Genomic DNA, 72,089 nt, shown 5'->3' on the forward strand with positions numbered 1-72,089 from the left:
TATTAAATTCATATGCTGACTATCTCACCAGGATGACTCTGAAGTCAACTGTGAATCCATGCACAGTGGGGCCATTAAGCCCATTTTTTCCACTTTATCAAAAAGGAGACTATGATTTACTTTATCAAATCCCTTTAAATTAACTTCAGCCCTTACAATTGCTAGCAACCCTGGCTCTCAATTATTATAATGAGAGGCTATTGTATTGTGAAAAAAAGGAAAAATCCGTGCTGAATTGCTTTAACACACTGCATTTAAAAGTTGATATCTCCAAAAAGAAAAACAAAAAACAAAAACCTCACAAAGAAAAATAACAGAAGGAAAAGTCCAAGAAACAGAATTGGTTCATCCAATGGAAAAGTGAACCATACATTAGCTCAGAAGAAATAAAGTTTTGGAAACAAAAACTACAAAGAACAACAGATTTGTTCCAGGTTCAAACAAGCCACATTAAAAAAAATGAAAGACACCAACTCAGCCTTAAATGTCAGCTGACGTTATGTGTCAGGAAGTGTTTCCAAAACCACATTAAGTCCTTGCATAGATCTTCCATATTCTTTGTACATTTCAGTTAAGAATCTCACCTCTTTCTCTCTCTCACTCACTCACCCATAATGTCTCCTGAAAATGCTATTATAGAAATGGCTAGTTTTTAATGTTATAGAAAAGTAAAAAGTTGAGGTTCAATGTTAATGCTTCCTTCTACCCCTGCAACAGAGGAAGTCTGAAGACAGTGCCTTTTCTTTTTCCCTTCTCCCCCTCACTTTTCCCTTTTTCTCTCACCCTTCTCTCGCAAAAGCCCCCCCACTCACTCACACTTTGCTCACAAAAGTCTGCAGTTGCTCTCACTCACTCCTCCGTCTCTTTCAAAGGCACCTCGTTCAGTCTCTTCCCCACTCACTCTGTCCCTTTCAAAGGCCTCTTGCTCGCTCACTCACTTACTGCCCTGTTGCTTCCAAACACCATTTGCTCGTTCACACTTACTGCCCAGTTGCTTCTAAATGCTTCCAAATGCTTCCAAATGCAATTTGCCCATTCACTCATTCACTGCCCCATTGCTTCTAAATGCTTCCAAATGCCACTTGCTCACTCACTTACTGTGTTTGGAAGCAACGGGGCAGTAAGTGAATGAGTGCCAGGGCCAGAGGCCATCAGCTGTTTGGCGCTGGAGACGCCGGGTGGCCCAATGCAGCACTCCGTGGCTGGGGCGTCTTTAGCTGGTGGGGGCTCAGCATGGGCTGTAGTGTGGCAACTGCAGGGAGTGGAATCCCCACGGGGGCTGTGGGGAGAAGAATCCTCATGGCCTGTGGCTCCAAGCCATGGGAGTGGTGGTGCAAAGGACAGGCGGCAATGCCGTAGCAAGAGGGGGTTCTTACAGACACCGGCATCGCTCCCAGTGACAGCACCTCGGAGTTCCAGCACCTTCTTTTTTAGAAAAAAAAGCCCTGCATATAGTCCTTGACTTACAACATTTCATTTAGTGATGACTGTTGCAGCATCCCAATGGTGATCACCTTTTGCAACCTTCTGACAAGCAAAATCAATAGGGAAGCCAGATTCACTTAACAACCATGTTACTAAATTAACAACTGCAGCAATTCACTTAATAACTGTGGCAAGAAAGGCTGTAAAATGAGGCAAAACTCATTTAACAAATATCTCACTTAACAACAGAAATTTTGGGCTCAGTTGTGGTAATAAGTTGAGGACTACTGTACCTGTAATGTCCAAGTTTTTAGTATGATGTCTTAACCATTTCACCAAATTTACTCTCATATTATTGTGAAATGCCTGACATAAATACAGCATAATTTGTTTTTAAAGTATTTTAAGACAATCATGCAAGTATGCCTGTAGCAAATTGAAAGACAGTTACCATTATTTTTTGTTTCTTTTTAGATCTTTATGGAAACACAGACTTTGCCAATCTCTACCTGGTCAAATCAAGCCCAAAGTCTCAGTATTATTCCATGAAGTTCTATTCTGAATTTATCTATCGATCAATGCAATATTTGCCTGATGCTGTGAGGTAAACAAATCCAACAGAAGACAAAAAGATTGGTCTTTCCCCCCCCCCCTACAAATCTATCAAATGTGAATTCATAAGCCTGTTGAATTAAGATTTCCCCCATGTCTTTCTTTAAACTAAAAAGTTTAAAAGAACTTTTTCCAAAATAGAAAATAAGAAAAGATTCGTAACTTTAAAAGGCAGAAGAGTAATAGAGGGTTGGGTTTATTGTCTTCATCCAGGGAGATCCTTCAAGTAAGCAACCTAATTTACCATCTTGTTGTTTTTTATAGCTTATTTCTTGGTAGAGATGCATTAGATCATACCGCATTGTAGTTGAGAGTGGAAGAAAACTGGCTTAATGAAACATTTAGAATAAATTCTGAACTATCAAAATACTGTAAGACATTCAGGATCATGCCAGCATGATTGTCTTGTTCTTTTCTAACTTTTTAAAAATTCTTTTAGGAAAGGAAAAAATCAGATTTCATCAATATATGGCTCTCCTTCAGACAATGCTTTTGAGGTCATTTACAGGTAATATTATAATTTTAGAGAATGGTCATTAAATAGAGTAATTGTTTTGTGAGCAACTGATCAATATGATTAACCTTCACATTGTCATTATTTTCTCTATCATATTTTCTTGACCCATCATTTTCACCATATTCAACCTCTCTTTTATGGCAATGGAATCTAGTTATGGCAGATCTAACTGACCAGGCATTTCTGTTGATATACAAAGCACAGGTCTGCAGTTAGAGCACCTTTGCAAATGTGCTTTGTTTCAAGAATATTATAATGTTTTCCACTGAAATGGTAGCACAGTTTCATGTATAACATACAGATTTTTCCAACTCCTGATCAGCATCATTCAAGTAATGCTGTAAAAAGAATTCATTTCATACAAACATAAATAGATATGTAAAACAATAACAACAATAGCATTTTATAAAGTTATATTGAATGATGTTTGTTTTAATTCTAGCTCAAAGGAAGAGTTAGAAACCTTCTCCAATTTCATGAATGAGCTCTGGCCTGTGGTAGGAAGAGAAGTGCTTTCTGCCTTTGACCTGTCCCAGTTCCCACTCATTTACGATCTGGGTGGTAAGTACCACCTGTGCTTTCCCATCTACTTCACATGTTGGGCCAAGAAACCTCCTCCCAAAAGGTAATAAGGAAAACAGGTTGTGAAGAGGTTGAGTAGTGTCCCAGATAATCTTACAGACCCTGTTCAAACAACACTTCTGTACTATTTCCTGGATGGGAGGGAGGGAACTGCCAATGAACTTTTCGGCCAACCTCACCACTCTCTGCACCACCTCCCTGTCTGAAGCAGTGATGCTTCCAAACCAGACTGTGATGCTGCATGACAGGATGCTCTCAATCGTCCCCCTGTAGAAAGTGGTCAGAACAGAGGAAGGAAGATGAGCTTTGGTCATATGGATGCAGAAAGTGCAGGTGCTGCTGTGCTCGCTTCACCAGTTTCTCACTGTTGAGCGACCAAGCCAGCCTACTCGTTAGTTTAGCAAACTCAGGAATTTCATGCTGGTAACCATCTCCACCCCTTCATGGATTACTGCCTTGTCATGGCAAAGGGGCTTGCGTAATTCAATGAAGCTATGAGCTATGCTGTGCAGGGCTACCCAAGACGGGCAGGTCATAGCAGAGAGTTCTGACAATACATGATCCACTGGAGAAGGAATGCCCCAACCACCGGTGCTGAAGAGGATGAAATTGTCTGTTTCGATGATGCCTTACAGCACCTTATAGAACTAACACCAAAAAATGATGTCCTTATCATCATGGGGGATTGGAATGCTAAAGTAGGAAGCCAAAAGATAACTGGAATAACAGGCTAGTTTGGCCTTGGAGTACAAAATGAAGCAGGGGACAGGCTGACAGATTTTTGTCAAGAGAATACAATGGTCATAGCAAACACTCTTTTCCAACAACCCAAGAGACGGCTCTACACATGGACATCACCAGATGGTCAACACAGAAATCAGATTGACTATGTGCTCTGCAGTCCAAGATGGAGAAGCTCTATACAGTCACTAAAAACAAGACCAGGAGATGACTGTGGCTCAGACCATGAGCTTCTCGTTGCAAAATTTAGGCTTAAATTGAAGAAAGTAGGGAAAAGCACTAGGTCATTCAGGTATGAACTAAATCATATCCCTGATGAATATACAGTAGAGGTGACAAATACATTTAAGGAATTAGATCTGATAAACAGAGTGCCTGAAGTGCTATGGACAGAGGCTTGCAACATTGTACAAGAGGTAACAACTAAAACCATCCCAAAGAAAAAGAAATGCAAGAAAGCAAAATGGCTGTTTGAGGAAGCTTTGCAAATAGCTGAGGAAAGGAGGGAAGCAAAAGGCAAGCGGGGAAAAAGAAAGATACACCCAATTGAATGCAGAATTCCAGAGAAAATTTTCTAAGAAAATTGAAGAGATGAAGGGAATTTTTTCATGCAAAAATGGGCATGATAAAGGACCTAAATGGCAGGGACCTAACACAGGCAGAAGAGATTAAGAAGAGGTGGAAAAATTACACAGAAGAACTATACAAGAATGAGCTTAACGTCCCTGATAATCACAATGAGGTGGTCACTGATCTTGAGCCAGACATCCTAGAATGTGAAGTAAAGTGGGCCTTAGGAAAGCTGAGCAACAACAAAATTAGTGGAGGTGACACTATTCCAGCTGAGCTATTCAAAATCTTAAAAGACGACACAGTAAAACTGCTACACTCAATTTACCAGCAAATTTACCAGCAAACTCCACAGTGGCCACAGGATTGGAAAAGATCAGTTTACATTCCAATTCCAAAGAAAGGCAGTGCCAAAAATGTTCAAACTATCACACCATTGCACTCATTTCATGCTACTAAAGTTATGCTTAAAATCCTACAAGCTAGACTCCAGCAGTATGTGGACCAAGAACTACCAGAAGTATAGGCAGCATTTCGAAGAGGCAGAGGAACTAGAGATCAAATTGCCATCATACGTTGGATCATGGAGAAAGCTAGGGAGTTCCAGAAAAACATCTACTTTTGCTTCATTGACTATGCTAAAGCATTTGATTGTGTGGATCACAACAAACTGTGGCAAGTTTTTAAAGAGATGGGAGTACCAGACCATCTTATTTGTCTCTTGAAAAACCTTTATGTGGGTTAAGAAACAACAGTGAGAACTAGACACGGAGCCACTGATTGGTTCAAAATTGGGAAAGGTGTCCGGCAAGGCTGTATACTGTTGCCCTGCCTATTTAACTTATATGCAGAGCACATCATGAGAAATGCATGGCTAGATGAATCAAAGTTGGAATTAAGATTGCCAGGAGAAATATCAACAACCTAAGATATGCAGATGATACCACTCTAATGGCAGAAAGTGAAGAGGAATTAAAGAGCCTCTTGTTGTGGGTGAAGAAGGAGAGTGCAAAAGTTGGCTTGAAACTTAAAATTAAAAAAACCAAGATCATCGCATCTGGCCCTCTCAATTCCTGGCAAATAGATGGGGAAGAAATGGAGGTAGTGACAGATTTTATTTTCCTGGGCTCCAAGATCATCACAGATGGGGACTGCAGCCAAGAAATTAAAAGGTAGCGATGTGTCAGACACGACTTCGCAACTAACAACAACAAACCATCTCCACAGGTGTATCATTAATGCACAGAGAAGTGTGGCTGTTCCTGCCTTTTGTGAAATCGACAATAATCTCTTTGGTTTTTCCAGTATTTAAAACTAAGCTGTTTTCCTTACACCACTTCACCAACCCCTCAACCTCCTTGCAGTAAGCTTCCACATTGTCATCATGAATAAGGCCCACTTCTGTTGTACCATCTGCGAAATTTACAATATGGTTGGTGGCAAACCTAGCACAACAGTCATGAGTGAACAGGGTCAACAGCAGTGGACCTAGGACGCAGCCCTGAAGATGATGTGGAATTTGGTGCCCTTTGAGATGATGTTCAGTTTTTGTCTCTTTAAACTGCATCAAAAGACATTATTTTTGATCATTGTGAATATTCAGTGCATCCATCCTAAGGAATTCTCATAGCATATGAAAGTTGAGAATCAATTGATTCAGTCTCTGTTCTTTTTCCCTATTAGTATTTGTTTTCGATGATATGAAGCATAGCAAATTTGGAAGATGTTTGTCTCATTTTTGAAATTATTAGATTCCAGTTAATGTCATGTATAGCTTAGAACAATAATAGGCAGTGTAGCTTCAGGGGAAAAAGCTGGACATATACAAAATTTTGTTTTGCAGTTACTTAATTACATTTTGTTCTTTCTTTAAGGAAGCACTGGTGGCTTAGCTAAGGAACTGATTTCACTCTACCCAAAATGTACTGTGACTGTTTTTGACCTTCCTGAAATAGTGGAAGCATCCAAGAACCATTGTTTTCCTTCAGAACAGACCCAGATCACTTTCCATGCAGGTAAAAGATGTGATGCAATCTTCCTTGTGGGTTGAACTCATGTTTTGCTAAGCACAAGAAACTTTCACATAAAGACTGTATTCTGTGTTTTTTAAAAAAGAGAAAACAGATTATTCTGTCAGAATAATCTGGAAGATATGGTACTAAATGAGATTTTACTTATTTTTTGTAGGTGATTTTTTTAAAGATCCTATTCCTGAAGCAGACCTGTACATTTTGGCCAGGACTCTGCATGACTGGTCAGATGAGAGTTGTTTGCAGCTGTTATGCAAAGTGTACCAGGCCTGCAAACCTGGTAGGTATTCTTTAATCACGAAAAGTTAAATTTGCTAGGGAACTGGCAAAGTTCATACTTGGCTCATGTTTTGGACTGCCCTAAGTCTAGGGTCATTTCAAATTCACTTTTCCTGGGCCTTCAGCTGGCATCTTAGAATAAGTAATTCAGCTGCAGTGCTGAAAAAAAATGTGTTTCTAGAGTGATTCTTGCAGCTATCTTTTCTGTATAACCCAAAGGGCCTATGTTGTGCAGATCAGATTCATTCATATTTTAGTGGCTGTGGTACAAATGAGTAAGACTTCTCATTGTGACCCTGTGACTATTTACTATTTCGTGGCCTCTACTGCCTAGATATATGTTTTAGCAATCTTTCTACACTTGCTGCAAAAATGACTAAGTTGGTAAGTAATATCTTCTTTATAGTGGAAAAATATAATAATAATAATAACAACAACCCAGTAAGGCACTACAATGATGTGGTTGTGGGGATTTATGCTCTCATGAAGATGAGAGCTATGCCAGAAGTTTAACCATATTGGACAGGTCTCATCAGAGGAGTCAGACAAAGGAGGAGTCTCCCATAAGAAATATGGTGAGATGCAAATTACAGAAACCTTTACCAGCTTGGTGGTCGCCAACACTGAGAAACTCTACTATGAAGGAAGATAGGCGGGCATGGAATTTTGCAAGTACACTAGATAGTTGTATAAGAATAAAGGTCATTGGAAGAATATATGAAGGAGGATAAGGAAACACTGAAACTAGTACATCATGAGGGCTTACTGGAGATACCAAAGTGGACTGTAAGAGGGATCAAATACAGGTAGTCTTTGAATTACAACCATTCATTTACTGATAGTTCAAAGTTACAAAGGCACTGAAAAAAGTGACCTTTGACAAATTTTCAACTTTTGACCATTGTGGAATCCCCATGGTCATGTGATTAAAATTTGGGCACTAGGCAGTTGGCATGTATTTATAATAGTTGCACTGCCTGGAGGTCATGTGATCACCATTTGTAACCTTCCTAGCTCATTCTCACAAGCAAACTCAATGGAGAAGCCAGATTTCTTTAATGACAGCATGATTCATTTAACAACTGTAGCGAATCACTTAATAGCTGTGGCAATATATAAGCTAAAACTCATTTAAGAATTGTGTTGCTTAGCAATGGAAATTTTGTGCTCAGTTGTGGTTGTAATTCAAACATTACCTGCAAAGAAATGGTAAGACAAACTATTACACAGCCAGTACACTAAAATATAAACTATCCGGCAAAGCAGATAACAAGACCTGGCAATGGCTAAGAGCAGGAAAATTGAATAAAGAGACAAAGGGGGTAATTCTGGCTGCACAAGACCAAGCTTTAAGAACAAATGAATTCAAAGCCAGAATTGAGAAGATAGCAACAGATAGCAACTGCCAACTCTACAAAAATGCTAAAGAAACAGTGGACCACCTAGTTCAGGGGTAGGCAACCTTGGCTCTTTTATGACTCGTGGACTTCAACTCCCAGAATTCCTGAGCCATGAGTCATAAAAGACCCAAGGATGCCTACGCCTGACCTAGTTAGTTGCTGCAAGACTATCACACAGACTGAATACAAATAACAGCATGGCAGAGTAGCAACAATGGTGCATTGGAATATGTGCAAGAAATACCATTTGCTACAAGCAAGAACTGACCCCAAATAGACAAAAGTAATGGAAAATGCAAAAGCTAAAGTACTCTGGGACATTAGAATTCCAATAGACAAACACCTGCTACATACCATCCCTGATAAGAAGGCCAAAAATGTATGGATACTGGACCTTGCAGAACCTGCAGATAGCAAAACAGAACAGAAAGACTTGGAGAAAATCACAAAATACAAAGACCAGTAATTAGATGTGGAATGAATGTGGCAAATGAAAGCAAAGAAAATAACAACAATAATAGGCACCTTAGGTACAATCCTAATACCACTGAAGCACCATTTGAACACCATTAGCATTGACAAAATCACCAAATTGCAAAAGGAAATTTTACTTGTAACAATAATAATTTAATGCCATCCAACAACAGGTCCTTGGTGGATAATAGGTGCATAAAAACACTCAATCCAGTCTAACATCTACTGACTGTGTAGCCAAACACCACAAACATAATTGGATATCATTAAGGATGTACAAGTTAAAAATCTGATTTGTAAAGAATACATCCAAAGAATGAGAAAATTGCTAATGACAATATTGAAAGGTGGAAACACCATCAAAACTAGCCCATATACTGCTGGAATTTTGACTGGACAGATGGTTGGCAGTATGGTGGGTTGAATCCCGAGTGCCGTGTAACAGAGTGAGCGCCTGTTACTCGTCCCAGCTTCTGCCAACCTAGCAGTTCGAAAGAACGTAAAAATGCAAGTAGAAAAATAGGGACCACTACGGTGGGAAGGTAACAGCGTTCCGTGCGCCTTTGGCATCTAGTCATGCTGGCCACATGACCACAGAGATGTCCTTGGACAAGCGCTGGCTCTTCGGCTTTGAAACAGAGATGAGCACTGGCCCCTAGAGTTGCAAACAACTAGCACGTATGTGCGGGGGAACCTTTACCTTTACCTAAGCTGAACTGGACAATTTGAACTGAAAAACAATAAAACTGATGACTATTTACTATGCCTTATGACCCCATAATAATATTGATCGATTATACGTCAAATCAAACAAACTGTCGAAGAAGTAGAGTATGCATTGGCTGAGTATATATAAAATAACCAAAAACAAAACATGAATTTTGATATATTATATTTTGATGTAATATTTGGGGGAGTGATGGTTCAGTTGTTAAAGATGCTGAGCTTGTTACCTGGAAAGCTGACAGCCAGAGTTTGAGATCTGAATGCCACACGATGGGATGAGCTCCTGATACTTGCCCCAGCTGCTGCCAACCCAGCAGTTCAAAAGCATTCAAATGCAAGTAGATAAATAAGTGGGAATGTAACCTTTATGATATGATATGATATGATATGATATGATATGATATGAGATGAGATGAGATGAGATGAGATGAGATGAGATGAGATGATATGATGATATGATATGATATGATATGATATGATATGATATGATATGATATGATATGATATGATGAAATGCCACACAATGGGATGAGCTCCTGCTACTTGCCCCAGTTCCTGCCAACCCAGCAGTTCAAAAGCATTCAAATGCAAATAAATAGGTACGACTTCAGTGGGAATGTGACAGCTTTCTGTACACCTAAGCATATACTGTAGTCACAGTGGCCATATGACCACTGTGACCATCTTTGGACAAGGCTGGCTTCCTTGGGTAAGAAACAGATGTGAGCACCACCCCTAGAGTCAGACACAACTGGACAGGGGAAACCTTTATGGTATGATACGATATGATATGATACGATACGATACGATATGATACGATACGATATGATATAATGAAATACAGAATTTTGGCAAGGAAAATCATTAATGGTCAATTTCTACAGAAGATTGAGAGGAAAGCCTTGGAGAATAATTAAAATATCTCCAAATTAACAAAATTTCCAAGAACAACAACAAATTGGTTTGTATTGACCATTGGCAGGAATAAATATGACACGTTTGAAAGAAGGATTCATAACGCAAAATTGGGGCATTTTCAAAATATTATGTAATATTCATTGGGATGTGAAATAAATAACAATATTTTCTCACCTCCAAATCATTGAAATATATTTTGAAACAGGTGGCGGTGTCTTAATAGTGGAAATGCTTCTCGATGAAGACAGGAGAGGGCCTTTAACTGCCCACTTCTACTCCTTGATAATGATGCTCTTTACTGAAGGGAGAGAACGGTCAGCAACTGAGTTTAATGTGCTCCTCCGCAAAGCTGGTTTCCAAGAAGTTGAGTTAAAGAAAGGAAGCCTCTTTCATATTATTTTAGGAAGAAAATGATGTTGCCCCTGATTCCTTTCTGCTGAATGTTTAAGAGGAAATTTTAGTAATTGAAAGATTTGATTTGTTAATTACAGGCACTGTTATATTCTATTCTTCTTCCAGAGTCCACAGATTACATAGCTGATCCTTTTCTTATCACAAAATGTTTCACTATAACTAGGGATCCCCAATCATGGCTGCAAAAATCCTGAAATCCAATTCTGGGCAATAAAGAGAGGAAATTCTTATCATATGATGAAAATTAATCTCCTTATAGATCTTTAGTTCTTCCCATGCCGAGATACAAAGACAATCTACTTACACACATTAAACAAACAACAGAGTATTAGAGAAAATCTGAAAGGTCTGGATCAGGACTCTAGCCCGCACATATTGCTTTGCTAATTCAATATTTTTAGCCCCTCTAAAAAGCAATTAAGCTCTAGAAATTCTGCAACACAAAGAATGCAATAGCTGCTAACAAGGTACCGGTAAATAAAAAATGCAAGCCTAGCCACAAGGAAATTAACAATTAATGCTGGGAACTCAAGGTTTTTAGATAATGGCCATGGTGAAATAACTTCAGAAACATTCTTTCTACCCCTAGTTATGTTTTTCAATATATCTCTATTAACCCAGTCAGTAATATAACCTCATTAATGCTGTATCCTATTAATAGTAATTAATTTTAAAGACGGCTTATAATTTCACCACTGTTTCAGCTTTTCTATTTTCTATCACTGTCAATAAACTAATTTTCATATTGTGACAGTGTTTGAATTGTGCCCTGGTCTCTGTTCAAATACACTATACCCCTAAGATATTCTCATAAAAGAGCTATTCCATAAACAAATCTCATCCAATATTCCAGTTCTCCAGATACAGCAGTGAAGTTCACAAACTCTATGGCTTTGTTATGAGACTATTTATTCTCATTCTTTGCTTTCTGATCATAACCAGGTAGCAAATCAGAAAAAGATAAATACAATTCGATCTGCCTTGAGCTGGATTCTAGCCTTATGCCACATCATATGAATTTAATCCTGCCAACTGATTTTTCCATTATTTGGGGCACTTTCCAGCCTATAGACTTGAGGGTGTTCCAGTCCCAGATACCTTATTTCTGGGGGAAAGGATCAAAATGATACCTTTACAGCTTTATATAACAGCTGAATGATAGGGATTTAAAGCTATTAAAAGTGACCAGAATGTATAATATAAAGAACTTGCTTTGATCATTTTAATAGACAAAGTACATCAGAAACTGGGGTCCTTGACTGAACCACATCAAGAGAGACCACAGTGCGATATTTGCTAAATATAGCTGTGGGGCATATAGCAATAACTCATGCCTTTTAGCTCTTGATGACCTTGGTGGACCTTCTCACATACCGAGTTGCAAGAATATGGATCTCATCTGTTTGGCACAAGATGACTGTCAGAATCCATTTATATCACATTCATAAATGTATGTTTAAAACATTATTCCCCCCCTTTATGGATTCTGCCATCTCCCGAGGAAGGAGGAGCATATGTGGATTCAGCCTGCCTTAGGTTATTTCAAAGACCAAAGGAACCTTTTGAACTGGGGGGAACAAAAGGGAGGGTTAGAGAAGAAGGTATCTGGCTTGTGTTTTCTTTTAATTCTGGAGAGGAAGAAGGCAATAACCATAAAGATTCGAAGTTCCTTTTTTCCCCATGAAAGGGATGACACAAAGTAGAAGGATGGGGGCTGACCAAATGGGGTTGAGGGAAGGGGGGTTGAACTGGGTACCCTTTATAAAATTTCAATTTGTAAAACTATACTAAGTCCTGTCTTGTATTCCCACAACCAAGCATGTCCTAGTAAAGATTCCTCTTGGACTAGAACTGACTCCAAGAGGTTTTGTCTTCCTAAGACGTGGATTGGGGTGGGTCCTGACAATGACTATTGTTCCCAGGTTTGTTTCCCTCTAATGAGGACATACAAAGGATGGGATATGATCAGGTGAAAAGGTCTTTGAAAAAGAGAATCCTTGACACAGAGCAGTAGCAAGGTATTAGCTTAGCCCCAAAGCAATCTTTTATGACCAATCTATTGTCAGTCTTTAACAAACTATCCATATGACAAATGTACATTAGCTAGAGTCAACACACTCCCTTTAGAAGTCATTGATGGTAAATAAGAAAAAACCAATTGGCAGTCAAATGGCCATGCTGAAAATTCTTTAATTTCACAACATATAGACAGATTTAACCATAGTTTCAATTGGGAAACTGGGACAATCCTAGACCAGGCCAAATCCAAAAATGCCATGGAATTTCTAGAAGCCTGGCTCTCTGAAAAATCAGCCATGAATAGACACATAGACATTAACAATATTGATAAGACTATGCCAAAGAGACAATCAACCAGCCCCAAAGAGAAAAAGACTCCAGCACCTCTCCACCAGTTATCAGCACTCAAATCATCATAGATAAAACTCCAAGGTCAACTTCAGACCAACAGTCAAGTAAGCAATAACCCAATCAAGAAACTGCCAAAGAGCCATTAGTAAACAGTCCAATTAAAGAACCTAAGACTGTCCCCACCTACACAGACAAGCAAGACAACAGAATATAAACTGACAGCAATAGCACTCCTTACTAGCACTGATTATGTTACTTAGTTAGGGTAATGAAACATCTGCAAGAAAACAAGCAAGCTCAGAGAGCACCAAGGGCCCCTTCAAGAAAATATTCTCTGTCACAAATGACTTTCTCCCTGTGACTCTCATGCTGTAGAGGTTGTGCAGCATGTCCTGTTGCTGTCAACACTGCTTACGTCGGATGTTTTTGCATTGACAATAGATGGAAATGTAGCCATTTTTTACCGTTTGCTTTTAGAGTTAGATGATGTTGGGAGGGGGGGATGTGAACGAGACTCCAGCTAGACATAACAACATTAAACCTAGCATGAGAAACAAGGTTGTTGAAACCAGAGCTGATAAAGAATTGGCGAGCTGGAGAACTGGAGAGGAAGCCTGTGCTTCAAGCTAATTGGGGAATATGATTTATGACTGTTAATTGGAGGAGGGACTTGTGCTTTGATACTATGTGCTAAGGGGAGGGGAATTTAATTTTTGGCTTCAATTATGTTAATGCTGATGTTATGCTACTCAAAATAAAGACTCTTTAAGGTAAAACCATGACAGTTGCATTGTAAATTCTTCAACTCTCACTAATTTGTGTTCTGGGAAGAGGAATAAAGTCACATCAGCCTCTGAGGAATCTTCTAATGAAGGTAGTGTTTCAGGGTCCAAACAGGCAATACAAGAAAATATAACCTAATAGCATAGAATAAGACGGCAATCAAGGAATACCCCCGAATACTGAAGAATATAACATTACACAAGACAGAAATCAACACATATTCACGAATAAGACAAAAAAGAAGAAGACCTTACAGCCCTTCTGCCAGGGGGAAAAGGAAAGCTCTGCTTCAGTGGCAAGAAGATAATGGGAGGGCAGTTGAAGGCATTCATGTGGAATGAGATTTGCAAGGTATGGGGATAAAAAGAAGGGACCCATTCCTAAAAGGAAAAGTTGGACATGGGTAGAGTGGTTTATACAGGAAATATCTAGTGAAACTTTCCTTTCTTTCATGAATGAGAAGGGCAGGGAGCAAGAGAAGACCCAAACAAGTTTTGCAATAACTACAGTAAAGACTGGGTACCAAGTAGCTCCCATTGACAACCACAGTAATTTAGACTGTGGGATGTCTGAAGTTAGCTTAAGCAACAATCAGGAGCACTATGAGAGACAGGTGGCAGGGAAGATGATTTTTTTCAGTGTTTTAAAAGTCTGTAAAAATGTGGAAGAAACTAGGATGTATGTTCAGAAGCAATAGCAACAAAAAACAAATCCATAATTATCTGAGAATTCCCTTTTTATAATTTTTAATAAAACTTTTAAACAAGAAGATAAAAGCTATTACAAACTACTATAAGGTAAGAATACAAAAGGGAAAGAAAAAAGTACAAGAAAAGGAAAAAAGTTAAAGAAAAATAGAAACAAAGAAAAAATATAAAGAAGTGGTTTTACACTTTTCACACCAGTTACATGAACAAATATATCTTAACCTCTCTCTTTAAAATTACATAATAATATTCGTCATTCTGTTTCTGTTATCTATTCTATCTAATCATCAAAAGTCACAAGTTCATTTTTTTCATGCAAAATGTTTTATCACAGACTTCCAGTCAGCAATAAACGAAGATAATCTCTTTTCTCTGATCAGAGAAGTTAAGTTATCCATTTCAGCAAAATCTATCAACTTTCAGTTTCCATGTCCCTCCTTCATTTTAACTCTAATGTTGCAACAGAATATTGCTATATCTAATATTGCATCTAAGTCTTGAGACTTCTTTCCATTTGCTAAATGGTGGTTGAATTAGTTCCAAACAACTTTTAATATTTAATTTACATTTCAAGAAAAGCAGAGCAAACATCAGCAAGACCTTGGGATTGTGTGGTTGCTCTTCTTAGACCACTCTTGTCCTGGTTGTCACAATTGTTTTTTCAGTCTTGCAGGAATTATATGGGAGCTATTTTTAGAAATGGATCCACTTTCTAAAACTTAGCTCTCCCTTTTCTGCAACCAGCTCCAAAAATGTGTGCCAGGCAGGGTTGTAGCACAGTATGAGGCCAGGTAATTTTTTTATATATATAAATCCACTAGGAATTGTAAAATGACCCTTTCTGTTGCCAGAGATTTCCTAGATAAATTTGAAATACCTTTATACATTCTGGATAATTTTCCTGGAGTCATATATCAATGGTGCATCATGTTGTAGAAATAATTCACTGATGGCCCACAAAGCAAGCTTGCACATGTTTTATCTGAAATCTTTTGGTCACATTAATTAGCATCTGTTCTTGAAGCGAGATACAGATCAGGTCTGTGAAAGATTGCATAACCACCCTTCTCTCTATATTTTTTTTAATGCATTCTATCTTGGAATTAATGGCACAGTTTTAGTAGTCGTTGTTTCAATTGTGCATATCTTCAGTCCACCACCTGTGATGGGCTAAGCATGGGCCTGTTAATACTGGATTCCATGGAAGAACTAAAGTCCATTTGGAAAAGAGCAAAACCCACTTAAGTAATCCCAGCCAAACAGACATACCATAGTACTATTAAGAAGGGAAAACAAGCAGCACTAGTTGAGAGCAGTAATGGAGATGGCAGCAAACATAAATGTAAGCAGCCACTCCCTTTCCCAACCCAGGGGTCACAGCCCTGGAAGGAAACATCAACCCATCTCTAGAAACTTCAAGGGAGTGGCAGTTCCCCCCACCCTCCAAAAAAGGGAACAGCCAGCAATAGCCAGCAATTGGGGAATGGCATGAGAGTGAAAAAAACCAGTCAAGGTTAAAACTGATCACTCCAAATGCAACTTCTGATAATACAGCAGTATCAAATGGAAGAAGAAACTAAATATAATCCATAAAGAAGAGAATGCAAGGGAGATTCTAGATGGAAGACAGCACAGAACCCAGAAAGCTAACTAGTAAAAAAGAAAACCAGCTAATAAAATTTAAATAACAAAGTAATATTGTGCCATGATTCTTTTATTTAGTGAAAATAAATGTTTTTCCAAAACAATCTTTTTATTCCCACCATCAATCCTGACATCTGTGATGAAGAGCTGGCCAAATAAGAACTGGCTTGACAGGTTGATTAAGCAACTCCTGGAAACCTACTTGTGCTCTGCATATATATATATATATATACCCTTTCTCTGACTTCCTTTCCTTTGCCTGAAACTGAGGTTTATCCTAAACATCTCAGGAAACTTGAAAGACTGAGTTGGAATCTCCTCTGCTCAGCTGTCCTGTGAGTAAGACTTCAGCCACTAAGATACCTAAAATAATGTCTAGAATTTTCCCATCCTGATTCGTGTAGATAAGTTAATATTTAAAAATAACTCTGAATTTTAGAATTTCTACAGTGTATGCATATAATAATTATTGCAATAATAGTATTTAAGTTTATTTTTATACAGCTAAAGTGCTACTTTTAAACATTTGTTCTGAAAGTAGGTGCTTAGTTTCATGCCATTCTCAACCTCTACCCATTTTTCTATGTCCTAATAACTTTAAACATAGATATTAGCATTTGTAATTATCCAAAATTTGCTTCCCATATCAGGGGACTGGAGGCTAAAACATGTAAGGAACGGTGGCTGGAATTGGGTATGTCTAGTTTAATGAAGACAAGGGTGAGGGGGGACATGATAGCAGTGTTCCAATATCTCAGGGGCTGCCACAAAGAAGAGGGAGTCAAGCTATTCTCCAAAGCACCTGAAGGCAGCACAAGAAGCAACAGATGGAAACTAATCAAGGAGAGAAGCAACCTAGAACTAAGGAGAAACTTCCTGACAGTTAGAACAATTAACCAGTGGAACAACCTGCCTCCAGAAGTGGTGAATGCTCCAACGCTGGAAGTTTTTAAGAAGAGACTGGACAGCCATTTGTCCGAAATGGTATAGGGTTTCCTGCCTGAGCAGAAGGTTGGACTAGATGACCTCCAAGGTCCCTTCCAACTTTATTATTAGTATTATTATTGATCATTGCAGTCAGCCAGATGTTCAGACTGGATTTGGCATTTTTGTCTACCTATCAAGTCTTTACTAAGGACCTAGGATAGGCAGATGTGGATGTTTGATGGTATTACAGATATCATCGCAGGATGGAAGCAGTTCCTAGTAAGGCCGCCTTTTGCAATTGACTAATGGCGAATTTGTCTTTTGTTATATTCTCCAGTTCTTTTTCGTCTATTTTGCTGTCTCCAGACACTGCCACGTCCACTATCCAGACTTTTTTGTCTTTCTTATCGACAATTGTTAAGTCCGAGGTGTTATGTTGCAGGTGCTTGTCTGTTTGAATTCTGAAGTCCCAGAGCAGTTTAACTTTATCATTTTCTATGACTTTCTCTATTTTATGATCCCACCAGTTCTTGCTAAACAGGCAAATGATATTTCTTGAAGATCTTCCGAAGCACCATTGTTGCTACTTTGTCATGTTTTTATTATTATTATTATTATTATTATTATTATTATTATTATTATTATTATTATTATTATTATTATTATTATTATTATTATTATTATTATTATTTGTACTTCTTACTATTTCCCCAATTTCCATATTCTAAAACATGTTGCTCCTTAACTGTACACATAAACATCATCCTCTTTCCTACATATTTTCCTGAAAGAAAAGGTCAGTTCTTCTCTGAGAGCACCTGTCCTCTAATGCCACAGCAGCTAAATTTATTCAGGAGCCTTTTCTGAAGGACTCTTAGAAACCTTCTAAGTGTGGCCTTGTTTTCCCTTTAATAATTTTTTTTCCATTCTTTATCCTGAGGCATCTTATGGACACCTATATTTTGCCATTTTTACACACAGGAATAACAAGTGTTTTGGCTAAAAAAGGTCAACGAGAGACGCCAAGAACAATGAGTTCACTAGAAGAAATTGAAAATATCCAAACATTGTTTAGATACCAGCATTCATTTGTAACTTTCAAGGTAAGGTGGGCTAATACCTCCAAATAAGAACTCTCAACTTTGAAAGTATAAAAGACCCTCCATTTCTCAGCTTCTTAATGATTTGAAAACAATAGAATCACCAAAGTTTATGTTGTAATAGAAAAGTCAGCTATTAAATTGCTGCAAGATTCTTTTCTGTGTCTTTTGAACAAACTGGCTTCAGTAGATACTTTCCTTGTTCAAATATGCTCTTCTTTTGCCAATTAGAAATTAAAATGGGCCCAAATAAACTTATAAAATTTTATTACACCATGATAGGTGTAATAAGGTAAATTCCTCATTAGTTTTTAATAACGCTTTTTGGCTTTTTAACTACAAAGATGATTATAGCTTCATGTTTGTTGCAGAGTTGCATGTCCAAGGACTAACATTGATCTCCTTGAATAAAATTTCCAGGCAATTTACTAAATCATCTAGTGACAGTATACTGCATTTTTAACTCTAATCTTGCAACAAAATCTATATCTATGGTAATATTGCATCTAAATCTTGAGATTTCCTTTTATTTGATAAATTATGGTTGAATTTCTCTAAGGAAACTCTGAATAATAAATGTGGGGTTTCAGCAATGTTTACTATTTTTTATTTATTTTTTATTTTAATTCCATTTATATCCCGCCCTTCTCCGAAGACTCAGGGCGGCTTACAAGCTTAGCAGTAACCTATAATAGATAGGTTCAACATTTCTTCTTGTATTGGTTTAATTAATAATTTTTCATAAAGCATTAAACATTCTTTTTAACTCAGCAAATTATTATGGCGGCAAAAAAGAAGCAGAATCATTATTTTTGTAACTGCCATAAAACTTTGCTTCCTCAGTGGAATGTATCATATTCAGCCAGGCAGGAACACATATTCTTTTCTTCAGTTTATTCCCCTCTTGGATGTCTTCTATAATAGCATAGAGTACATATAAAAAACCTGGAGTTTGAATCCTTTCTTCTCCACCAAGGATACTGTTCTTTCTGACTACCTTCCTTTCCGGTGGTTGAACACATCATCAGTCGTGGTCCTAGAGGCCATCAAGATTTGCCTGAACAAGTCCATAAATAAATTGAGCAAAGCCCAGAATTGTACAAGAAAGGAATATAAGTTTTTTATGGGTGTTAGTACACCCACATTCAGCACAGAGGGGATGTCACTCCACAAATGAATGGCTGTCTACATAATGCCTTTTGTTGTTTAAGAGCTGGTGGGGCTATTTAACATATGTAAGCCTGCTTGATTCTTTCTTCAGTAAACAAATAGATGTTGGGATTGTTTGGATGCAAACTGAGAGGAATGCCACGGCTTTTGTTCTTGCTCTCTGCTTCTTCCTAGGTCATTTCCACTGCCTCTGAGCTGGGTGTCTTCGATCTGCTGAGGGAGTCTAGGGAACCACTGTCTTCCACAACTGTTGCTGAATGCTTGAGCACCAGCACCATCGGGATGCAGAGGCTGCTGGAGGCCTGTGCGGGGTTAAAGCTCCTAACACTGGAGTGGAAAGATGGAAAAGGTAATCCTATGAGAAGCGGAAAGCAAATGAAATGGCCAACAATTATTCCATGTACAGATCTCAAACTATTACATTAAATGTTTCCTCTCTTTTCCCCTTAGTATTTACTGTCTCATTTTTAAATTAATACAATTCTTATTATATCAAATAAATAAAAATAACTTTCTTACATTTATCAATACTTTTTAGTTTATACATATCTAGTTGTTTTAACATTCAATCTTTAGACAATCAACATCTTGGTTAGTTTTTCTCATTTTTTAATTTCCCATTAATATTGAAATTTAACGTTTGATATTTATAATTTCCAAATTTTAAATAACCCCAGTTCCCTTTATCATAATTCAACACAAGATGTAATGTTCAGGATACATGTCTTATCTATTTAAATTCTCACCATCTTACATCAACTAATTAATAATACAATATAATATTCTTATTTTCTAGTAATTTCCAAATATCTTAAATTTAATAACCCAAATTTCTCTTATTTCAACATTTAATACTTCCTCTCTTTTTCTCTTTATATCTACTATCTCATATTTAAGTTAATTTTTATTATTACTGTTAAGTAAAAACATATTTATTACATACATCGATCGGTTTTTAGCTTATATATATCTTAATTACCTTTACATTTGACCTTTATAACTAAAGAAATGTTCAAATTGAACTGTTAATATTTATACTTCTAAGTTTTAAATAACCAAAGTTTTGTTTATCTCAACTCATAACAATCTAATATTCAAAGTACACATCTTATCTATTTGAGTGTATTCTATTTTAATTCTCATGAATAAGTCAAAACTCCAATTTTCTTCAGTCTTATTCTAGCTTTCTTTCTTTGCCAAATCATCTTCCATGTTCGTGCTTTTCAGTCATCAAACAAATCTCCCTGTATTGTTATATATTGTTTGATGTAGAAAAAAACCATCCAGTCGCCAATTTTATGAGAGGATTAACAGAATGGTTCTCTATCTTTCCTTCTCAACATAGTTGTCCTGAACTGTTTATCTCCTCTTCAGTCTGTTCTTTTTCTTGATCCTCAGGTTCCTTCTGATTTATGTAGAAAGTGTTTTCCTTTTTCCTAATAATAATAATAATAATAATAATAATAATAATAATAATAATAATAATAATAATAATAATAATAATAATAATAATAATAATAATAATTTTATTTATATACCGCCCTTCTCCCGAAGGACTCAGGGCGGTGAACAGGGCAGATATATAAAAAATACAAAAATACAAAAGTTAAAAGAAAATTAAACATATGCCCAGCTAAAAAACAATAAATACAGATATTAAAAATGACATAAAAACCCAACCCATCCCCCTTCAGGCCAGGCCGGCTTGTTCAAATAAGAATGTCTTCAGATCGCAACGGAAGGAGCGAAGGTCGGGCGCCATCCGGAGCTCAACTGGCAACCGTTCCATAACTCCGGGGCGCCCACAGAGAAGGACCTCCCCCTGGGGGCCACCAATCGACATTCTCTGATTATCAGTCCATTTTCTAGGTTTTCCATTGACTGTGTTTGTTGATCAGTTTGATCTTTTGTCATGATATTTAATTGTTCCACTTTTTCTGTTATATTCTGTGTAGTTGAATTTTTACTTGTAATCAAAGCTTGAGTTTGTGTATCTAGGCTGACCTTGTTCTTTTCTGTAACCTCTTATTTCATCAGTGTCTGTAAGAATAGTTTGATGATTTGCATTTCGCATAGAGAGAATCTGTTCCTGATCTTCATCCATATTTTTAGTAGTATATTAAGCTAAAAACTTTACAATCAGAGAATGCAAATAAAAATCTGTCACTGAATATGGAACACAGATGAGCTTCTCAAAGATGATATCTCAAGGCTGCATAAATCTTATCTATTGTCTGGGCTACTGGCCAAGCCCCTTTCAAGCAATAACAAATTGAAGTATCAGGTTTAGCTGCAAGATACCACCCCTATAATTTAAAGTTTTCTTTTAAATCCAAAGTTTTTTATAATCTTTTCAGTTTTGTTTCTTTTTTATAAATAAAAACCCAAATCTTCAGTAAGAGTACAAAATCTTTTAGTCCACAAACTTTGAAAAATAAAATTCCAATTTGGATCAAGTTATTCTTTCAATATTTTAAACTCCCCTGGATAGTCAGTTGCCGCTGTATCTAGAGGGAGGGATAAAATCTCCCTTCCCTCTCCACAGGGGAAAAGTACTTTAAGCAGCTTATGCAGGTAAAAAAGATAGTTAAGATTTAAGAGAGGTGGATCTCACCCAGTCTCATCCATGCTGCTTTATAAATTGCCTGGTGGTAAATGTAACTTCGGCTGTCTGCAGCCTAGGGACGAGCCATATTGCTATGGCCGGTTTTTCATCTGCCGGTTTGGAGGGCTGCCCAGGGTGAAGTGGAAGGGCTACTGCCCTCCTGCAATCAAGCGGGGATCCCCTCCTTGCTGGTTGCACCTACAGGGTGACTTTCGACCCTTTCCAGGGTCCCCTATCGAAATAAAACTGGATGCAGAAGATGGAGCTCGCCTTCCAGACATCCATGGTGGCCGCATCGGCAAACCGGAATTCTGGGTTTGTGTGTATGTTTGTTAGCATAATACAATATGCTAATAATAATTTAGTCAACAACATAAATACATGTTTGTCAAGAAAAACATTATAATTTACAAATACACTTACTATACTCCACTGCCCAAGTATTTTTTTTTAAAAAATGTTGATTTAACAATGGAACAGACCTATAGAATATCCTACTATATGGAGCCTTTTTTGTTTTAGGGATCAGTTTTATTCCTCTAAAAATCAAGATTAACTGCACCGTTGTTGTTGTTGTTGTTGTTGTTGTTGTTGTTGTTGTTGTTGTTGTTATTATTATTATTATTATTATTATTATTATTATTATTATTATTATTATTATTTAAACATGAACCTCAGTCAACTGAACATTCAAATTGACTTGCGCTGATGGATGACACGGGTTGCTGCCAGCATTTTAGGTATCAACCAGGTACCTCCTCAAAATGTAAGATGTTCCAAGTAGCGCAATTTTTTGTAGTATTGCTGGAGTTATTGCAGGAAGCTGCAGTTTCTTGATGTATTTTGCAAAGTTTTGAGACATAGTTCCCAGTGCCCCAATGACAATGGGTATCACTGTTACACATTTCATCCATAATCGTGCATTTTCGATGGCCAGGGCACGATATTTCGTAATTTTTTCCAGTTCTTTTTCTTCAACTCTGGCATCTCCTGGTACAGTGATATCAATCAGCTGTATGCTTTGGTTCTCTACAACTGCGATATCTGGCATGTTGTGTTCCAAATGGTGATCTGTCTGTATTCGAAAGTCCCACAAATCTTCACCCTCTCATTCTCAACAACTTTTTCCACCCTATGTTCTCATGACTTTTTAGACAGAGGCAAGTCGTATTTTTTACACAATGCCCAGTGGATTAATTTAGCAACTCTCTCATGTCTAGCTTTGTAATCAGTTTGCATGATTCTGCTGCACTCACATATTAGATGTGAACAGTGCTTTTTTTGTAAAAGAAAAAGGTGCCGGAACTCACACATGTCATACAACCCGCCTTGCCTACCCTACAAGGTTCCATCCAAAAAAGGTGCTGGAACTCCGTTCTGAGCGTTCTATGAGAAAAAAAGCCCTGGATGTGAAACAGTTTCAACTTTGTCATTGCAAAGTCGACATTTAGATTGTCAGTAGATTTTTGTATCTTTGCTTTCATGGCATTAGTTTGTAGTGCTTGTTCTTGAGCAGCCAGTATTAAGCCTTTCATTTCTTTCTTGATGGTTCCCATCTTAAGCCATGTCCATGTCAAGTTGTTATCACATTTTCCTTCATGCTGTCTATGCAAAGCTTTGGTTTTCCATCTATTTAATCTGTCATCCAGCCGTTTTTCCTTATATTCTGCCTTTATTATTATTATTATAAAACTTTTATTCATAAAACATGAACCTCAGTCAACTGAACACTCAAATTGGCTGGCACTAATGGTTGACACAGGCTGCTGCCAGCATCCTAGGTATCAACCAGGTATCTCCTTAAAATGTAAGATGTTCCGAGTAGCATAGCTTTTTGTAGCTTTGCTGGAGTTATTGCAGGAAACTGCAATTTCTTGATGTATTTTGCAAAGTTTTTGGACATAGTTCCCAGTGCCCCGATGACAATGGGTATCACTGTTACACATTTCATCCATGATCGCACAGTTTTGATGTTCTTTTTCTTCAACTCTGGCATCTCCTGGTACAGCGATATCAATCAGCTATACGCTTTGGTTCTCCACAACTGTGATATCTGGCATGTTGTGTTCCAAATGGCGATCTGTCTGGATTCGAAAGTCCCACAAGATCTTCACCCTCGCATTCTCAACAACGTTTTCCACCCTATGTTCCCACGACTTTTCAGACACAGGCAAGTCGTATTTTTTACACAATGCCCAGTGGATTAGTTTAGCAACTCAGTCATGTCTAGCTTTGTAATCAGTTGTTGCAAAGTCGGCAATTTGGATTGTCAGTAGATTTTTGTATCTTCGCTTTCATGGCATTACTTTGTAGTGCTTGTTCTTGAGCAGTCAATATTAAGCCTTCCGTTTCTTTCTTGATGGTTTGCATCTTAAGGCATGCCCATGTCAGGTTGTTATCAAATTTTCCTTCAATGTTTTTCAAATGTTGTCCATGCAGGGTGAGGGGTGACATGATAGCAGTGTTCCAATATCTGAGGGGCTGCCACAAAGAGGAGGGACTCAAGCTATTCTCCAAAGCACCTGAAAGCAGGACAAGAAGCAATGGATGAAAACTAGTCAAGGAGAGAAGCAACCTAGAACTAAGGAGAAACTTCCTGACAGTTAGAACAATCAACCAGTAGAACAACCCGCCTCCAGAAGTGGTGAATACTCCAACACTGGAAGTATTTAAGAAGAAACTGGACAGCCATTTGTCTGAAATGGTATAGGGTTTCCTGCCTGAGCAGGGGGTTGGACTAGATGACCTCCAAGGTCCCTTCCAACTTCTTCTTCTTCTTGTTCTTGTTGTTCTTGTTCTTCTTCTTGTTTTTGTTATTATTATTATTATAAAAAATCTTAGGGTTTCCATCTATTTAATCTATCATCCAGCCGTTTTTCCTTATATTCTCCCTTTGTTTCTGTTATTTTGATAATGCTCTTTGTTTTCACAGCCTGCAGCAATTTTTCTGTACTTTGATTTACATAGATATTCAAACTTCATTTTTCTACTTCTACAGTTTGGTGGATTCGCAGTAGCCCTCTGCCCGCTATTCTTCTTGGCAGGTACAATCTGTCGATGTCACTTTGTGGATGTACAGCATGGCACATGTTCAAAAGTTTACGCGTTTTCCAGTCTAGGTGTTCCAATTCTGCCAATGTCCAGTTGATAATTCCAGCTGGGTAGTGTATCACTGGGACTACCCATGTATTAATGGCTTTAATTATATTTCCGGCATTCAGCTTTGGTTTTAGTATTTTGCGGACTCTTCCGATGTATTCCTTTTGTGTTGACTCTTTGACTTTTCCATTCAAGATGTTATCTGCTTCCAATATGCCTAGGTATTTGTAACCATCATCCTTTGCTAGTGCTTTAATAATACTTCCGTTTCCCAGTTCTATTCCTTCTATTTTTCCCATTTTTCCTCATTTCATGGATAATATAGCACATTTTCCAAGTCCAAAGTCCATTCTGATGTCGCTGCTAAACAGTTGAACTGTGTTGAGTATTGATTCAAGTTCAATGTGGCTTTTCGCATACAGTTTTAAGTCATCCATGTATAGTAGATGGTTTATCTTGCCATGCTGGCTTGAGATGTGGTATCCCAGTTTTGTGTTTCATAATAATATTGTCAATGGAATTAATGCGATTTTGAACAGTAGTGGTGAAAGTGAGTCCTGGAAGATTCTTAGTCTGATGTTGATTTCACCAATGTTCTCCCCATTTGCTGTTAGAACTGTTGTTGTTGTTATTATTTATTTATTTATTTATTTATTTATTTATTTATTTATTTATTTATTTATTTATTACTAGACAGATTGCTGTAGGTTTTGTGGCAAGGTTTTTTAGAGGGGGTTTGCAATTACCTCCTTCCTAGAGCTGAGAGAATGTGACTAGCCCAAGGTCAGCCAGCTGGTTTCATGCTTAACATGGAACATGAGCTTATACATATAATCAGGGCTTTTTTTCCTCATAGAACGCTCAGAATGGAATTCCGGCACCTTTTTTGCAAAAAAAAGAAGCTTTTACACAAGCTGTGCTGCTATTGGCTTTCGAAAGCCTATTGCAGGCTTTGCTCTTTTATGACTCAAAGACTTCAACTCCCAGAATTCCTGAGTCAGCTATGCTATTGGCTTTCGAAAGCCAATAGGAATTGCTGCTGAGCTTGCCAAAAGACCCGGCAGGCAAATGTTGCACAGGCAAGTTGCAGCGAAGGCAGGAATTTTGCACTCCTCCCTGCTCCCCAAACACACCATCTCAACTAGGTAAGTAAGATATTATTTGCAAATAGGATATCCAAGTATGACTCAAGAAAATTTTCCCTGCATGGAGGGAGTAGTGGTTTGTTTCACTTTGTTTTACTTTTCAAATTTCTGTAGGGAAGAAATGATGATTAGAAAAAGGCAGGAAGTTTTTTTTATTAGGAAGAATTCATTTATCCCATGCTAGATCTTTGGGAGCTTAGTACCACCAGCACAGAACATTTGCTTTTCTGAAACTTCATTCAAATTCAATTCCTGATAGGGGCATTTGAAAAAAAATGTTATTTATTAAATTCATATGCTGACTATCTCACCAGGATGACTCTGAAGTCAACTGTGAATCCATGCACAGTGGGGCCATTAAGCCCATTTTTTCCACTTTATCAAAAAGGAGACTATGATTTACTTTATCAAATCCCTTTAAATTAACTTCAGCCCTTACAATTGCTAGCAACCCTGGCTCTCAATTATTATAATGAGAGGCTATTGTATTGTGAAAAAAAGGAAAAATCCGTGCTGAATTGCTTTAACACACTGCATTTAAAAGTTGATATCTCCAAAAAGAAAAACAAAAAACAAAAACCTCACAAAGAAAAATAACAGAAGGAAAAGTCCAAGAAACAGAATTGGTTCATCCAATGGAAAAGTGAACCATACATTAGCTCAGAAGAAATAAAGTTTTGGAAACAAAAACTACAAAGAACAACAGATTTGTTCCAGGTTCAAACAAGCCACATTAAAAAAAATGAAAGACACCAACTCAGCCTTAAATGTCAGCTGACGTTATGTGTCAGGAAGTGTTTCCAAAACCACATTAAGTCCTTGCATAGATCTTCCATATTCTTTGTACATTTCAGTTAAGAATCTCACCTCTTTCTCTCTCTCACTCACTCACCCATAATGTCTCCTGAAAATGCTATTATAGAAATGGCTAGTTTTTAATGTTATAGAAAAGTAAAAAGTTGAGGTTCAATGTTAATGCTTCCTTCTACCCCTGCAACAGAGGAAGTCTGAAGACAGTGCCTTTTCTTTTTCCCTTCTCCCCCTCACTTTTCCCTTTTTCTCTCCCCCTTCTCTCGCAAAAGCCCCCCCACTCACTCACACTTTGCTCACAAAAGTCTGCAGTTGCTCTCACTCACTCCTCCGTCTCTTTCAAAGGCACCTCGTTCAGTCTCTTCCCCACTCACTCTGTCCCTTTCAAAGGCCTCTTGCTCGCTCACTCACTTACTGCCCTGTTGCTTCCAAACACCATTTGCTCGTTCACACTTACTGCCCAGTTGCTTCTAAATGCTTCCAAATGCTTCCAAATGCAATTTGCCCATTCACTCATTCACTGCCCCATTGCTTCTAAATGCTTCCAAATGCCACTTGCTCACTCACTTACTGTGTTTGGAAGCAACGGGGCAGTAAGTGAATGAGTGCCAGGGCCAGAGGCCATCAGCTGTTTGGCGCTGGAGACGCCGGGTGGCCCAATGCAGCACTCCGTGGCTGGGGCGTCTTTAGCTGGTGGGGGCTCAGCATGGGCTGTAGTGTGGCAACTGCAGGGAGTGGAATCCCCACGGGGGCTGTGGGGAGAAGAATCCTCATGGTCTGTGGCTCCAAGCCGTGGGAGTGGTGGTGCAAAGGACAGGCGGCAATGCCATAGCAAGAGGGGGTTCTTACAGACACCGGCATCGCTCCCAGTGACAGCACCTCGGAGTTCCAGCACCTTCTTTTTTAGAAAAAAAGCCCTGCATATAGTCCTTGACTTACAACATTTCATTTAGTGATGACTGTTGCAGCATCCCAATGGTGATCACCTTTTGCAACCTTCTGACAAGCAAAATCAATAGGGAAGCCAGATTCACTTAACAACCATGTTACTAAATTAACAACTGCAGCAATTCACTTAATAACTGTGGCAAGAAAGGCTGTAAAATGAGGCAAAACTCATTTAACAAATATCTCACTTAACAACAGAAATTTTGGGCTCAGTTGTGGTAATAAGTTGAGGACTACTTTACCTGTAATGTCCAAGTTTTTAGTGTGATGTCTTAACCATTTCACCAAATTTACTCTCATATTATTGTGAAATGCCTGACATAAATACAGCATAATTTGTTTTTAAAGTATTTTAAGACAATCATGCAAGTATGCCTGTAGCAAATTGAAAGACAGTTACCATTATTTTTTGTTTCTTTTTAGATCTTTATGGAAACACAGACTTTGCCAATCTCTACCTGGTCAAATCAAGCCCAAAGTCTCAGTATTATTCCATGAAGTTCTATTCTGAATTTATCTATCGATCAATGCAATATTTGCCTGATGCTGTGAGGTAAACAAATCCAACAGAAGACAAAAAGATTGGTCTTTCCCCCCCCCCTACAAATCTATCAAATATGAATTCATAAGCCTGTTGAATTAAGATTTCCCCCATGTCTTTCTTTAAACTAAAAAGTTTAAAAGAACTTTTTCCAAAATAGAAAATAAGAAAAGATTCGTAACTTTAAAAGGCAGAAGAGTAATAGAGGGTTGAGTTTATTGTCTTCATCCAGGGAGTTTCTTCAAGTAAGCAACCTAATTTACCATCTTGTTGTTCTTTATAGCTTATTTCTTGGTAGAGATGCATTAGATCATACCGCATTGTAGTTGAGAGAGTGGAAGAAAACTGGCTTAATGAAACATTTAGAATAAATTCTGAACTATCAAAATACTGTAAGACATTCAGGATCATGCCAGCATGATTGTCTTGTTCTTTTCTAACTTTTAAAAAATTCTTTTAGGAAAGGAAAAAATCAGATTTCATCAATATATGGCTCTCCCTCAAACAAGCTTTTTGAGGTCATTTACAGGTAATATTATAATTTTAGAGAATGGTCATTAAATAGAGTAATTGTATTGTGAGCAACTGATCAATATGATTAACCTTCACATTGTCATTATTTTCTCTATCATATTTTCTTGACCCATCATTTTCACCATATTCAACCTGTCTTTTATGGCAATGGAATCTAGTTATGGCAGATCTAACTGACCAGGCATTTCTGTTGATATACAAAGCACAGGTCTGCAGTTAGAGCACCTTTGCGAATGTGCTTTGTTTCAAGAATATTATAATGTTTTCCACTGAAATGGTAGCACAGTTTCATGTATAACATACAGATTTTTCCAACTCCTGATCAGCATCATTCAAGTAATGCTGTAAAAAGAATTCATTTCATACAAACATAAATAGATATGTAAAACAATAACAACAATAGCATTTTATAAAGTTATATTGAATGATGTTTGTTTTAATTCTAGCTCAAAGGAAGAGTTAGAAACCTTCTCCAATTTCATGAATGAGCTCTGGCCTGTGGTAGGAAGAGAAGTGCTTTCTGCCTTTGACCTGTCCCAGTTCCCACTCATTTACGATCTGGGTGGTAAGTACCACCTGTGCTTTCCCATCTACTTCACATGTTGGGCCAAGAAACCTCCTCCCAAAAGGTAATAAGGAAAACAGGTTGTGAAGAGGTTGAGTAGTGTCCCAGATAATCTTACAGACCCTGTTCAAACAACACTTCTGTACTATTTCCTGGATGGGAGGGAGGGAACTGCCAATGAACTTTTCGGCCAACCTCACCACTCTCTGCACCACCTCCCTGTCTGAAGCAGTGATGCTTCCAAACCAGACTGTGATGCTGCATGACAGGATGCTCTCAATCGTCCCCCTGTAGAAAGTGGTCAGAATAGAGGAAGGAAGATGAGCTTTGGTCATATGGATGCAGAAAGTGCAGGTGCTGCTGTGCTCACTTCACCAGTTTCTCACTGTTGAGCGACTAAGCCAGCCTACTCGTTAGTTTAGCAAACTCAGGAATTTCATGCTGGTAACCATCTCCACCCCTTCATGGATTACTGCCTTGTCATGGCAAAGGGGCTTGCGTAATTCAATGAAGCTATGAGCTATGCTGTGCAGGGCTACCCAAGACGGACAGGTCATAGCAGAGTGTTTTGACAATACATGATCCACTGGAGAAGGAATGCCCCAACCACCGGTGCTGAAGAGGATGAAATTGTCTGTTTCGATGATGCCTTACAGCACCTTATAGAACTAACACCAAAAAATGATGTCCTTATCATCATGGGGGATTGGAATGCTAAAGTAGGAAGCCAAAAGATAACTGGAATAACAGGCTAGTTTGGCCTTGGAGTACAAAATGAAGCAGGGGACAGGCTGACAGATTTTTGTCAAGAGAATACAATGGTCATAGCAAACACTCTTTTCCAACAACCCAAGAGACGGCTCTACACATGGACATCACCAGATGGTCAACACAGAAATCAGATTGACTATGTGCTCTGCAGTCCAAGATGGAGAAGCTCTATACAGTCACTAAAAACAAGACCAGGAGATGACTGTGGCTCAGACCATGAGCTTCTCGTTGCAAAATTTAGGCTTAAATTGAAGAAAGTAGGGAAAAGCACTAGGTCATTCAGGTATGAACTAAATCATATCCCTGATGAATATACAGTAGAGGTGACAAATACATTTAAGGAATTAGATCTGATAAACAGAGTGCCTGAAGTGCTATGGACAGAGGCTTGCAACATTGTACAAGAGGTAACAACTAAAACCATCCCAAAGAAAAAGAAATGCAAGAAAGCAAAATGGCTGTTTGAGGAAGCTTTGCAAATAGCTGAGGAAAGGAGGGAAGCAAAAGGCAAGCGGGAAAAAAGAAAGATACACCCAATTGAATGCAGAATTCCAGAGAAAATTTTCTAAGAAAATTGAAGAGATTAAGGGAATTTTTCATGCAAAAATGGGCACGATAAAGGACCTAAATGGCAGGGACCTAACACAGGCAGAAGAGATTAAGAAGAGGTGGAAAAATTACACAGAAGAACTATACAAGAATGAGCTTAACGTCCCTGATAATCACAATGAGGTGGTCACTGATCTTGAGCCAGACATCCTAGAATGTGAAGTAAAGTGGGCCTTAGGAAAGCTGAGCAACAACAAAATTAGTGGAGGTGACACTATTCCAGCTGAGCTATTCAAAATCTTAAAAGACGACACAGTAAAACTGCTACACTCAATTTACCAGCAAATTTACCAGCAAACTCCACAGTGGCCACAGGATTGGAAAAGATCAGTTTACATTCCAATTCCAAAGAAAGGCAGTGCCAAAGAATGTTCAAACTATCACACCATTGCACTCATTTCATGCTACTAAAGTTATGCTTAAAATCCTACAAGCTAGACTCCAGCAGTATGTGGACCAAGAACTACCAGAAGTATAGGCAGCATTTCGAAGAGGCAGAGGAACTAGAGATCAAATTGCCATCATACGTTGGATCATGGAGAAAGCTAGGGAGTTCCAGAAAAACATCTACTTTTGCTTCATTGACTATGCTAAAGCATTTGATTGTGTGGATCACAACAAACTGTGGCAAGTTTTTAAAGAGATGGGAGTACCAGACCATCTTATTTGTCTCTTGAAAAACCTTTATGTGGGTTAAGAAACAACAGTGAGAACTAGACACGGAGCCACTGATTGGTTCAAAATTGGGAAAGGTGTCCGGCAAGGCTGTATACTGTCGCCCTGCCTATTTAACTTATATGCAGAGCACATCATGAGAAATGCATGGTTAGATGAATCAAAGTTGGAATTAAGATTGCCAGGAGAAATATCAACAACCTAAGATATGCAGATGATACCACTCTAATGGCAGAAAGTGAAGAGGAATTAAAGAGCCTCTTGTTGTGGGTGAAGAAGGAGAGTGCAAAAGTTGGCTTGAAACTTAAAATTAAAAAAACCAAGATCATCGCATCTGGCCCTCTCAATTCCTGGCAAATAGATGGGGAAGAAATGGAGGTAGTGACAGATTTTATTTTCCTGGGCTCCAAGATCATCACAGATGGGGACTGCAGCCAAGAAATTAAAAGGTAGCGATGTGTCAGACACGACTTCGCAACTAACAACAACAAACCATCTCCACAGGTGTATCATTAATGCACAGAGAAGTGTGGCTGTTCCTGCCTTTTGTGAAATCGACAATAATCTCTTTGGTTTTTCCAGTATTTAAAACTAGGCTGTTTTCCTTACACCACTTCACCAACCCCTCAACCTCCTTGCAGTAAGCTTCCACATTGTCATCATGAATAAGGCCCACTTCTGTTGTACCATCTGCGAAATTTACAATATGGTTGGTGGCAAACCTAGCACAACAGTCATGAGTGAACAGGGTCAACAGCAGTGGACCTAGGACGCAGCCCTGAAGATGATGTGGAATTTGGTGCCCTTTGAGATGATGTTCAGTTTTTGTCTCTTTAAACTGCATCAAAAGACATTATTTTTGATCATTGTGAATATTCAGTGCATCCATCCTAAGGAATTCTCATAGCATATGAAAGTTGAGAATCAATTGATTCAGTCTCTGTTCTTTTTCCCTATTAGTATTTGTTTTCGATGATATGAAGCATAGCAAATTTGGAAGATGTTTGTCTCATTTTTAAAATCATTAGATTCCAGTTAATGTCATGTATAGCTTAGAAAAATGATAGGTAGGGTAGCTTCAGAGAAAAAGGCTGGACATATACAAAATTTTGTTTTGCAGTTACTTAATTACATTTTGTTCTTTCTTTAAGGAAGCACTGGTGGCTTAGCTAAGGAACTGATTTCACTCTACCCAAAATGTACTGTGACTGCTTTTGACCTTCCTGAAATAGTGGAAGCATCCAAGAACCATTGTTTTCCTTCAGAACAGACCCAGATCACTTTCCATGCAGGTAAAAGATGTGATGCAATCTTCCTTGTGGGTTGAATTCATGTTTTGCTAAGCACAAGAAACTTTCACATAAAGACTGTATTCTGTGTTTTTTAAAAAAGAGAAAACAGATTATTCTGTCAGAATAATCTGGAAGATATGGTACTAAATGAGATTTTACTTATTTTTTGTAGGTGATTTTTTTAAAGATCCTATTCCTGAAGCAGACCTGTACATTTTGGCCAGGACTCTGCATGGCTGGTCAGATGAGAGTTGTTTGCAGCTGTTATGCAAAGTGTACCAGGCCTGCAAACCTGGTAGGTATTCTTTAATCACGAAAAGTTAAATTTGCTAGGGAACTGGCAAAGTTCATACTTGGCTCATGTTTTGGACTGCCCTAAGTCTAGGGTCATTTCAAATTCACTTTTCCTGGGCCTTCAGCTGGCATCTTAGAATAAGTAATTCAGCTGCAGTGCTGAAAAGAAATGTGTTTCTAGAGTGATTCTTGCAGCTATCTTTTCTGTATAACCCAAAGGGCCTATGTTGTGCAGATCAGATTCATTCATATTTTAGTGGCTGTGGTACAAATGAGTAAGACTTCTCATTGTGACCCTGTGACTATTTACTATTTCGTGGCCTCTACTGCCTAGATATATGTTTTAGCAATCTCTCTACACTTGCTGCAAAAATGACTAAGTTGGTAAGTAATATCTTCTTTATAGTGGAAAAATATAATAATAATAACAACCCAGTAAGGCACTACAATGATGTGGTTGTGGGGCTTTATGCTCTCATGAAGATGAGAGCTATGCCAGAAGTTTAACCATATTGGACAGGTCTCATCAGAGGAGTCAGACAAAGGAGGAGTCTCCCATAAGAAATATGGTGAGATGCAAATTACAGAAACCTTTACCAGCTTGGTGGTCGCCAACACTGAGAAACTCTACTATGAAGGAAGATAGGCGGGCATGGAATTTTGCAAGTACACTAGATAGTTGTATAAGAATAAAGGTCATTGGAAGAATATATGAAGGAGGATAAGGAAACACTGAAACTAGTACATCATGAGGGCTTACTGGAGATACCAAAGTGGACTGTAAGAGGGATCAAATACAGGAAGTCCTGGAATTACAACCATTCATTTACTGATAGTTCAAAGTTACAAAGGCACTGGAAAAAGTGACCTTTGACAAATTTTCAACTTTTGACCATTGTGGAATCCCCATGGTCATGTGATTAAAATTTGGGCACTAGGCAGTTGGCATGTATTTATAATAGTTGCACTGCCTGGAGGTCATGTGATCACCATTTGTAACCTTCCTAGCTCATTCTCACAAGCAAACTCAATGGAGAAGCCAGATTTCTTTAATGACAGCATGATTCATTTAACAACTGTAGCGAATCACTTAATAGCTGTGGCAATATATAAGCTAAAACTCATTTAAGAATTGTGTTGCTTAGCAATGGAAATTTTGTGCTCAGTTGTGGTTGTAATTCAAACATTACCTGCAAAGAAATGGTAAGACAAACTATTACACAGCCAGTACACTAAAATATAAACTATCCGGCAAAGCAGATAACAAGACCTGGCAATGGCTAAGAGCAGGAAAATTGAATAAAGAGATAAAGGGGGTAATTCTGGCTGCACAAGACCAAGCTTTAAGAACAAATGAATTCAAAGCCAGAATTGAGAAGATAGCAACAGATAGCAACTGCCAACTCTACAAAAATGCTAAAGAAACAGTGGACCACCTAGTTCAGGGGTAGGCAACCTTGGCTCTTTTATGACTCGTGGACTTCAACTCCCAGAATTCCTGAGCCATGAGTCATAAAAGACCCAAGGTTGCCTACCCCTGACCTAGTTAGTTGCTGCAAGACTATCACACAGACTGAATACAAATAACAGCATGGCAGAGTAGCAACAATGGTGCATTGTAATATGTGCAAGAAATACCATTTGCTACAAGCAAGAACTGACCCCAAATAGACAAAAGTAATGGAAAATGCAAAAGCTAAAGTACTCTGGGACATTAGAATTCCAATAGACAAACACCTGCTACATACCATCCCTGATAAGAAGGCCAAAAATGTATGGATACTGGACCTTGCAGAACCTGCAGATAGCAAAACAGAACAGAAAGACTTGGAGAAAATCACAAAATACAAAGACCAGTAATTAGATGTGGAATGAATGTGGCAAATGAAAGCAAAGAAAATAACAACAATAATAGGCACCTTAGGTACAATCCTAATACCACTGAAGCACCATTTGAACACCATTAGCATTGACAAAATCACCAAATTGCAAAAGGAAATTTTACTTGTAACAATAATAATTTAATGCCATCCAACAACAGGTCCTTGGTGGATAATAGGTGCATAAAAACACTCAATCCAGTCTAACATCTACTGACTGTGTAGCCAAACACCACAAACATAATTGGATATCATTAAGGATGTACAAGTTAAAAATCTGATTTGTAAAGAATACATCCAAAGAATGAGAAAATTGCTAATGACAATATTGAAAGGTGGAAACACCATCAAAACTAGCCCATATACTGCTGGAATTTTGACTGGACAGATGGTTGGCAGTATGGTGGGTTGAATCCCGAGTGCCGTGTAACAGAGTGAGCGCCTGTTACTCGTCCCAGCTTCTGCCAACCTAGCAGTTCGAAAGAACGTAAAAATGCAAGTAGAAAAATAGGGACCACTACAGTGGGAAGGTAACAGCGTTCCGTGCGCCTTTGGCATCTAGTCATGCTGGCCACATGACCACAGAGATGTCCTTGGACAAGCGCTGGCTCTTCGGCTTTGAAACAGAGATGAGCACTGGCCCCTAGAGTTGCAAACAACTAGCACGTATGTGCGGGGGAACCTTTACCTTTACCTAAGCTGAACTGGACAATTTGAACTGAAAAACAATAAAACTGATGACTATTTACTATGCCTTATGACCCCATAATAATATTGATCGATTATACGTCAAATCAAACAAACTGTCGAAGAAGTAGAGTATGCATTGGCTGAGTATATATAAAATAACCAAAAACAAAACATGAATTTTGATATATTATATTTTGATGTAATATTTGGGGGAGTGATGGTTCAGTTGTTAAAGATGCTGAGCTTGTTACCTGGAAAGCTGACAGCCAGAGTTTGAGATCTGAATGCCACACGATGGGATGAGCTCCTGATACTTGCCCCAGCTGCTGCCAACCCAGCAGTTCAAAAGCATTCAAATGCAAGTAGATAAATAAGTGGGAATGTAACCTTTATGATATGATATGAGATGAGATGAGATGAGATGAGATGAGATGAGATGAGATGAGATGAGATGAGATGAGATGATATGATATGATATGATATGATATGATGAAATGCCACACAATGGGATGAGCTCCTGCTACTTGCCCCAGTTCCTGCCAACCCAGCAGTTCAAAAGCATTCAAATGCAAATAAATAGGTACGACTTCAGTGGGAATGTGACAGCTTTCTGTACACCTAAGCATATACTGTAGTCACAGTGGCCATATGACCACTGTGACCATCTTTGGACAAGGCTGGCTTCCTTGGGTAAGAAACAGATGTGAGCACCACCCCTAGAGTCAGACACAACTGGACAGGGGAAACCTTTATGGTATGATACGATATGATATGATACGATACGATACGATATGATACGATACGATATGATATAATGAAATACAGAATTTTGGCAAGGAAAATCATTAATGGTCAATTTCTACAGAAGATTGAGAGGAAAGCCTTGGAGAATAATTAAAATATCTCCAAATTAACAAAATTTCCAAGAACAACAACAAATTGGTTTGTATTGACCATTGGCAGGAATAAATATGACACGTTTGAAAGAAGGATTCATAACGCAAAATTGGGGCATTTTCAAAATATTATGTAATATTCATTGGGATGTGAAATAAATAACAATATTTTCTCACCTCCAAATCATTGAAATATATTTTGAAACAGGTGGCGGTGTCTTAATAGTGGAAATGCTTCTCGATGAAGACAGGAGAGGGCCTTTAACTGCCCACTTCTACTCCTTGATAATGATGCTCTTTACTGAAGGGAGAGAACGGTCAGCAACTGAGTTTAATGTGCTCCTCCGCAAAGCTGGTTTCCAAGAAGTTGAGTTAAAGAAAGGAAGCCTCTTTCATATTATTTTAGGAAGAAAATGATGTTGCCCCTGATTCCTTTCTGCTGAATGTTTAAGAGGAAATTTTAGTAATTGAAAGATTTGATTTGTTAATTACAGGCACTGTTATATTCTATTCTTCTTCCAGAGTCCACAGATTACATAGCTGATCCTTTTCTTATCACAAAATGTTTCACTATAACTAGGGATCCCCAATCATGGCTGCAAAAATCCTGAAATCCAATTCTGGGCAATAAAGAGAGGAAATTCTTATCATATGATGAAAATTAATCTCCTTATAGATCTTTAGTTCTTCCCATGCCGAGATACAAAGACAATCTACTTACACACATTAAACAAACAACAGAGTATTAGAGAAAATCTGAAAGGTCTGGATCAGGACTCTAGCCCGCACATATTGCTTTGCTAATTCAATATTTTTAGCCCCTCTAAAAAGCAATTAAGCTCTAGAAATTCTGCAACACAAAGAATGCAATAGCTGCTAACAAGGTACCGGTAAATAAAAAATGCAAGCCTAGCCACAAGGAAATTAACAATTAATGCTGGGAACTCAAGGTTTTTAGATAATGGCCATGGTGAAATAACTTCAGAAACATTCTTTCTACCCCTAGTTATGTTTTTCAATATATCTCTATTAACCCAGTCAGTAATATAACCTCATTAATGCTGTATCCTATTAATAGTAATTAATTTTAAAGACGGCTTATAATTTCACCACTGTTTCAGCTTTTCTATTTTCTATCACTGTCAATAAACTAATTTTCATATTGTGACAGTGTTTGAATTGTGCCCTGGTCTCTGTTCAAATACACTATACCCCTAAGATATTCTCATAAAAGAGCTATTCCATAAACAAATCTCATCCAATATTCCAGTTCTCCAGATACAGCAGTGAAGTTCACAAACTCTATGGCTTTGTTATGAGACTATTTATTCTCATTCTTTGCTTTCTGATCATAACCAGGTAGCAAATCAGAAAAAGATAAATACAATTCGATCTGCCTTGAGCTGGATTCTAGCCTTATGCCACATCATATGAATTTATTCCTGCCAACTGATTTTTCCATTATTTGGGGCACTTTCCAGCCTATAGACTTGAGGGTGTTCCAGTCCCAGATACCTTATTTCTGGGGGAAAGGATCAAAATGATACCTTTACAGCTTTATATAACAGCTGAATGATAGGGATTTAAAGCTATTAAAAGTGACCAGAATGTATAATATAAAGAACTTGCTTTGATCATTTTAATAGACAAAGTACATCAGAAACTGGGGTCCTTGACTGAACCACATCAAGAGAGACCACAGTGTGATATTTGCTAAATATAGCTGTGGGGCATATAGCAATAACTCATGCCTTTTAGCTCTTGATGACCTTGGTGGACCTTCTCACATACCGAGTTGCAAGAATATGGATCTCATCTGTTTGGCACAAGATGACTGTCAGAATCCATTTATATCACATTCATAAATGTATGTTTAAAACATTATTCCCCCCCCCCTTTATGGATTCTGCCATCTCCCGAGGAAGGAGGAGCATATGTGGATTCAGCCTGCCTTAGGTTATTTCAAAGACCAAAGGAACCTTTTGAACTGGGGGGAACAAAAGGGAGGGTTAGAGAAGAAGGTATCTGGCTTGTGTTTTCTTTTAATTCTGGAGAGGAAGAAGGCAATAACCATAAAGATTCGAAGTTCCTTTTTTCCCCATGAAAGGGATGACACAAAGTAGAAGGATGGGGGCTGACCAAATGGGGTTGAGGGAAGGGGGGTTGAACTGGGTACCCTTTATAAAATTTCAATTTGTAAAACTATACTAAGTCCTGTCTTGTATTCCCACAACCAAGCATGTCCTAGTAAAGATTCCTCTTGGACTAGAACTGACTCCAAGAGGTTTTGTCTTCCTAAGACGTGGATTGGGGTGGGTCCTGACAATGACTATTGTTCCCAGGTTTGTTTCCCTCTAATGAGGACATACAAAGGATGGGATATGATCAGGTGAAAAGGTCTTTGAAAAAGAGAATCCTTGACACAGAGCAGTAGCAAGGTATTAGCTTAGCCCCAAAGCAATCTTTTATGACCAATCTATTGTCAGTCTTTAACAAACTATCCATATGACAAATGTACATTAGCTAGAGTCAACACACTCCCTTTAGAAGTCATTGATGGTAAATAAGAAAAAACCAATTGGCAGTCAAATGGCCATGCTGAAAATTCTTTAATTTCACAACATATAGACAGATTTAACCATAGTTTCAATTGGGAAACTGGGACAATCCTAGACCAGGCCAAATCCAAAAATGCCATGGAATTTCTAGAAGCCTGGCTCTCTGAAAAATCAGCCATGAATAGACACATAGACATTAACAATATTGATAAGACTATGCCAAAGAGACAATCAACCAGCCCCAAAGAGAAAAAGACTCCAGCACCTCTCCACCAGTTATCAGCACTCAAATCATCATAGATAAAACTCCAAGGTCAACTTCAGACCAACAGTCAAGTAAGCAATAACCCAATCAAGAAACTGCCAAAGAGCTATTAGTAAACAGTCCAATTAAAGAACCTAAGACTGTCCCCACCTACACAGACAAGCAAGACAACAGAATATAAACTGACAGCAATAGCACTCCTTACTAGCACTGATTATGTTACTTAGTTAGGGTAATGAAACATCTGCAAGAAAACAAGCAAGCTCAGAGAGCACCAAGGGCCCCTTCAAGAAAATATTCTCTGTCACAAATGACTTTCTCCCTGTGACTCTCATGCTGTAGAGGTTGTGCAGCATGTCCTGTTGCTGTCAACACTGCTTACGTCGGATGTTTTTGCATTGACAATAGATGGAAATGTAGCCATTTTTTACCGTTTGCTTTTAGAGTTAGATGATGTTGGGAGGGGGGGATGTGAACGAGACTCCAGCTAGACATAACAACATTAAACCTAGCATGAGAAACAAGGTTGTTGAAACCAGAGCTGATAAAGAATTGGCGAGCTGGAGAACTGGAGAGGAAGCCTGTGCTTCAAGCTAATTGGGGAATATGATTTATGACTGTTAATTGGAGGAGGGACTTGTGCTTTGATACTATGTGCTAAGGGGAGGGGAATTTAATTTTTGGCTTCAATTATGTTAATGCTGATGTTATGCTACTCAAAATAAAGACTCTTTAAGGTAAAACCATGACAGTTGCATTGTAAATTCTTCAACTCTCACTAATTTGTGTTCTGGGAAGAGGAATAAAGTCACATCAGCCTCTGAGGAATCTTCTAATGAAGGTAGTGTTTCAGGGTCCAAACAGGCAATACAAGAAAATATAACCTAATAGCATAGAATAAGACGGCAATCAAGGAATACCCCCGAATACTGAAGAATATAACATTACACAAGACAGAAATCAACACATATTCACGAATAAGACAAAAAAGAAGAAGACCTTACAGCCCTTCTGCCAGGGGGAAAAGGAAAGCTCTGCTTCAGTGGCAAGAAGATAATGGGAGGGCAGTTGAAGGCATTCATGTGGAATGAGATTTGCAAGGTATGGGGATAAAAAGAAGGGACCCATTCCTAAAAGGAAAAGTTGGACATGGGTAGAGTGGTTTATACAGGAAATATCTAGTGAAACTTTCCTTTCTTTCATGAATGAGAAGGGCAGGGAGCAAGAGAAGACCCAAACAAGTTTTGCAATAACTACAGTAAAGACTGGGTACCAAGTAGCTCCCATTGACAACCACAGTAATTTAGACTGTGGGATGTCTGAAGTTAGCTTAAGCAACAATCAGGAGCACTATGAGAGACAGGTGGCAGGGAAGATGATTTTTTTCAGTGTTTTAAAAGTCTGTAAAAATGTGGAAGAAACTAGGATGTATGTTCAGAAGCAATAGCAACAAAAAACAAATCCATAATTATCTGAGAATTCCCTTTTTATAATTTTTAATAAAACTTTTAAACAAGAAGATAAAAGCTATTACAAACTACTATAAGGTAAGAATACAAAAGGGAAAGAAAAAAGTACAAGAAAAGGAAAAAAGTTAAAGAAAAATAGAAACAAAGAAAAAATATAAAGAAGTGGTTTTACACTTTTCACACCAGTTACATGAACAAATATATCTTAACCTCTCTCTTTAAAATTACATAATAATATTCGTCATTCTGTTTCTGTTATCTATTCTATCTAATCATCAAAAGTCACAAGTTCATTTTTTTCATGCAAAATGTTTTATCACAGACTTCCAGTCAGCAATAAACGAAGATAATCTCTTTTCTCTGATCAGAGAAGTTAAGTTATCCATTTCAGCAAAATCTATCAACTTTCAGTTTCCATGTCCCTCCTTCATTTTAACTCTAATGTTGCAACAGAATATTGCTATATCTAATATTGCATCTAAGTCTTGAGACTTCTTTCCATTTGCTAAATGGTGGTTGAATTAGTTCCAAACAACTTTTAATATTTAATTTACATTTCAAGAAAAGCAGAGCAAACATCAGCAAGACCTTGGGATTGTGTGGTTGCTCTTCTTAGACCACTCTTGTCCTGGTTGTCACAATTGTTTTTTCAGTCTTGCAGGAATTATATGGGAGCTATTTTTAGAAATGGATCCACTTTCTAAAACTTAGCTCTCCCTTTTCTGCAACCAGCTCCAAAAATGTGTGCCAGGCAGGGTTGTAGCACAGTATGAGGCCAGGTAATGTTTTTATATATATAAATCCACTAGGAATTGTAAAATGACCCTTTCTGTTGCCAGAGATTTCCTAGATAAATTTGAAATACCTTTATACATTCTGGATAATTTTCCTGGAGTCATATATCAATGGTGCATCATGTTGTAGAAATAATTCACTGATGGCCCACAAAGCAAGCTTGCACATGTTTTATCTGAAATCTTTTGGTCACATTAATTAGCATCTGTTCTTGAAGCGAGATACAGATCAGGTCTGTGAAAGATTGCATAACCACCCTTCTCTCTATAATTTTTTTTAATGCTTTCTTTCTTGGAATTAATGGCACAGTTTTAGTAGTCGTTGTTTCAATTGTGCATATCTTCAGTCCACCACCTGTGATGGGCCAAGCATGGGCCTGTTAACATTGGATTCCATGGAAGAACTAAAGTCCATTTGGAAAAGAGCAAAACCCACTTAAGTAATCCCAGCCAAACAGACATACCATAGTACTATTAAGAAGGGAAAACAAGCAGCACTAGTTGAGAGCAGTAATGGAGATGGCAGCAAACATAAATGTAAGCAGCCACTCCCTTTCCCAACCCAGGGGTCACAGCCCTGGAAGGAAACATCAACCCATCTCTAGAAACTTCAAGGGAGTGGCAGTTCCCCCCACCCTCCAAAAAAGGGAACAGCCAGCAATAGCCAGCAATTGGGGAATGGCATGAGAGTGAAAAAAAACAGTCCAGGTTAAAACTGATCACTCCAAATGCAACTTCTGATAATACAGCAGTATCAAATGGAAGAAGAAACTAAATATAATCGATAAAGAAGAGAATGCAAGGGAGATTCTAGATGGAAGACAGCACAGAACCCAGAAAGCTTACTAGTAAAAAGAAAACCAGCTAATAAAATTTAAATAATAAAGTAATATTGTGCCATGATTCTTTTCTGTAATGAAAATAAATGTTTTTCCAAAACAATCTTTTTATTCCCACCATCAATCCTGACATCTGTGATGAACAGCTGGCCAAATAAGAACTGGCTTGACAGGTTGATTAAGCAACTCCTGGAAACATACTTGTGTAGTATTGGTATAAAGCTACTAATCCCAGATTTTCTAGCCAGTGTTTTATAGCTTTTTCTTTATACTTAATCATCCCAGCTTGGCCAAAGTCATTAGAGAAAGACTCTACAATTAGACTGTATAATAATCAAGAAAAAATAGGTCGGAAAAAGCAGATGGCAAATAAGGCTATTTTCTCTACCTAACATAATTTCTAGAATTTCCCCATCCTGATTCGTGTAGATAGGTTAATATTTAAATTGAAAAATAACTCTGAATTTTAGAATTTCTACAGTGTATGCATATAATAATTATTGCAATAATAGTATTTAAGTTTATTTTATACAGCTTAAGGTGCTACTTTTAAGCATTTGTTCTGAAAGTAGGTGCTTAGTTTCATGCCATTCTCAACCTCTGCCCATTTTTCTATGTCCTAATAACTCTTTAAACATAGATATTAGCATTTCTAATTATCTAAAATTTGCTTCCCATATCAGGGGACTGGAGGCTAAAACATGTAAGGAACGGTGGCTGGAATTGGGTATGTCTAGTTTAATGAAGACAAGGGTGAGTGGGGACATGATAGCAGTGTTCCAATATCTCAGGGGCTGCCACAAAGAAGAGGGAGTCAAGCTAATTTCCAAAGCACCTGAAGGCAGCACAAGAAGTAACAGATGGAAACTAATCAAGGAGAGAAGCAACCTAGAACTAAGGAGAAACTTCCTGACAGTTAGAACAATTAACCAGTGGAACAGCCTGCCGCCAGAAGCAGTGAATGCTCCAACGCTGGAAGTTTTTAAGAAGAGACTGGACAGCCATTTGTCCGAAATGGTATAGGGTTTCCTGCCTGAGCAGGGGGATGGATTAGATGGCCTCCAAGGTCCCTTCCAACTTTATTATTAGTATTATTATTGATCATTGCAGTCAGCCAGATGTTCAGACTGGATTTGGCATTTTTGTCTACCTATCGAGTCTTTACTAAGGACCTGGGATAGGCAGATGTGGATGTTTGATGGTATTACAGATATTGTCGCAGGATGGAAGCAGTTCCTAGTAAGGCCGCCTTTTGCAATTGACTAATGGCGAATTTGTTTTTTGTTATCTTCTCCAGTTCTTTCTCGTCTATTTTGCTGTCTCCAGACACTGCCACGTCCACTATCCAGACTTTTTTGTCTTTCTTATCGACAATTGTTAAGTCCGAGGTGTTATGTTGCAGGTGCTTGTCTGTTTGAAATCTGAAGTCCCAGAGCAGTTTAACTTTATCATTTTCTATGACTTTCTCTATTTTATGATCCCACCAGTTCTTGCTTACAGGCAAATGATATTTCTTGAAGATCTTCCAAAGCACACCATTGTTGCTTGCTACTTTGTTGTTGTTGTTGTTGTTGTTGTTGTTATTATTATTATTATTATTATTATTATTATTATTATTATTATTATTATTATTATTATTATTATTATTATTATTATTATTATTATTATTTATTAAATGTACTTCTTACTATTTCCCCAATTTCCATATTCTAAAACATGTTGCTCCTTAGTTGTACACATAAACTTCATCCTCATTCCTACATATTTTCCTGAAACAAAAGGCCAGTTCTTCTCTGAGAGCACCTGTCCTCTAATGCCAGGGCAGCTAAATTTATTCAGGAGCCTTTTCTGAAGGACTCTTAGAAACCTTCTAAGTGTGGCCTTGTTTTCCCTTTAATAATTTTTCTTTCCATTCTTTATCCTGAGACATCTTATGGACACCTATATTTTGCCATTTTTACACACAGGAATAACAAGTGTTTTGGCTAAAAAAGGTCAACGAGAGACGCCATGAACAATGAGTTCACTAGAAGAAATTGAAAATATCCAAACATTGTTTAGATACCAGCATTCATTTGTAACTTTCAAGGTAAGGTGGGCTAATACCTCCAAATAAGAACTCTCAACTTTGAAAGTATAAAAGACCCTCCATTTCTCAGCTTCTTAATGATTTGAAAAGAATGGAATCACCAAAGTTTATGTTGTAATGGAAGAATCAGCTATTAAATTGCTGCAAGATTCTTTTCTGTGTCTTTTTTTTAAACAAGTTTTATTGATTTTTTAATATTTACATATATATGTATTTGTGAAACAATATGGTGGTTGGGTAGTTAAAATAAAAAATAACCAGTTGTAAATAGTTCAGGTTACATCAACAGAGATGCCCTCTCTACTTCCCTTAGTTATTACATAGCCAAAATAGGCAAGTTAATACATTTCTAGTTGTAACCTAGCCAATCAACAAAACTTAAAATATATTTTCAGTAATACATATCAATATCCTGTTTTTAAATTTTATCTAATTGCAATAGAATATCCTAGAGTGGCCTATAGTATATAGGAAAAAGCTTAATTTTTGGGTAACCCACAATTCCCTAGTTCAATAAAGAATAATTCTTTTATCTACAAAACGTATATTGTTCATTACAAAGCATTCTTATGTTTTACCATTAAAGTCTAATTTTCATCTTAACAAATCACCAGTTATTAGAAATACATTTTTTGCCTTAGCCATTCAACAATTATTAAAATACCATCTTTTATATATAAAATTCTAAATTCTATACTATGGTTCAAAAGTAACCACTGAATATTCTATAAGTCATCTTAACCATACATCAATTATTAAAATACTATCTTTTGATATGTCATTCCAAGTTAGAGATCTAAAAGCTAAATGTAAAATCAGTTATATTTTTAGGGATTCCCCTTAATCCATAAAAGAGATATTTTTATAGTCTATCTTTAGGAATACCAAAAAAGAAACAAGTTCAGTTTTTTTATAAAAAAAAATCCAACTCTTGCCTTCTATTTGTGCCAATCATACATCCCTCTTGGCATCTTTAAAATCTCAGATGTATCTTCCTTTCTTTCTAAACCCCTTATTTGGATCCAAGGAGCGTATCCAAATGTCAGTTTTGCAAGGAAGATGTCCCCTTTGTAACCATTTTTATTTTTGCTTTGATAATTCAGTTTTTGATGGTTGATATAATATAGTTGTCATTAAATCAGTCAGATCTTTTGGTTCTTCCAATTCTATCTGGGTTAGGTAGAAAGTAGTAGCTGGTATTATAATTGTCCTTTGATTAATTGAATTCTCAATATATTGTATTTGAAGGCCTTTAGTGTCTTCACTCTTGGTGTTGTTTTCTTCAGGTGCTGCTGTTTTTTGAGTTGCATGTTTTATAGTTGCCATTAAAGTTTGGATTTTAAGGTCTTCTATAGGTTGCTTTTGTTGTTCTTTCAAATCTCCTATTTTAGTGTTAGTTTCCAATTCTATTTGATTTTGGCCTATCTTTTCCTCATTTAAAGTCAAAATTTGATTTGGTGGCTTTAAGTTGTCGGATTTTTCTTGCAATTTGCTCTGTCATTGCCAGGATCGTGTCCAGTATCAGTTTATAATCAAGTGATGGGGTGTATTCATTAATTTCGTTGTTGTTTGCAGTTAAATCTTCCATGGAGGCTATTTTAATAAGAGTCAAAGATTTTCCACCTCCTGAAGAATTGTATTCAGTGGCAGGTGCTCTCACCCCTTATCTCAGTGTCAAGGACAGCTCTGTTATTCAGTGAGGAAATTTACTTGCTGTACCAGGTTTCGCCACAAGATGTCATCAGTAACATGTAAGAATTTTCTTTTCTTTTCTTTTTCCACACTAATATAGAACTTTTGTAGGATTAGTCCAAATATTTTCCTTAATTCACAGCTTAGAGAGAAGATAGGGTAGTGGATTCCCAGCAAAAAATAGAAGCTTTTTAGTAAATACAGATGAAATAACTTAATTTCTATGCTGAATTAATTAAAGTTCTTTTGTAGCTTTGAGGCTTTAAGATTTGTTCCCAAAGTAGATATTCTCCGTTTTCTCAAAAAATGGGGAAAGAGATTTTCAGGAAAGTCCCACAGGAAGATGATTAGGGAATAAGAAAGGTAAAAGCTCACCCAGGTCCTCCAGATTGCTTCTTAGTGCTAGGTAGTGCTTTGGCTTTCAGCAGGGAGCGGGTTAATGATTGGCCATCTCTATGGCCGGTCTCTTCTTCTTTGGGCCAAAGGAGATGATTCCGGATTCCAGCGGAGGGATGCCACCCTTCTGCGATCACAGGAAACTCCTCCTCTCAGTAATCGCCCCTCCAGGGCAATTTTTGACCTTTTTCAGGGTCCTCCAAACAAGAAAGAAATGGACGGCAGGAAGCAGGCTGTTCCTGCACGTCCAGAAGCGTCGTGCACACAAACCAGAAGCCTTTTCTGTGTCTTTTGAACAGACTTGCTTCAGTATTATTATATTTATATTTATTAAACTTATATACCGCCCTTCTCCCGTAGGACCCAGGGCGGCTCACAAGGCAAATAAAACGACATTACAATAAAAAAATTAATAGCAATTAAAATAGATTAAATTTTCCTTGATTAAAATCTAAAACCCGTATATCTCTGATTAAAAACCCAATTACAATAAGTTAAAAAAAGTAAAAAATCCTCAGTCCTGGCCGGAAAGCTCAAAGAGCCAGGTCTTCAGGTCCCGGTGGAACGAACGAAAATCAGGGGCAGTCCTAAGCTCTACGGGTAACTGGTTCCAGAGGGCAGGCACGCCACAGAGAAGGCCCTCCCTGTGGGAGCGCACAGGACGAAGGGAACTTTCCTTGTTCAAATATGCTCTTCTTTTGCCAATTAGAAATTAAAATTGGACCAATTAAGCTTATAAAGCTTATGATAGGTGTAATAAGGTAAATTCCTCATTAGCTTTTAATAACACTTTTCGGCTTTTTAATTACAAAGATGATTATCACCATGTTTCTTACAGAATGTCCATGTCCTAAGGACTAAGAACGGCTGCAGGACTTGGGTTTGGCTAGTCCAGGGGTAGGCAACCTCAGCTCTTTTATGACTCATGGACTTCAACTCCCAGAATTCTGGGAGTTGAAGTCCATGAGTCATAAAAGAGCCAAGGTTGCCTACCCCTGGGCTAGTCTAAAGAAAAGAAGAAATAGGGGAGAGATGATAACAGTATTCCAGTATTTGAGGGGCTGCGAAAAGAAGAGGGGCTCACATTATTCACCAAAGCACCAGAGGGCAGGACAAGAAACAATGGTTGGAAGCTGATCAAAGAGAGAAGCAACCTGGAATTAAGGAGAAACTTCCTGACAGTGAGGACAATCAACCATTGGAACAGCTTGCTTCCAGAAATCATGGGTGCTCCATCACTGGAGATTTTTAAGAAGAGGCTAGACAGTCACTTGTCTGAGATGGTATAGGTTCTTCTGCTTGAGCAGGGGGCTGGACTAGAAGACCTCCAAGGTCCCTTCCAGCTCTATTCTATATATCATCACTGAATTTCCCTGTTCAGATCAAAGGATTGTGGTTCTTATTTTCCTTCTTTTAGAAAAGTCAAGCAATAGGACCATTTTCTGTCCTTCTGGGTTGTTTGAGAGTTTCTTTTCTCCCATTTCAAAACATGGGATTTACACTATTGCTGTAAGATCCTACATAGGTAGATCTAAATCTTTAATCAAACCTCAATTAATTGGTGTTAGTTGTTCAATACCAGCATTGGCAGAATCAGGTTGATCATGAATGATCTTGTAAAACTATAATCAGCTGTATTTGATTACTCCTTGGGTGGGAGACTCCCACAACTCTCAGATTTATAGAAACAGTTACCCAAACAATGACGGGGGGGGGGGAGAAAACTTCAGAAGAGAATTGCTGCTCCATAATTATTTTTTTCATAACAATTGCCAAGAAAACTACATGAACATCTTCATATAATCCTCATGGGCCCAACTCGACTTAAGGAGTTATTACCCTAATTGGGACACTTAAAGACAGTATCATTTTTAATAAGAGAATCACTGATTAATCTTTATTAAATTCAAATTGACTAAATCATATATGTCAAAATGAAAATACAGCAGGAATAAATTATAGATAGCCGTTATGTTGCTCCTCAGAATTTCCCCTCTATTTTCATTCATTCTATCATTAAAAAGCTTTACACAAGACAAACTGGAACAGAAACACAAACCCTAATAATAAAAGCAAGTAGAGCAAACATTTAGAATTATGCCATGGAGTCATTTTACTAAGATGAAAAACTGAGATTAAAGTTTATAACTAACAGGTAACTTTTTGTAAATAGGAACAGTTAATGGCTTGAACAATGTTTTAAGATGTTTGTTATGGGATTTAACAAAAGTCAGATAATTTTTCAAAGTAAGTTAAACAATGAAAATACTAGTGCATTTTAATAATCTGTTTTTATTTCTTTTAAATGATATTTATCCAAATTGTTTTTAATTGATATTTCTCCAGATAGTTTATTGTTTATATATTTATTCTGTATACCAGAATAAAAAATAAAATTATAATTTACATGAAAACACTAATTAGTAGATGATTCTGCAATCAAAAAATACATTCAAATGTTCCGTATAAAAGTAATTTAGATCATAACAAACACATTTAAGTTAAAGTAAAATGAAATGCAGCAATTGCAAAGAGAAAAATTCAAAATAAAAAGCGAATAAATCAGGAGAAATATAAAACATTTTTGGGTGTCACATAGTTCTTAAAATATGAAAATGTCAATATGTTCCCTGTTACAGGTAGTCCTCAAGTTCTGGCAGCAATTAGGATTGGAATTCCCATCACAAAGTGATGCAATCACAAAGCATGCTGTCACATGACCATGATGCTTAGCAACTGCAAGTCTAACAGTCTCAGTTGCTGTCATTATATGAGAACTGCATAGATCATTAAACAAGGACCTCATGTGATTGTGACTTCCAACTTCCTGCCAGCTTTCCCATTGATTTTGCTTGTAGGAAGCTGACAGAAAACATCAGAAATCATGACCACTGCATAGATGCTGCAATGGCTGGAACTCCAAGGACCAGTCATAAGTGCCATTCATTTAATACATAGTTTGAATGTTCGCTAAACAAATGGTCGTAACCTGAGGACTACCTGCATAGCACTCCAATCTTCATCAGGTAGACCTTACCTATCTTGTTTGCTGACTACTAGAATGATGATCCCTGTTTACAACATTGAAACTACAATAAAAGGAACCATTTGACTTTTGCCATTGAAGGACAAGAGAGGACTTATTAGAAAAGAGCGGAAGTTGGGAAAGATCACAGGAAAAAAGGAGAAGGAGAGGGCAAAGGATGAGATAGTTAGGTAGTGTTATCAACAAATGAATATGAGTTTGAGCAAAGTCTGAGAGACAATGGAGGACATGAGATCTGATATGCTATGGTCCATTGGTTTGCGAAAAGTCGGACAAAACCTAGTGACTGAATAACTATTTGTCCAATGTAAATCTTAAGACAAAAAGAATGGTGTATTTTTCCCCCTACAAATCTATCAAATGTGAATTCATAAGCCTGTTGAATTAAGATTTTCCCCAAGTCTTTCTTTAAAGTAAAAATTTTAAAATAACTTTTTCCAAAAAAGAAAATAAGAAAAGATTTGTAACTTTAATAGTGGGTTGGGTTTATTGCCTTCATCCAGGGAGTTTCTTCAAGTAAGCAACCTAATTTACCAGCCTGGTGTTCTTTATAGCTTATTTCTTGGTAGAGATGCATTAGATCAGACATGTCAAACACAAGGCCCGGGGGCCCACCCAGTAGGCCACGCCTACCCAGGCCATACCCACCCGGCCCCCTAAGGGCAACCTCAATGCTGATGTGGCCCTCAATGAAATTGAGTTTGACACCCCTGCATTAGATTGTGCTGCACTGTACTTGACAGAGTGAAAGAGAACTGGCTTAATGAAACGTTTAGAATAAATTCTGAACTATCAAAATACTGTAAGACATTCAGGATCTACTTCTATGCAGAAGAAAATGCTAGCATGATTGTCTTGTTCCTTTCTAACTTTTTAAAAATTCTTTTAGGAAAGGAAAAAAATCAGATTTCATCAATATATGGCTCTCCTTCAGACAATGCTTTTGAGGTCATTTACAGGTAATATAATTTTAGAGAATGGTCATTAAATAGAGTAATTGTTTTGTGGGCAACTGATCAATATGATCATCTTTCACAGTGTCATTATTTTCTCTATCATATGTTCTTGACCCATCATGTTCACCGTGTATTCAACCTCTCTTTTATGGCAATGGAATCTAGTTATGGCAGATCTAACTGACCAGGCATTTCTGTTGATATACAAAGCACAGGTCTGCAGTTAGAGCACCTTTGTGAATGTTTCAAGAATATTATAATGTTTTCCACTGAAATGGTAGGACTGTTTCATGTATCACATACAGATTTTTCCAACTCCTGATCAGCATCATTTAAGTAATGCTGTAAAAAGAATTCATTTCATACAAACATAAATAGATATGTAAAGCAATAACAACAATAGCATTTTATAAAGTTATACTGAATGATGTTTGCTTTAATTCTAGGTCAAAGGAAGAGTTAGAAACCTTCTCCAATTCCATCAATGAGCTCTGGCCTGTGGTAGGAAGAGAAGTGCTTTCTGCCTTTGACCTGTCCCAGTTCCCACTCATTTGCGAGCTGGGTGGTAAGTACCACCTGTGCTTTCCCATCTTCTTCACATGTTGGGCCAATGGGCTGGATGGCTTCTTAGCTTCTCTTACAAATCTTCTCAACTGTATGTGGAAAAGGAGACATCCTTAGGAGATCAAAAACCCCTTTGAGATGTCTATAGCAGACTTTGAGAAATAGTCCAGTTTTAAAGATAGTTAACTGTCATTCTGGCCTGATAGATAACACAGTCAGTGGAGAATTTGGCAGAGGCTGTTGGAAAAGGGAGACATTTCTGAAATGAAAACAGTGTACTATTCTTCCCCCTTTCCAGTGCTGACCATACATGGGAAAAAACTGAAATCAGAGAATAGCAGGCTGATCAATAAAGGACCCTTAAACTGGATTTGCCTGGAAACATTTTGTGGATGTAAGAGACCATGACTGAATATGATGTGGGATTTGGTGCCCTTTGAGATGATGTTCCGTTTTTGTGTCTTCAAACTGCATCAAAAGACATTATTTTTGATCATTGTGAATATTCAGTGTATCCATCCTAAGGAATTCTCATACCGTGGACCATATAAAAGTTGAGAATCAATTGACTCAATCTCTGTTCTTTTTCCCTATTAGTATTTGTTTTCGATGATATGAAGCATAGCAAATTTGGAAGAAGTTTGCCTCATTTTTGAAATCATTAGATTCCAGTTAATGTCATGGTAGCTTAGAAAAATAATAGGTAGGGTAGCTTCAGGGAAAAAGGCTGGACATATACAAATTTTTGTTTTGCAGTTTCTTAATTACATTTTGTTCCTTTCTTTAAGGAGGCACTGGTGGCTTAACTAAGGAATTGATTTCACTCTACCCAAAATGTACTGTGACTGTTTTTGACCTTCCTGAAATAGTGGAAGCATCCAAGAACCATTGTTTTCCTTCAGAACAGACCCAGATCACTTTCCATGCAGGTAAAAAATGTGATGCAATCTTCCTTGTGGGTTGAACTCATGTTTTGCTAAGCACAAGAAACTTTCACATAAAGACTGTATTCTGTGTTTTTTAAAAAAGAGAAAACAGATTATTCTGTCAGAATAATCTGGAAGATATGGTACTAAATGAGATTTTACTTATTTTTTGTAGGTGATTTTTTTAAAGATCCCATTCCTGAAGCAGACCTGTACATTTTGGCCAGGACTCTGCATGACTGGTCAGATGCAGTGGCGTAGCGTGGGGGGTGCAGGGGGGGCCGGCCGCACCGGGTGCAACATCTGGGGGGGGCGCGCTCGCACTGAGCTGCTCAGGGAGCCCCAAGGGCTGCACAGAGTCGGCTTGGCTCCGCTCTCGAGCTGCTCTTTCTTGCAAAGCGAAACGAGTCCGGCAGGTGAGATGGGCGGCCACATAAACTGAATAAAATAAATAGAAGCGCCCAACTCTCCGCCCAGGCTCAGGCCAACCGCAAGCGCCCCGCAGGCACCCCGGCAGGCTTGGCCGAGCGAAGACGGACCCGCCGGCCGGCTGGCCTAGCTTCGTGCGCATGCGTGGCTTTATTTAGCGGGGCTCACGTGCGAGCTTGAATGCAGCGGCTCTTGCAGGTCGGAGCCCCGCCCAGCCGCCCTCGAGAGGGACCCGGAAGCATCCCGCATGCGCGCGACTCTTCTTGGAAAGTCTACGCCGCTGCGGGGCGCGTCTTTTCGGCGGTGCCATGACGTCACCGGGTTAGGGGGCGCAAATTGCCCCGGGTGCTGACAACCCACGCTACGCCACTGGTCAGATGAGAGTTGTTTGCAGCTGTTACGCAAAGTGTACCAGGCCTGCAAACCTGGTAGGTATTCTTTAATCATGAAAAGTTAAATTTGCTAGGGAATTGGCAAAGTTCTTACTTGGCTCATGTTTTGGACTGCCCTAAGTCTAGGGTCATTTCAAATTCACCATCCAGTTTTCCTGGGCCTTCAACTGGCATCTTAGAATAAGTAATTCAGCTGCAGTGCTGAAAAAAATTGTGTTTCCAGAGTGATTCTTGCAGCTATCTTTTCTTTATAACCCAAAGGGCCTGTGTTGTGCAGATCAGATTCATTCATATTTTAGTGGCTGTGGTACAAATGAGTAAGACTTCTCATTGTGACCCTGTGACTATTTACTATTTCTTGGCCTCTACTGCCTAGATATATATTTTAGCAATCTTTCTACACTTGCTGCAAAAATGACTAAGTAATAGCTTCTTTATAGTGGAAAAAATATAATAATAATAACCCAGTAAGGCACTATAAAGGTAAAGGTAAAGGTTCCCCCGCACGTGCGTGCTAGTCGTTTCCAACTCTAGGGGTCGGTGCTCATCTCCATTTCAAAGCCGAAGAGCCAGCGCTTGTCTGAGGACGTTTCCATGGTCATGTGGCTGGCATGACTAGACGCCAAAGGCGCACGGAATGCTGTTACCTTCCCACCGTAGTGGTCTGTATTTTTCTACTTGCATTTTTATGTGCTTTCGAACTGCTAGGTTGGCAGGAGCTTGGATGAGTAACAGGCGCTCACTCTGTTATGCGGCACTTGGGATTCGACCCGCCAAACTGCCAACCTTCTGATCAACAAGCTCAGTGTCCTAACCCACTGAGCCACCGCGTCCCTATAGGGACATTAGCACACTGAGCTTGTTGATCAGATGGTTGAAAGTTTGGCGGGTCAAATCCCAAGTGCCGCATAACAGAGTGAGTGCCTGTTACTCGTCCCAGCTTCTGCCAACCTAGCAGATCGAAAAAACATAAAAAATGCAAGTAGAAACATAGGGACCACTACGGTGGGAAGTTAACAGCGCTCCGTGCGCCTTTGGCATCTAGTCATGCCGGCCACATGACCACGGACATGTCCTCGGACAAGCGCTGGCTCTTCGGCTTTGAAACAGAGATGAGCACCGGCCCCTAGAGTTGGAAACAACTAGCAATGCATGTGGGGGGGAACCTTTACCTTTTTAAGGCACTATATTGATGTGGTTGTGGGGCTTTATGCTCTCAGGAAGATGAGAGCTATGCCAGAAATTCAACCATACTAGACAGGTCTCATCAGAGGAGTCAGACAAAGAATGTGTCTCCCATAAGAAATATGGTGAGATGTAAATTACAGAAACCCTTACCAGCTTGGTGGTCGCCAACACTGACAGTATTTACTCATGAGGGAAGATAGGCGGGCATGGAATTTTGCAAGTACACTAGATAGTTGTATAAGAAAAAAGGTCATTGGAAGAATATATGAAGGAGGATAAGGAAACACTGAAACTAGTACATCATGAGGGCTTATTGGAGATACCAAAATGGACTGTAAGAGGGATCAAATACAGGTAGTCCTTGAATTACAACCATTCATTTGCTGATAGTTACAATGGCAGTGAAAAAAATGACCTTTCACCAGTTTTCACACTTTTCACCATTGTGGAATCCCCATGGTCATGTGATTAAAATTTGGGCACTAGGCAGTTGGCATGTATTTATAACAGTTGCACTGCCTGGAGGTCATGTTATCACCATTTGTAACTTTCCCAGCTAGCTTCTGACAAGCAAACTCAATGGAGAATCCAGATTTCTTTAATGACAGCATGAGTCATTTAACAAACTGTAGCGAATTCATTTAATAGCTGTGGCAATAAATAAGCTAAAACTCACTTAAGAATTGTCTTGCTTAGCAATGAAAATTTTGGGCTCAGTTGTGGTTGTAATCCAAGCATTACCTGCAAAGAATAAAAAAGAGAAATGGCAAGACAAACTATTACACAGCAAAGCAGATAACAAGACCTGGCAATGGCTAAGAGCAGGAAAATTGAATAAAGAGACAAAGGGGCTAATTCTGGATGCACAAGACCAAGCTTTAAGAACAAATGAATTCAAAGCCCGAATTGAGAAGATAGCAACAGATAGCAACTGCCAAATCTGCAAAAAAGCTGAAGAAACAGTGGACCACCTAGTTCAGGGATAGGCAACCTTGGCTCTTTTATGACTCGTGGACTTCAACTCCCAAAATTCCTGAGCCAGCATTCTGGGAGTTGAAGTCCATGAGTCATAAAAGAGCCAAGGTTGCCTACCCCTGACCTAGTTAGTTGCTGCAAGACTATCACACAGACTGACTACAAATAACAGCATGACTAAGTAGCAACTATGTTGCATTGGAATATATGCAAGAAATACCATTTGCTACAAGCAAGAACAGACCACAAAATAGACAAAAGTAATGGAAAATGCAGAAGCTAAAGTGCACTGGGACTTTAGAATTCCAATAGACAAACACCTGCTACATACCATCCCAGACGTAGCACCTACTGATAAGACTGGACCTTTCAGAACCTGCAGATAGCAAAACAAAACAGAAAGACTTGGAGAAAATCACAAAATACAAAGACCAGCAATTAGAAGTACAATGAATTTGGCAAATGAAAGCAAAGATAAAAACAATAATAATAGGCACCTTGGGTACAGTCCTAAAACCATGGAAGCACCACTTGAATACCATTGGCATTAACAAAATCACCAAATTGCAAAAGGAAATTTTACTTGTAACAATACCTTTAATGCCATCCAACAACATCTGCCTATCCCAGGTCCTTGGTGGATATTAGGTGCATAAAAACACTTAATCCAGTCTAACGTCTACTGACTGTGTAGCCAACCACCACAAAAATAATTGGATATCATTAAGGATGTACAAGTTAAAAATCTGATTTGTAAAGAATACATCCAAAGAATGAGAAAATTGCTAATGACAACATTGAAAGGTGGAAACACCATCAAAACTGGCCCATATACTGCTGGAATTTTAACTGGACATAAGCTGAACTGGACAATTTGGACTGAAAAACAATAAAACTGATGACTATTTACTATGTCTTACGACCCCATAATAATATTGATTGATTATACTTCAAGTCAAACAAACTGTCAGAGAAGTAGAGTATGCACTGGCTAAGTATATATAAAATAACCAATAACAAAACATGAATTTTGATATATTATATTTTGATATAATATATGGGAGAGCGATGGTTCAGTTGTTAAAGATGCTGAGCTTGTTACCTGGAAAGCTGACAGCAAGAGTTTGAGATCTGAGTGCCACACGATGGGATGAGCTCCTGCTACTTGCCCCAGCTCCTGCCAACCCAGCAGTTCAAAAGCATTCAAATGCAGGTAGATAAATAGGTACGACTTCAGTGGGAATGTGACAGCTTTCTGTACACCTCAGCATATAGTCACAGTGGCCATATGACCAAAGAAGGATCTTTGAACAACACTGGCTTCCTTGGGTAAAAAACAGACATGAGCACCGCCCCTAGAATCAGACACAACTGTACAGGGGAAACCTTTACTGTTATAATATAATATCATGAAACATAAACAGAATTTTGGCAAGGAAGATCTTTAAGGGTCAATTTCTACAGAAGATTGAGAGGAAAGCCTTGGAGAATAATTTAAATATCTCCAAATTAACAAAATTTCCAAGAACAACAACAAATTGGTTTGTACTGACCATTGGCAGGAATAAATATAACATGTTTGAAAGAAGGATTCATAATGCAAAATTGGGGCATTTTCAAAATATTATGTAATATTCATTGGGCTGTGAAATAAATAACAATATTTTCTCACCTCTAAATCATTGAAATATATTTTGAAACAGGTGGCGGTGTCTTAATAGTGGAAATGCTTCTCGATGAAGACAGGAGAGGGCCTTTAGCAGCCCACATCTACGCCTTGTTAATGTTGCTCTACATTGAAGGGAGAGAACGGTCAGCAACTGAGTTTAATGTGCTCCTCTGTAATGCTGGTTTCCAAGAAGTTGAGTTAAAGAAAGGAAGCCTCTTTCATATTATTCTAGGAAGAAAATAATGTCTTCAATTTCTTCCTGTTGAATGTTTCAAAGGAAATTGCAGTAATTAAAGTCTTGATTTGTTAATTACAGCTATATTCTATTTTTCTTCCATGTCGACAGATTACGTAGCTGATCCTTTTCTTATCACAAAATAGTTTCACCATAACTAGAGATTCTCAATCATGGCTGCAAAAATCCTGAGAACCAATTCTGGGCAATAAAGACATAGATGAAACTTACCATATCACAAAAATCAATCTCCTTATAGCACTTCAGTTCTTCCCATCTTTATATACAATCTTCTTACACACATTAAACAAATGATAGAGTATTGGAGAAAATCTGAAAGGTCCAGATCAGGATTCTAACCTATACATATTGCTTTGCTAATTCAGTATTGTTAGCTCCTCTAAAAAGCAATTAAGCACTAGAAATTCTGCAACACAGAGGATGCAATAGGTGCTAACAAGATACCGGTAAATAAAAATATAAACCATAGGATTCAAGCCTACCACAAGGAAATTAACAATTAGTGCTCGAAACTCAAGGTTTTTAGATAATGGTCATGTAAAAGAACAACTTCAGAAACATTACCTCATTCATTTAACCCTTAGTTACTGTATGTATTTCAATAAATCTATATTGACCTAATCAATAAAGTTAACCTCATTAATACTGTATCCAATTAATAGTGATTGATTGTAAAGTGGGCTTATAACATCATCACTATTTTCTATTTTGTATCATTGTCAATAAACTAACTGCATACTATGTTAATGTTTTAATCATGTCCTGGTCTCTTGTTCAAATACACTACTGCATATCCCTAAGATATTCTCATACAAGTGCTATTCCATAAGCAAATCTCATTCAATATTCCAGTTCTCCAGATACAGCACAGAGTTCAGAAACTCGGTGACTTTGTTATAAGACTATTTATTCTTATTCTTTGCTTTCTAATCATAACCAAGTAGCAAACCAGAAAAAGATAAATGTAATGAGATCTGCCGTGAGTTGGATTCTAGCCTAATGCCAGGTCCTATGAATTGAATCCTGCCATATGATTTTCCCATTATTTGGGGCATTTTCCAGTCTATAGACCTGAGGATGTTCCAGATACCTTATTTCTGGGGGAAAAGTATCAAGATGATACCTTTACAGCTTTATTTAACAGGTGAATGATAGGAATTTAAAGCTATTTAAAGTGACTGGGACCGTATAATATAAAGAACCTGCTTTGATCACATTAATAGATAACCTACAACAGAAACTGGGGTCCTCTGACTGAACCACATCAAAAGAGACCAAATGTGATATATGAGAAGATGTGGTACATATAGCAGTGACTCGTACCTTGGTTCTAAAGATGTTATTTATAACCTTGATGGACCTTTTTACATTTTGAGTTGCAAGAATAGGGATCTCATTTGTTTGGCACAAGACCAATATTTTTCAGATTTGTTGCCCTCTAATGATGCCATTCAAGGGATGGGATATTACTATTAGTCATAATGTAGGTAAATTTTAGTTCACTGCCATCAAGATGAGGCAGCAAATAATGTCTAATGAAATTGTATCTGTCTGATACCTTCAAAATTTTATCTTCTCCCCCACTTTTAACTCTTAAATTCTTTTAACTGTTCTTTTTATCAACTACTATACAACTCATGATGATCCATTGGATTCTTACCTAAACAGATGAACAAAATGAACCCAGGCAGGCAAAAAAGCAGTGAAGTGAAGAATGATTCTGGCTTTCTGCTGGCTTCCCCATTGATTTTGGTTGTGGAAAACTGGCAGGGACTCTTGGAATCACAATCATGTGACTGTGACTGCCTGTGGCAATGTTGCAGTGGCCACAACTTTGCAAATACAGCTGGTGTAAAGATCCTTAGTATGTGAATGACATGGGAGTAATGGGTCTCAGATTTTGTACAAATTCTTAAGTAGCAGATTTTCATTATAAAATTAGCACTATGATGCTATTTTGGGCTAAGTAAAGTTTACAAAGAGACAAACAGATATAAGAGTTTTAATACCAAATAAATAATGTAGAATTCTATACATACATGCACATACGTACATATGCTGGACGAAGACTATAATAAGGTTTACTACTATGACATGGTTACTGTACTATACAATCACACAATTGATTAAGCTCATGGCATTTGAAAACTGCCTTGCAGGCTCCTTAACTAAGACAATAACTCCTCCTTTTGTGTGAATCCTCAACCCTTAAAGAGATAATGAGAAGCTACAATTTAAATTAATGTGGATGTAATGAAGTAACTTTCATCAGGAGGAATAACCTCTATTTTCAGAATTGTGAATTTAGTCTAATTCTGTTGAGTGGCCATATGTATTTAGATGAAATTTCAAATAGGGGGAGGCTGAGTTAAATAGTGTCTTTTAGAAGCTTAAAATGCATGGAGATGGAATTTAAATATTGCATGCCTAATCTCATGGAACTTTTTCCATAATAAAAAACTATAATAAATGTTATCATGATTCAGACAGGTTGTGTTTCATAAACACACTAGTGTATGCTATTTTTTGTTGTTTTGCTATTGTGTTGCTTTGCCCTTTAATTGATAGACATAAACATATTTACAAAAAGATTCAGAAAATATTTCTGCATAAAATGTTGTCAACAATCTAGTACATACATATGAGGAAGTTAAGTCTTTCTGAGTAACCTACTGATGTCCAGTGAAGCAGGTCTGCTCAGAGGACAGAGCAAAGAATCTTGCAACTATTTGATGGCTGACACTTTCAGTACAACATAAAGTTTGGTGATTCCATTGTTTTCACAATCATCCAGAAGCTGAGAAATGAAGGATATCTTGTAGTTTCAAAGTGAAGTTTCATATTTGCAAGTATTACTCACCTTACCTTGAAAGTTACAAATGAATGCTGATACCAAAATAAAGTTTATTAAAATTTAGTGTAACTAGTGCAATTTCAGATTCACCCTCCAACTTTTATGAGCCTTAAACTAGCATCTTGGAATAACTAATTCAGCTGCAGTGCTGGAATATTTGTGGTTCCAGAATGATTCAAGCAGTTTGGTCTAGCCAGTTTGGTCTAGTTAAGGCACCAAATTAAAAAGCAAGAGCATGAGTTCTAGTCCCAGCTTAGTTATGAAAGTTGGCTGGGTGACTTTGGGGCCAATCACTCACTCTCTCAGCCACCTCACAGAGTTGTTCTAGTGGGAAAAATAGGAAGAGGAAGGTTTGCTGGATATGTTCGCAAAAATAACACAAATTACATAATGAAAGAATATGATAATAATAAGAACAACAAAAATTTGTCTCGATTGACCATTGGTAGGTTAACCTAGCAATACATTCCAGATATATCGTATCTGAAAGAAGGATTCTTAACATAAATTAGGATATGTTCAAAATATTGTGCAATGTTCATTTAGCTGCTGAAATAAGTAGTAGCATTTTTTCACCCCTAAATCATAGAAACATATTTTGAAACAGTTAGTACTGTCGTAATAGTGAAATTGCTTCTTGATGAAGACAGAGGGGCTTTCACAGCTCAACCTACTCCTTGTTAATGTTAATCTTCACTGAAGAGAAAGAACAATCAGCAACTAAGTTTAATGTACATCTCTGCAAAGCTGGTTTACAAGAAGTTGAGTTAAGGAAATAAAACGTCTTTCATATTATTCTAAGAAGAAAATAGCATTGTCCCTGTTTCCTTCCTCTTCAGTGTTGGAGAGAAAGTTCCAGCAATCAATGTTTTGATTATTGATTTCAGGTATATTCAATTCTACTCTTCTTTCAGAGTCCACAGAATATACATTGGTGAGGAGATGAATTAATGTGAAGAGATGGATTAATAAATAATACTAAAGTGGTGGGTTTATGTTTTGTGAAGAGAATACATGAGGATGGCAAATGAAGAAAAATATAAAATTATGCATCTGGGATGGAAAAGAAAAAGAGAAAAAAGGGACATGTATACGATAGGGGAGACCTGGTTTGTAATACTACATGTGAAAAGGATGCAAGTTATAATGAGTCAGCAAAGTTGCACAGATATTAGAAAGGCAAGAACTACCTTGTGGTGCAAGTCCTGAAGAATAGTATTCCAATCATGGAAAATAATAGTGCCATTGTATTCTACCACGATGAAACTTGGAATATTGTGTCCTGTTCTGGAAAGCCTAATTCAAAAGGAACAGTGAGAAATTGGAGCAAGTTCGGGATAGCTTTAAGATATTAGGGTATCTGGAAGACAAACTCTAGAAGCAAATGTGAAAGGATCTAGGTGGATCAGGCTTTTTCTCTATCAACCTAGAAAATAGGACCAGAAGTAATACATTAAAGTAGAATAAAATATGTTCGGGCTAGTCATCAAGAGGAACTTCCAGAGTATAATAGCTGCCAATCATGCGGATAAGTTGCCATATGAAATTGTAAATCCTCTTTCTGTGTCAGTCTTCAAATAGAGGCAGGATACTCTAGGTAGATTACAGTGCATGTACTAGCAAGGTCTACTACTCCCAGAATACATTCTGTATTTAGCTTATGGACAAGAGTACCTAGTCAGAGATAATTTAGGATTTATGGACTGTATCTGTGTAAACCACCCACGATCAGCCAAACATTCCAAGTGCTAGGCCTAGGTGTGTTAGCATTGCCTTCATGGAAAAACTAAAATCCAGTTGGAGAAGACCAAAACTCCCATTAAACAAGTCCAGTCAAGCAGCCATGCCAAAGTGCTATTAGGAGAAAGGGAAGCAACAGTTAAGAACAATAATGGATAAATGTTCAGCCACAGTCTTCCCCATCCCATGGGTCACAGCCCTGGAAGAAAACACAGACCCATCTCTAGAAACTTTATGGGGATGGCAGACCCCCACCCCCCACCCCACCTCTCAAAAGGGAACAGCCAGCAACTGGGGAATGGCAAGAGAGTGAAAAAGAAACAGCATTTTCCTTATAGAGTCATGGGACATGAGCCAAGGTTAAAACTGACCAGTCCAACTACAACTTCTGACAATACAGCACTATCAGAAGGAAAAAGGAACTTAACATAACTGATAAAGGAAAAAATGAAAGGGAGATCCTGGATAGAAGACAACACAGAAACCAGCAAGCTAACTACTAAAAAAAGAAGAAAATAGTAAAAACAAACTAATATGATGCCATGATTCTTTTTGTAATGAAAACAAATTTTCCTCAAGGCAGAATGACTTTTGTATTGCTTTAGAGCAGGGCTTTTCAACCTTTTCAACCATTGTACCATTTTTAGGATATGGCAACATCCGAGTACCACAGTCGCCTAGCAAGGTGTCAAAAACTTGATGACCAAAAAAAAAAAAGGGAAAAAGTGATGAAGTACAGGTAGTCCTCAACTTACAACAGTTCGTTAGTGACTGTTTGAAGTTACAATGGCACTGAAAAAAGTGCCCCCCAAGCCACAGCCGAGCAAGACACCTGCCTGCCTGCCTGGCGGCACTTTTCCTCCTGTCCAAGGTTTTCATTGTTGTGAGCATTTCTGTTGAGGATTGGGAGCGGAGGTGGGGTGGGGGGTGTTTGGTTTTTATTCCCTCCCCCTCTGCTGGGTGGTTGCAGCAGGTTTTGGTCACTTCACATGACCCTGGGACACTGTGACCATCATAAATGTGAATCAGTTGCCAAGCATCTGAATGTAAATCACAAGACCCTGGAGTTGCTGCAACATTCCAGCTGATCGACACTTCTTCTGGGCTCAGCAGAAGCGCCAGGATCAGCGCCGAGCTCCAGCTGGAGACTTGCACTGATCCTGGCACTTCCACTGAGCTCTGACAGCCCCAAAGAAGTGCTGATCCTGATGCTTTCACTGAGCCCTGACAGCCCTGCAGCTCCAGCCATCTCTCACTCAGGCTTGTGCAGTGCTGCCACTGGTTTAGCTCATTCCCCTCCCCCGCTCCCACTTTTCTAGGATGGTTGTGTACCACCTGCCAGGTGCCAATGTACCACTGGTGGTACCTGTACCACTGGTTGAAAAGCCCTGCTTTAGAGGCCATCCATCCTGACATCTGCAATGAATAGGTGATGGGATCAGAACTGCCTTGGCACATTAGTTAAACTACTCTTGAGGACATTCCTGTGCTCTGCAGATATATATATTCTTCCTTTGCCTGAAACTGAGGCTTAACCTAAGCACCTGATGAAATTATAACTTGAAAGACTGACTTGGGATCTCCTCTCCTCAGCTATCATGTGGATAAGACTTCAGCCACTACAATCAGCACTTCCTATCTGTGAACCATGGACTGCATCGTCTATAAGAAGCTACTAATCTCAGATTTTCTATTCATATTTTCTTTACTTTGTCAAAAAATCTATAACTAAACTTAGATCTTATAATAGTCAGGGGAAAAGGAGGCTGGAAAAAGCAGAAGGCAAATAAGGCATATAATACCCTTTAGCTAATACAATAATTTATTCCATGTAGCTAGAAATGTCAGTTGTGAAAGGTAGAAAAAATTGTTGTCTTGGAATAATCGGGAAGACATGATGCTTAAAAACAGTTTTTTGTATGCAATTATTTTAAAGTTCCCATTCCCTGTATATTTTGGGCAAGATTATGTATGACTGGTCAGATGAGAAATGTTTGCAACTATTAAGCAAAGTGTACCAGGCCTGCATATCTGGTAGGTATTCTTTAATCACAGAAAGTTAAATCTGCAAAGGGTCAGGCAAAGTTCATACTTGGTTCAGGTTTGGAACTCCCTGAAATCTAGTGCAATTTCAACTTCACCATCCAACTTTCCTGAACCTTGAACTGGCATCTTAGAATAATTAAATGAGCTGCAGTTCTGGAAAAATTGTGGTTCTGGAGTCATTTTAACAGTTTGGTCTAGCCCACGGGTCGGCAACCCGCGGCTCCGGAGCCGCATGCGGCTCTTTGAGCCGTCTCCTGCGGCTCCCAGCCGCCCGGTGCGCGCGCACCTCTTCGAATGGGCAGTGGTGCGCGCGCACCTCTCCAAATGGAGTGTGGCACCGCCCGTTTGGAGAGGTGCGCGCGTACCTCCGCGCGAACGGGCAGCGGCTCCGCTTCTTGGGAAAGCTGCCGCGGCCCGTCTGCAAAGCTGGGCCAAATTTGGATGGGTCCCGCTCTACATGCGAGGCTCCCGAAGTTAATTCAGAAAGGAGTGGATCTGTGTTAGAGGCGCACGGAGCGAGTCCAGCGGAGCGTTCGTCCACCCCTCCGAAGCTCTCGTGTTTCTTGCGCGAGGTAATCGCCCAGAGAAGCCGCTTCGGGTTACAACACAGCGAAAGGTAACTGGAGATGATCCGCATGTGAGCAAACTCACCAGGGGACCCTTGTTGCCCCCCGGCTTTCCGTCCCCTCCACCCCGAAACCCTTAATTGCAAGACACCTTCCCATTGACCGAGGTCTCCTCTTCTTTCCTCTGCCTTCCTCTGCCTCCTCCTCCCTTGTACACCTACTATCCACTTTTATGCTTCCTTAGACCCTCCCGCCCCCGCCCCAACGGTTCCCTTCCAGCGGCCGCAGACTCTCACCTTCGGGGTGCGCGCGAAACCCGCTGATCTTTAGGTGCAGGGCAAGCTAAGGGCAGGGCGGCAGCATCTCGGTCCTAAATGGGAATGTGCAGAGCTCGCGCGCACATGCTCACTGGGGCCTCGTGAGGACTTTGGAGGGCACGTTTCCTTCGGGGAAAGCGAATCGCGCCTTTGCCGGCTGCGGACTTTCAAGCCCAAGAGCGGCGGCGGCGGCGGCTGCCTTTTAGCGCCGGCAGGCTTGTTCCTTCGCTCGAGCGCCGGCGGAGTCGGGGAGCTCGGCGCGCACATGCTCACTGGGGCCTCGTGAGGACTTTGGAGGGCACGTTTCCTTCGGGGAAAGCGAATCGTGCCTTTGCCGGCTGCGGACTTTCAAGCCCGAGAGCGGCGGCAGCGGCTGCCTTTTAGCACCGGCAGGCTTGTTCCTTCGCTCGAGCGCCGGCAGATTTGGGGAGCTCGGCGCGCACATGCTCACTGGGACCTCGTGAGGACTTTGGAGGGCACGTTTCACGAAGGGAAAGCGAATCGCGCCTTTGCCAGCTGCAGACTTTCAAGCCCGAGAGCGGTGGCGGCGGCTGCCTTTTAGCGCCGGCAGGCTCGTTCCTTCGCTGGAGCGCCGGCGGAGTTGGGGAGCTCGGCGGCGCCTACGCTCAATAGCAAACTGTGGTGGTGCCACTCTCCATTTGGAGAGGTGCGCGCACACCACTGCCCTTTCGAAGAGGGAGAAGCGGGATACTGGTTGGGTGGGGAAGCGGCAAAAGCGGGGGGGGGGGAGAGAGAGAGAAACGGCTCTGCCTTTGGTTCCCTGTCCTAAAGCACAGGGGCGCTAGAGAAAGTTTGGAGTTGGGTAAGGAAGTGCAAAATTCAGGAAGGAAAGCGGGACGGCGGGCGAACGGGAGAACCGGGAGCATTGGGGGGGCGGAGGGGAGCGATTACTGTCTCGCTACTAAAACGAGGGCCGGCCACTCCGCTGGGGCGAGCGTGCCTATCCTGCTCCCTTTCTCTTCCAAGCGGCGCTGCTCAGCGGAGACGGCAAGAGAGCAAGAGCCTCTGCGGGCAGGGAGGGAGGAGCGGCGAGAAAGGGACGTTTGGGGTCTCTCGCCAAGGGGTGTAAGCCGAGGAACCCCGAAAATCTTTGAGTAGAAAAGGAGGAGCTTTGGCAGGGAGGGAAGTGAGGTTGGAAAAGCAGGCCGGCCGAAGGAAGGGAGCGGAGGCGGCAGCTTTGCAGACGGGCCGTCGCGCAACTGGGAACCGGTTCCATCACTCATTAAAAAAATGGCAACCGCACGCGCCCGCAAGAAAAAACTGTTTTGCGCATGCGCAAAACATTTTTTGCGCATGCACGTGCATGGACGCACGCACGCGGCTCCCACTTTTTTTATGTTTGATGGAACCGGTTCCCAGTGGCTCTTTTCCTTTTTCAGGTTGCCGATCCCTGGTCTAGCCAGTTTGGGTCTAGTAATTAAGGCACCAAGCTAGAAAACAGGGAGACCATGAGTTCTAGTTCCACCTTAGCCCTGAAAGCTGGCTGGGTGATTTTGGGCCAGTCATTCTCTCTCAGCCCAACTCAAACACACCTCATAGAGTTGTTGTTTAGGAGGAGGAATATGGATATATTGGATATGTTTGCTGCCTTGAGTTCTTTGTTAAATAACAAACAAACCCACCTCATAGAGTTGTTGTTTAGGTGGAGGAATATGGATATGTTGGATATGTTTGCTGCCTTGAGTTCTATGTTAAATAAATAAATAAATACTTCTGCTCTATAACCCAAAGGATTGTGTTGTGAAGCTCTCGTTCATTTGTATTTTAGTGTCTGTGCTACAAAAGGTGTAACTAATAGGACTTCTCAATGTGTCCCTGGAACACTGCTACTTTTTTACTTCTACTGCTTAGAAGCATATGAACAAACTTTCTACGCTTCCTGTAAAAATGAATGAATTGATAAATAATACATAGTGGTAGAGTATAATTTTTAAATTTCTGGGAGTCTACCTCTGTGAAGATCTGACCTGGAAAGTTAATACAGCCCAGGTGGCTAGAAAGGCCCAACAGAGGCTTCACTTTCTCAGGGTCTTTCAGAAGAACAGGGTAGAACAACGGCTAATGACCCTCTTTTACCGGTCTACTATAGAGAGCGTCCTCTCGTATGGTATTGTGGTTTGGTATGCTGGTCTGACAGCCACAGATAGGAAAGTATTACAGAGGGTGGTGAGTACAGCACAAGACATTGTGGGCTGTCCCCTGACACCATTGGATGACATTGCCAGGGCTCGTTGCCTTGGAAGAGTGAGGAAAATTCTCAGGGATGACTCACTCCCTGGACGGTATCTCTTTACTCTCCTACCATCGGGTAGGAGATATAGGAGTATAGCCAGCCGCACCAACAGGCTGAAAAACAGCTTTTATCCATGGGCTGTTAGGCTTTTGAATGAGAAATAACTTTTGTGAACTTTTGTGAATTTTATGCAGAATTGACTTGGGAGGCCGGTGTGTGGTGTAGTTGGTTCACATGGTGTAGTAAGATGGAGGGTTTGTTGTCACTGTGTGTTGGGGGGTGGGAGCACAAAGGGAGGCTCAGCTAATCTCAATGTACACATAGTTGTACTTTGACAATAAAGGTTCATTTCATTTCATAATAACAACAAATTTGTCTTGGTTGACCATTGGCAGGAATGAATACATCATATCTGAAAAAAGTATTCTTAACATAAATTGGGATATGTTCAAAATATTGTGCAATGTTCATTGGGCTGTTGAGATAAGTAGTAGCATTTTCTCACCTCTAAATCATTGAAACATATATTGAAACAGGTGTCAGTGTCTTAATAATGGAAATTTCTTCTTAAGGAAAACAGAGGAGAGCCTTTCACAGCCCACATTTACTCCTGTTAATGTTGCTTTACACTGAAAGAAAAGAACGGTCAGTAATGGAGTTTAATGTGCTTCTCTGCAAAGCTAGTTTCCAAGAAGTTGAGTTAAGGAAAGGAAACCTCTTTGATATTATTTCAGGAAGAAAATAGCATTGCCCCTGATTCCTTTCTGTTCCATATTGAAAAGGAAGTTCCAGCAATCAATGTCATGATTTGTTGATTACAGATAGATTCTATTCCAGCATTCCCCAACCCTTCTGGCTTTGCAGTCCAGGAGGGGGTTAGAAGGGATGGTTCTGTGCGAGTGGTAGGCACACATGCCTGCCATTCATGGAAGTGAGCTACACACATGCTTGCCTGATGCTTCCATGGCCTGGTTCCAAATGGGCAGCAGCCCAGATACTGGGCCAAGGCATGGGAGTTGCGTACCCCTGTTCTATTCTATTCTTCTTCTGGAGTTCACAGAATATAGATTGGATAATTGAAGAGTTGGAGTTAATAAAGAATAATGAAATGATACTTTACGTTTTGTGATGAGAAGACATGAGGATGGCAAAGATTCACTTTGGCAAGGCTAAGTTAACTGAAATAAATACAATGAAACTGAATGAAGAAAAATGTAAAATTTTGCATCTGGGTCAGAAAAGAAAGAGAAAAGAAAAGGTCATGTATAGGATAGGGGAGACCTGGATTGTAGCATGCATCCTGTGAAAAGGATGCAAGTTAAAATAAATCAGCAAAATCACACAGCTATTAGAAAGGCAAGAACTACCTCGAGGTGCAAGAACTGAAGGATAGCATTCCAATCATGAAAGATAATAGTACCATTGTATTCTACCACGTTGAAACTTGGAATGTTATGCCTAGTTCTGGAAAGCCCACTTCAAAAGGAACAGTGAAAAATCAGAACAAATTCAGGATAACTATTAAGACATTAGGGTATCTGGAAGACAAACCCTAGAAGCAAAAGTTAAAGGATCTGGGTGGATTTGATCTATAGAAAAGACAGAAGTTGCCAAATATCTGAATATGGTCACATACAGGACAGGCATTTTTTCTATCAACCTAGATGACTTGGCTAGTCATCAGGAGGAACTTCCAGAATGCAACAGCTGCCAGTCAGGGGGATAAATTGCCATATGAAATTGTAAATCCTTTTTCTGTGTAAGTCTTCAGACAAAGGCTGGATACTTTAGGTAGATTATAGTGCATGTACCAGCAAGATCTATTACTCCCAGAATACATTCTTTATTTAGCTTATGTGCAAGAGTACCAGGGCAGAGATAATTTAGGATTTATGGACTGTATCTAGCAATTTTTGGCACATTTTTACTGCCTTTTTTTTAGTTGTGCATATCTGCATACACCACCCACAATCAGACCAACATTCCCAGTGCTAGGTCTGAGCCTGTTAGCACTGGCCTCCATGGAAAAACTAAGGTCCAGCTACAGAAGGGCAAAAGTCCAGTTAAGAAATTCCAGCCAATTTTATAAGTAATCTGAGATTTGTTCAAGATTGCTTCTCTGCTATGACTAATATTTTAACTGTGAAATTTGTTCCATTTTGCTCCTTTGAAAAAAAAATGGGGGATGGAATTCCTTACTTGGTTTTTGTTAACTGTGTGGAGTTTTGAATTGATTTTTTCCCCACTTCAGACTGAGTGATATGCTTAGAAGATTGAGGAAAAGGATACAATAGTGTATATAGATATTTGCATGCATTAATATTATGTTGTGTAGTGTTTTTAGAGTGTAAGGCTATAACTTTGATTTACATTCAGATGCTTGGCAACTGATTCATCTTTATGATGGTCACAGTGTCCCAGGGTCATGTGAAGTGACCAAAACCTGCTGCAACCACCCAGCAGATGGGGGGAATAAAAAGCAAACTCACCCCACCCCACCCCCACTGCCAATCCTCAACAGAAATGCTCACAACAATGAAAACCTTGGACAGGAGGAAGAGCGCCGCCGGGCAGGCAGGCAGGTGTCTTGCTTGGCTGTGGCTTGGGGGGCACTTTTTCCAGTGCCATTGTAACTTTGAACAGTCACTAAGCAAACTGTTCTAAGTCGAGGACTACCTGTACTTCATCACTTTTTTTCCTTTTTTTTTGGTCATCAAGTTTTTGACACCTTGCTAGGCAACTGGTGGTACTCAGATGTTGCCATATACTAAAAGTGGTACAATGGGTGAAAAGGTTGAAAAGCCCTGGTCTAGCAAGTCGAACACAAAGCAACACTACTGCAAATTAAAAATCATAATATATGCTAGCACATTCTAAAATACAATCTATATGAATCATAATAGCACGGGTAGGAATATAAATATAAAAGAAAACAAAGTCTAAATTTACAGTACATGTCCCACTCCTTCCATATAATGACAGGACATAGTATTAATTAGTTTTGTTGGATATAAGTTCAAACATCAAATATATGCACAATTACACAAAACACATTGCACACATATCAAAGTGTTTATCCCTATCCTTTATACTCAAGGACTGCTTAGAAATGATTAAAAAGGGCAAAATATGATCATGCATTTTATGGAAAGTCACCAGTCCAGCTTGGCTGCTATTTGAGTGCATATTAAACAAAACAAAAATGAATTTCTATTGTATTATTCTGGATATTTTTTAAACAATGTTCTTTCTATCTTGTAGCTCTAGGATTTCCTGAATGTAATTCCTCAAAGTATTAACCAGGTCTGATCCCATTTACTTTGTTAAGATCAACCAAAGTCAGTTGTCAGCCGTTATATGATGGAATTCTGGAACTTAAGTGTGTAATTTGGTTTCTGTTATTTGATGATAATGATAATAATAAGGCATGATGGAAATAATAATTCATTGATTTTAAGAGCTCTCAAGCTGCATTGTTTGCAGTGATGGGCTTTATTTGTGTAAACTAAAATGGCTGAAAATTTTCCTCCATTAACTCAAGAAGTTCTCAGTTGCTTCTTATTCTAAAAACCCCCAAACATTTCTTAGTCCTGTAAGCTCTGTCTTTGGTCTCAGTCAAAGCTATACTATTGCAGAGAAAAGGGCTATGTTCTTACTTTAGTCAGTAATTCTAGTCAGACACTTTATATCTTTTTAACAGTCCTTGACCTTTGATGAGTCATGTTTGATGGCTCCATTACCCAAACATTTCAAGCAAGGACTGTTTGCAGAAGATCAGCACAGACACAGGAAGGAGACAAGGTGAGGGCAACAGTCATCTTTATCTAGTATCGTTAAAGAAAAACCGAAACTCTAAAGCTCCAGCTTTTATCATTAAGAATCTTGGGGATTCAGCAGCACATCAACTGATGGACTGACCTCAATCTGGATAATTAAAAGACATGCAGCCTTGGAATGCAATGATACATATTCCATAATTTTATAAGTAATCTGAGATTTGTTCAAGAATCCTTCTCTGCTATGACTAATATTTTAACTGTGGAATTTGTTCCATTTTGCTCCTTTGAAAAAAAAAATGGGGGATGGAATTCCTTACTTGGTTTTTGTTAACTGCGCGGGGTTTTGAGTTGATTTTTTTTCCACTTCAAACTGAGTGATATGGTTAGGAGATGGAGGAAAAGGATACAATAGCGTATATAGATATTTGCATGCATTAATATTATGTTGTGTAGTGTTTTTAGAGTGTAAGCCTATCATTTTGATTTTTCTGAAATGCTTTGGCACCCGTCTAACTAAAAAACAAAATGAAAAAAAATTGCATTTGACTTATTAAATACTATTGCATTATTGAAAATAAAACAATGCATTATTTTAAAAGTTAATCATTTATTTAGCACGGAAACCAAAAAAATGGCAAATATCATGTTTGAGCTACCTTGTTCCCAATTATGCTTAATCAATAAATGAAATAACTGAAATATTTCAATATTGGCATGTTATTAAAAATATACCTCCTTCCCCAAAATATTGATATCTCTCTCTCTGTGTGTCTCTCTCTGTGTGTGTGTGTTTGTGAGAGAGAGAGAGAGAGAGAGAGAGAGAGAGAGAGAGAGAGAGAGAGAGAGAGAGATTTTCTACTTTTTAAAGTAGATAAGGCACCAACTTCAATTTTACAAAAGGCATTTTTCACTTCTAAAATCAGTTGATCGGTTAAGAAAGAAGTAATTAAAATTTCACTATATATTTTTCTTTATCATCATTTACTTTATTTTATGCCATATATTGACTAGAAAAATGTTCTGTTATTGAAATGCTTTATTTTTCAGGCAGTGATTAAAATGAAGTCCTAGATATTTCTAAGAATCAAAGCTAATGATTGCAGTTCTGGCTCAAAGGAAGCTTTTAGGTCAGGGCTTTTCAACCTTTTCACACATTGTACCACTTTTAGGATATGGCAACATCCGAGTACCACCAGTTGTCTAGCACAGGGCTTTTCAACCAGTGGTACGGGTACCACCTGTGGTACATTGGCACCTGGCAGGTGGTACGTGACCATCCTAGAAAAG

The 72,089-nt window shown here is 38.7% G+C and overlaps 3 protein-coding genes across 3 annotated transcripts in view; all 3 read left to right on the forward strand.

Moving 5' to 3' along the window:
• Positions 1-10,903, forward strand: part of LOC308667633 (acetylserotonin O-methyltransferase-like) — a 20,904-nt gene extending 10,001 nt beyond the window's left edge. Inside the window, exons 4-9 of the mRNA XM_081326983.1 lie at positions 1,900-2,029; positions 2,477-2,545; positions 2,997-3,119; positions 6,326-6,462; positions 6,635-6,757; positions 10,480-10,903. Of these exons, the coding sequence (XP_081183109.1) occupies positions 1,900-2,029; positions 2,477-2,545; positions 2,997-3,119; positions 6,326-6,462; positions 6,635-6,757; positions 10,480-10,688 (791 nt within the window). The 3' untranslated portion in view covers positions 10,689-10,903. The remainder of the gene's footprint in view (positions 1-1,899; positions 2,030-2,476; positions 2,546-2,996; positions 3,120-6,325; positions 6,463-6,634; positions 6,758-10,479) is intronic.
• A 7,205-nt stretch (positions 10,904-18,108) lies between these two features.
• Positions 18,109-37,375, forward strand: LOC308667436 (acetylserotonin O-methyltransferase-like). Its single transcript, XM_081326647.1, has 8 exons — positions 18,109-18,222; positions 19,564-19,738; positions 28,420-28,549; positions 28,998-29,066; positions 29,518-29,636; positions 32,843-32,983; positions 33,156-33,278; positions 36,952-37,375. The coding sequence occupies exons 1-8, from the start codon at positions 18,151-18,153 to the stop codon at positions 37,158-37,160; spliced, it is 1,038 nt and encodes a 345-aa protein (XP_081182773.1). The 5' UTR covers positions 18,109-18,150; the 3' UTR covers positions 37,161-37,375.
• Positions 37,376-41,804: 4,429 nt separating this feature from the next.
• On the forward strand, positions 41,805-57,233 carry LOC308667253 (acetylserotonin O-methyltransferase-like; the record flags this gene model as incomplete). Its single annotated transcript, XM_081326393.1, has 7 exons — positions 41,805-41,814; positions 50,781-50,850; positions 51,294-51,412; positions 52,200-52,340; positions 52,513-52,589; positions 53,149-53,194; positions 57,025-57,233. The coding sequence occupies 7 exons, from the start codon at positions 41,805-41,807 to the stop codon at positions 57,231-57,233; spliced, it is 672 nt and encodes a 223-aa protein (XP_081182519.1).
• Positions 57,234-72,089: the final 14,856 nt, after the last annotated feature.

Source organism: Vipera berus (assembly GCF_964194415.1).
Source record: "Vipera berus genome assembly, chromosome: 4".
Taxonomy (NCBI): Eukaryota; Metazoa; Chordata; class Lepidosauria; order Squamata; family Viperidae; genus Vipera; species Vipera berus.

Bases quoted from the DNA above. Each gene is read 5' to 3' on its own strand.
- LOC308667436 (XM_081326647.1), top strand. From the start codon at position 18,151: ATGAGTTCACTAGAAGAAATTGAAAATATCCAAACATTGTTTAGATAC. The intron at 29,067-29,517 runs GTAATATTATAA...TTTTAATTCTAG, and splicing joins CTTTTTGAGGTCATTTACAG to CTCAAAGGAAGAGTTAGAAA. The intron at 33,279-36,951 runs GTAGGTATTCTT...ATTTTGAAACAG, and splicing joins GTACCAGGCCTGCAAACCTG to GTGGCGGTGTCTTAATAGTG.